The 72,089-nt window shown below is 44.3% G+C and overlaps 4 long non-coding RNA genes across 10 annotated transcripts in view; 2 read left to right on the top strand and 2 right to left on the bottom strand.

The window, feature by feature from the left end:
* LOC134479558 (uncharacterized) overlaps positions 1 to 12,463 on the bottom strand; it is a 170,587-nt gene extending 158,124 nt beyond the window's left edge. For both annotated transcript variants that reach the window (XR_010053052.1, XR_010053051.1), the window contains exons 1-2: positions 12,380 to 12,463; positions 1,624 to 1,709 (exon numbers count right to left, since the gene is read on the bottom strand). This is a non-coding gene — a long non-coding RNA (uncharacterized LOC134479558). The remainder of the gene's footprint in view (positions 1 to 1,623; positions 1,710 to 12,379) is intronic.
* A 14,805-nt stretch (positions 12,464 to 27,268) lies between these two features.
* On the bottom strand, positions 27,269 to 32,897 carry LOC102549406 (uncharacterized). 3 transcript variants are annotated; one of them, XR_593702.4, is made up of 4 exons: positions 32,171 to 32,897; positions 30,019 to 30,091; positions 29,344 to 29,573; positions 27,269 to 28,123 (listed from the first exon to the last, which is right to left on the bottom strand). It is a non-coding gene; the product is annotated as an uncharacterized LOC102549406 (long non-coding RNA). The 3 variants fall into 3 exon arrangements; XR_355967.4 differs by lacking the exon at positions 27,269 to 28,123 and adding an exon at positions 28,250 to 28,965; XR_010053053.1 differs by lacking the exon at positions 27,269 to 28,123 and having other exon boundaries at positions 28,250 to 29,573.
* On the top strand, positions 29,089 to 36,259 carry LOC102549313 (uncharacterized). Of its 3 annotated transcripts, none has more exons than XR_355965.3 (2): positions 29,089 to 29,463; positions 33,901 to 36,259. It is a non-coding gene; the product is annotated as an uncharacterized LOC102549313 (long non-coding RNA). The 3 variants fall into 3 exon arrangements; XR_005487356.2 differs by having other exon boundaries at positions 29,350 to 29,463; positions 34,066 to 36,259; XR_005487357.2 differs by having other exon boundaries at positions 29,377 to 29,463; positions 34,649 to 36,259.
* Positions 36,260 to 49,008: 12,749 nt separating this feature from the next.
* Positions 49,009 to 57,536, top strand: LOC134479559 (uncharacterized). 2 transcript variants are annotated; one of them, XR_010053054.1, is made up of 4 exons: positions 49,032 to 49,098; positions 51,006 to 51,211; positions 56,030 to 56,317; positions 57,353 to 57,536. It is a non-coding gene; the product is annotated as an uncharacterized LOC134479559 (long non-coding RNA). The 2 variants fall into 2 exon arrangements; XR_010053055.1 differs by lacking the exons at positions 51,006 to 51,211; positions 56,030 to 56,317; positions 57,353 to 57,536 and adding an exon at positions 49,602 to 50,035 and having other exon boundaries at positions 49,009 to 49,098.
* The last annotated feature ends 14,553 nt before the right edge of the window (positions 57,537 to 72,089 follow it).

The following is a 72,089-nucleotide window of genomic DNA, read 5'->3' on the forward strand; positions in this document are numbered from 1 at the left end:
AGAAGCCAACATTCCCATCTTAGTGGATTTCTGTATCTATGTCCTGGCTTGATTCTGAACTTGGGTGGAAATGGGGCACTCTATATCTTATATTCTCCAAAGCCTCAATTCTGTGTGCCACTTACCAAGAGAGGGAAGTGATCCTGTGAACCCCAGACTCTAGCAAGAACGGAGAAAGAGCTCTGGGCCTTGCTGAGGCCCACTGACCTGGAACAATGTAGCTATTAATAGACACTAAGTTATGTGTATTTATAAAACACCATTTGTTGCAGTTAATAACAGTGTAAGGAACTAGGGCTTATGAGTTATGCAGAGCAGAGTTTGAGGGTTGACATGCCCTTTTTGTGAAAATTCTTTTGACAAATTAATTTCTTTGAAGTTTAGTTATCTGACCTCTAGAATGGGAATAATATTATGGGTTTTAGATACTCGCTGCCAGGAATAAATATGGAACTGTATTACACATACTCAGTGGTATAATCATTTCTGATAAACCACCTCTTAATTTTTATTATTGTCACAGTTTAAGTACTTTCCCTTAGATAAGACAGAAAAGGAAAAGGACAAGAGGGCCCAAGCTTGATCTCTTGTCTTGCCCAAAGTACAAGTAGGGAGAACTGCTCTGCTTGATGTAGTGTAGCAGTTTCCTCCTCCTTAAGCAGTAAGGTAGACAACACAGAATAGCTTCAGGAAATCCCTGAAACTGACTACATTCACTAGGCTCCTCCCTCCCATAGTAAACAATAAAAGCTGAGAGTCCTTCTCAGACAAGCCAAGCTGCAAAGATGACTCTGAGTCCAGCTTGGCTTCACCTATATTAAACAACCCCAGAGCTCTTGCTGCAATCTATAATTTGCCAGAGTCATCTAATACAAAACCCATTTTGGCATAATGTTTTGTGTTATTATTGAATGCTTGTAGCCAAAAATAACTGGCGATATAGTACACCATGGGATATCATGATCAGGAATCTGTCTGGGAGCTGTGGTAGGCGGCCATAGCCTGGTATCTTGAGAGAGTATTGTATAGTATGCCACTGACTGCAAGAAAGGTCAAAATTCAAAGTTAAAAGTGCAGTTTAAGCCGAATGCACATTGTTTTTGCACCATATTAAAGTAGGAAATTAACAAGTTCAACTATGTTAACTCGGAGACACCTGCAGTTCTATGGAATTGTGAGAAATGGCCTTAGCCTGTTCTCCACCTGGTATCGAATGTTGGGTAACACTTGTCCTACCTCAGAAGGAATAATTAATTATCAGCAGCTGGGCTTGGGGGCGGGGCACTGCACAGGCAGGCAGTGGGGACCTCAAGACAGTTGTCCTAAGACAGAAGCATGGTTTGTGTTTGCCAGAGCCGGGTATGGAAAGATGTTGAGACACAGAGCTGCATTCGAAGCTCTTGAAATGCTCTGAGACTCGGAGGACAAGGAGCGCTGCTTTCGTGGAATACCATCTGATGGAAATTAGAGACATGAGGGAAATGGGATCCTACCTCGTAAAAAATTCTTTGCACTCCTGAGAATATGACTCAGGCAGAAATTTGAACCAAGAGGGGGTTGGTGATCTACTTGGAGAAAAGGGAACTTTCTATAAATGGACTGAATAGAAGGCCAGACATTTACCTACTGAGCCGTAGAAAGTGCTTCCTTCTGCTTGCAGGATGCGCCGAGACTGCAGGGTGCTGATTTTTGCTTCAATAAATGCACCTCTGTAGAAGGGAAATGGGGGTATTATTTTTTGGAAGAAAATTGTGATGAGGTAATATTCTTGGGTTTTTACTGTGAGTTCCCTACTTCAGATCCACGTCGTCATTTTCTAGAAAACCCTTCTGGCTATTTCTACCACATTTGGTGAGCAGCATGTGTGCCCTTGGGATTGAGCAATTCAATCAAAAGGCTTTTGGATTTCAAATGCTTTGTGGTTTTGTGTGATATAGGCCAGGGTGTGAGAGAGGTGATTTACAGACAGGCGGGGAGGGGGCTTGAGGAAGTGCTGTAGAGGCCACAGGGAACTCAAGATAGTCCTAAGAAGCATGGCAGCATCCGGAAACACTTGTGTCGTTTCATTGTCAGAGCCCAGGTACACCGGGAAGAAACTGAGGCATGGTACTGCGCTGTGAGCCTAGGCTGTAAGAAGTCTGTGAGCTGGGTCCTGTGTACCGTTTCCCAGGAACTTCTTCCCGTGTAAGGAGTAGAGGAAGCGAAGTGGGCGGGTCCATGTGGAAGACTCCGAGGTCTCTGACCTATGGGAAATTGGCAGAAACTGTTTGTAACAATATGGGCCAGGCTGAAGAAAGGTAGCAAAGCTCTCCTTGAGAGTCCAGTATGAGTGTTTGTGAACTTCCCTGATCACTGGGAGCCGAGACTAGCAACTGTATCTTTCTCCTCCTGGATGTTTACAGCCTGAGACTGTCAGCCTACAGAGGCCTCCTCCTGGGACTAATTAACCCCTTCCCCTGTGCTGTAATAAACACGCTGAGATTCTGGGCCGACAGGAGTAGCAGCAGAACCCCACCTGATCCCAGTCTCACTGTGCATTGTATGTGTGCCTCTGTATCTGTCTTTTCTACATTCCCTCCCCTGCCACCCCTAACCGGGGTATGGGGACCCAAGCCCAGCAGGTCACAGCACAGAAGAAACACTCAAGATGTCTAAGAGCAGCCTGGACAGACTGGGAACCTCTCTGGGAGCCCAGGAACAGTGCAGACACTGCAAAAGGATCACACTAACCCACGGTGAGGTTCAGCAGGAGGAACGACATCTGCCTAGAAGCCTGCAAGGACGTCTGATGAACCCAACATGGAGTAAGCCTCGGGGGCCACCACAGACACACACCAAAGGGCCCCTAGGGAAATTTGCAGAGTTGCTCGAGATTAAACTTTAGTTCAGCCCTACATAACTGGTGAACAGTTTCTTTTCCATACTCCTGAGGAGTTACTCTGAATATCTTACCTCAGCAGAGTAACACATGTCAAAGAAGAACCGGTCATCCGAGGTAGAGAAATTCTGATCAAAAGATAGAGCCCACCTTCACCCGCACATACACAGCCCCCACCACTACCACATACACAGCAGCAATGCTGTTTTCTTTGCGTAATATTAACTTCATCCCCTCACTTAACAAACCCACACAATGGGGACTCTCCAGCATCTCTTTCTGGGCGGGAAGCCTTCTCCAGGGTTCTGTACTTCCTAGCCCTTTAAATGAGGAAAAGTTTATTACAGCGTCCCTTAGTGCTTCCGCAGGTAGCCTTTCTTGGCAAATAGTTTTCATGGTAATAGGAAAACAACTCTAGGTGTGTTTAACACAGGAGCCAAGGCTTACCCAAGGGGTGCAATTAGCACTTAGTTGATGGGCAAGGCAAACTAGAGTCATACTGCTTTATAAGAGAAAACCTAAAGATGCCAGGAGAGGCAGCTTCAAAACGGCCTTTGTTTCGGATGTTCTCAAATGTGACGTTAACTGCAGGTCTCTTCCTCTTGGGATAAAATGGGACGACTTAGCCTTCGCTGGTCACTGTTTCCTCAACCAAGGAGAAGGCTGCCAGCGACCTGCTAGCAGGGAGGAGCACCACTGAGACTCTCAAGGTTGCTAGGCAAGTGTGGGGCGGTCATGGCGATCATGGCGTCAGATACTATTAGCCGCACCAAACTTTTTTTTAAAGAAACAAGCACCGTGGGTGTCTGGAGCGGTTTGTAGATTCCTAGGTTGTGTTTCCATTTCGCCCACGCCTTGGAGCCGAGTGACCGGCTCTTTGCCTTCGTAGGTAAGAATTCTGAACTCTCCCCAATGCGGAGTGTTGTCAGCTCTGTTTTCAATGCCCCCTGACTCATATTCAGTGATTCTAATGTTATTATTTCCACTCTGATCTTGGGCTTAGGTAGTACGTCCAGGCAATACTTTGCTGTTTTGAAATATAACCATCTATTAGATAGAAGATTTTTATTAGCCAGGTGTTGGTATTCCGTCTAAGCTCCACCCCCACAGCTACCTGGCAGCAGCCAGGTATGCTCCGCCCCACAGTCGCCTAGCAACAGCCAGCTGTGCCTGACCATATAAGGGGCTGCTTGCCCCCTCTTTTTCTCTTACCCCTCTCTTCCTCCCCTCTTACCCTCTCTTGCTCTTTGTTCTTTGCTACTCTTGCCCCCCACTTCCCAATCTCCCCCTCCATGTGCCCATGGCCGGTCTTTCCTCTCCCCTACTCTTCTCTCCTTAAACCTCTCCACATGGAACCATGGTGGCTTGGCGTGTTCTGTCTGGGCACAGGCCGAGATTCTAAACCCTAACACCAGGAGTTTTCAAATGCCACCAGAATATGTGTGCCATGGGTTATCTGAATTCAAAAGCTCAAGTATTGTTTTTTTTTTAGGTCTCATACACATTTTACTGAAGTCCAAGCATTGGAACATGTGGAGCGGATTTCGAGATCAAAATGATTTTATGGATCTGAATCACTTATTAATTTGATGCAGCTGAATAGAGGATGGGACACTTTTCTTAGCATCTAAAGGGACACAGAGAAGGCCCCACACAGATGGATAAGGGCTTAATGCCTTAAATATTAAAAGGCATACCATACAGGCTTATGTCACCCCAAAGCTGGAGCTACTCTACTGATAACAGGCAGGTTTCTGTCCCGTTTTCTTTAGGTATCTTTGAAGCTGGAGGAAGCACAGGCTCAGTGCAGGCTGGAGCGATGTTAGATGCTCATAACCATCCGTGCAAACAGCCCGCAGCTCGAAGACGGAGGTCACAGATGCTACCAAGTGCCTTCCAGTCTCCACTCCCCAACTCTTGTCACCCAAATACAGAATACAGTATCAAGTTGGACAGGGTGGTACAAGTTTGTAATTCAGCCTTTAAGGGGGATGAGGTAGGGAGATCGCAAGTTCAAGACCGGTCAGGGCAACTTAGCAAGATCATATCAAGAGAGAGGGAGAGTGCGTGTGAATGTGTGGGTGTTGTTGGTATCAGGAATTGCCTTGAGCAGTGACACCATTTGGTCACTGCTGCCATGGCAACGGCCATACATTCCCAGAAGACCTTTAGGCTCAATTTGCAACCCCACCTGGGAGCAGTTCCGTCATATTCCAAATAAAAGGCAGATTTCTGCTCTCTTCCTCTTTTCTTTCTCTCCCCCCTTGTCTTCTTCTCCCATTAAATCTCTCCACATGGAACCATGTTGGTGTTGGTTTGGTGTGCTTTATCCACACAGGAGCGGGCCAGTGTGTGTGTGTGTGTGTGTGTGTGTGTGTGTGTGTGTGTGTGTTTAGCTCAGTGATAGAGCTTGCCCAGCACGTACAAAGCCCTTAGTGCAATCCCTGGTACCACAAAAAGAAAAATTATGCCTAATCAGTTAGTTCTGAAGTCAGTTGATTCTGCCCAAGCCTCACACACGCCTTAGCACACGCATCTTAGCGCAATGCACACGAGGAAAGAAATCTTGCAAAGATAAATGAAAAAAAAACTTGCAAAAAATAAATTAAAAATAAACACTTCACTTGTAATATTATTATAATGTGTCAAATCTTAATCATCCGGGAGACAACTTATTAAAGAGGTGGGTTCTGGTGATTCTTACTGCAGATAAATTGACCTTAAAAATTAAGCTGAACTGGAAATGACAATGCCCAGTGTTAACTCTCTAACTGTGACCTAAATCGCACGCTTCACAAACGACAAAAAAAAAAAAAAAAAAAAAGTGTGTTTAAGATCATTCTGAAAATCATAAAAATAACTAAGGTCCTATTTTCACTGCACCAAGATTAATTTTACCCAAGATTTTAAAATATCTGGAACTGGGATATTTTCGATCATCTAGGTTGCCTTATGATTATAACTGATGGTATCTTTTCTTAGCAGTATATAAAATAATAATGCATCTGAAGTTTTCTTCATAATCTGTAAACTATGGTATTTGGGGGACCATGGGGTTTCCCAAGGCATAGTGTATACTTGAATCAAGGGTTTTGGACATGCTACTACTAATGGGTAGGGGTTTCTTATTTTAATTTTTATGTCATTTATTTTATTGATGTGTATGAATGTCTGCCTGCATGTGTAAATGCACACCCTATATGTGCCTATAGGTGCTCACAGAAGCCATAGAGGGTGCCAGATGCCCTGGAAATGGAGTTATAGATAGTTGTGAGGGACCATGTGGGTACTGAGAAACGAACCCAGGTCCTCTATAAGAGCGCCCAGTACTTTTAACCACTGAACCATCTCCCCAGCTCCTTGTGGATATTCTTAAACTAATGGAGTTTAAAAGGCCCACCCATGCACATGTGCGTGCGTACACACACACACACACACACACACACACACACACACACACACAAAGAATCTCCATGATTTTTTTCAAATACTTTCTCCTAATCAGTAGAGTAAAAACTCCTTCCTGGATCTACAGCGCCCGCAATGGAAGCCATTAGGCCAACATGACATTCAGATGTAACTTGTCAAAAAATAAAATATCGGTTCTTCGGTGGCACCAGCCAAATTCCAGAAGCTCAGCGGTCATGTTTGGCTATTGGTTACCAGACTGAATAATGTAATTTCCTTGTTACAGAAAATTCTCTAGAGCAACCGCGCGTGCAGTGCTGATTTTAACTCATAGATTCCTCACGCGTGAGCAAAAACACATAAACATTAGCGCCTATTTCAGAGGCAGCTGTGGGAGTACTTAATTTAAGCAGGGACTTGAAAATCAGGCAAAGCTAGGTTTGAGTCTTGGATGCAAATTACTTGTTAGTAGAATCTATTACCAGGTTTCTTGGCTTGCAAGACACATTCATTCACAGTTAGGATGACCTCGTGGCACTATCTTAAAAGAGGCAAAGGGTTACCCACAGTGCCACAGTAATCGTTCCCTGAATATCAGCTTGATGAGCTACCTCAGACCTTAGGACTCTTAGACCCTAGTCATGTTGAGTTCAAATTATAGCATGATGGGATGACAACTGCTAAAATAGCAAATGATTTGACCAAGGAACAAAGAAAACGAAGGATTTCCCACAGGAGAGGACCCTGAATTACAACTTAGCAATGACCAGACCTGAAAAGGCTCAGATTGGAGTTTTGTCTGTTTGTTTGTTTCTGAAGAATCATAAGAAAGATAAACGATGCTACGGGTGCTTATGAGAACTCTAGGCCCATTGATTTGTGAGTGGGGTGAAGGATAAGTTGATTGTTAGGCTCTAAGGCTGTGCATTTGTCAAATCCAAGTTGTAAAGGCCCTGAGTTCTATGCTAAAAAATTTTATCAAGACTTGAGACTGGGCCCAGCCAGAGACCTGCACGCCTTCCGGGTTCCAACTGTGCTGGATGCAGAGTCTCAGCTCTGGATCTGAACCCACACAGCCCACACCCCAGTTACAGCTAGACTCCCAAGGTATTCTGACACACCCAGGAACACAGGCTCACAGGAAGGACAAGCTCCAGTCAGAAACAGGGAGGCCAGATAACACCAGAGATAACCAGATGGTGAGAGGCAAGCGTAAGATCATAAGCAACAGAAATCGATTTGACTTGGTAACAGCAAATCACAGCTCTCCTACCACAGCAAGTCCTGGATACCCCAACACACCCTTAAAGCAAGATTCAGATCTAAACTCTCATTTCATGAAGAAGATAGAGGACTTTAAGAAGGACATAAATGTCCTTCTGAAAGAAATACAGGACAACACAAGTAAACAAGTAGAAGCCCTTAAAGAGGAAACACATACCTTAAAGAAATACAGGAGAACACAATCAAAAAGGTGAAGAAATTGAACAAATTTGTCTAGGATCTAAAAATGGAAATAGAATCATTAAAGAAAACTCAAAGAGAGACAGCCCTGGAGATGGAAAACCTAGGAAAGAGAACAGGTGTCATAGATGCAAGCATCACCTACAGAACACAAGAGACAGAAGAGAGGATCTCAGTGACAGAAGACACCATAGAACACATCTACGCCACAGTCAAGGAACATGTAAAACGCAAAAGGCACCTATCACAAAACATTCAAGAACTCCAGGACACAATGAAAAGACCAAGTCTGAGAATCATAGGTATAGAAGAGAGTGAAGATTCCCAACTTAAAGGGCCAGCAAATATCTTCAAGAAAATTAGAGAACAAAACTTCCCTAACCTAAAGAAAGAGATGCTCAGAAACATACAAGAAGCCTACAGAAAAGACAGGACCAGAAAAGAAATTCCTCTCGTCACATAATAATTAAAACACCAAATGCACAGGACAAAGAAAGAATATTGAAAGCAATAAGGGGGAAAGGTCAAGTAGCATATAAAGGCAGACCTATGAGAATTACACCAGACTTCTCAACAGAGATTCTTAAAGCCAGGAGATCCTGGGCAGATGTCATACAGACCCTTAGGGAACAAAAATGCCAGCCCAGGCTTCTATACCCAGCAAAACTCACCGTTAACATAGATAGAGAAACCAAGATATTCCATAACTTAACCAAATTTACACAATATCTTTCCACTAATCAAGCCCTACAAAGGATAATAGAAGGAAAAGTCCAACCCCGGAGGGTGGGGGGGAACTACTCCCAAGAAAAAGCAAGAAATTAATGTTTTCACAACAAACCCAAAAGAAGAAACACACAAACATAATTCCACCTCTAACAACAAAAATAACAGGTACCAACAATCATTGGTCCCTAATATCACTCAATTATCAGTGGACTCAATTCAACAATAAAAAGACATAGGCTAACAGACTGGATATGGAAACAGGAGCTATGTGATCATCTCACTAGATGCTGAAAAAGACTTTGACAAAATTTAACACCCATTCATGTTCACAGTATTGGAGAGATCAGGAATTCAAGGTTCATGCCGAAACATAATAAAAGCAAAATACAGCAAACCAGTAACCAACATCAAACTAAACGGAGAGAAACTTGAAGCAATCCCACAAAAATCAGGGACTAGGCAAGGCCGCCCACTCTCTCCCTACCTACTGAATATAGTACTAGAAGTTCTTACCCGAGCAATTAGACAACAAAAAGAGATCAAAGGGATACAAATTGGGAGGGAGAAAGTGAAGACATCACTATTTGCAGATGATATGATAGCATACATAAGCGACCACAAAAATTCTACCAGGGAGCTCCTACAGTTGATAAATAACTTCAGCAAAGTGGCTGTATATAAAATTAACTGAAACAAATCAATAATTTTCCTCTACTCAAAGGATAAAAGGTCTGAGAAAGAAATTAGGGAACCAACACCCTTCACAATAGTCACAAATAAGATAAAATACCTTGGGGTGACTCTAACCATGCAAGTGAAAGATCTGTATTACAAGACCTTCAAGTCTCTAAAGAAAGAAATTGAAGAAGATCTCAGAAGATGGAAAGGTCTCCCATGCTCATGGATTGGCAAGATAAGTATAGCAAAAATGGCCATCTTGCTGAAAGCAATCTACAGATTCAATGCAATCCCCATCAAAATTCCAACTCAAATCATCATAGAGTTAAAAAGTGCAATTCTGAAATTCATTTGGAATAACAAAAAATGCAGGATAGCCAAAACTATTCTCAACAATAAAAGAATTTCTGGAGCAATCACCATCCCTGACATCAAGCTGTATTATAGAGCAATAGTGATAAGGACTGTATGGTATTGGTACAGAGACAGGCAGGTAGATCAATGGAATAGAATTGAAGACCCAGAAATGAACCCACACACCTATGGTCACTTGATCTTTGACAAAGGAGCAAAAATCATCCAGTGGGAAAAAGCATTTTCAATAAATGGTGCTGGTTCACTTGGCAGTCAGCATGTAGAAGAAAATTCAAATTGATCCACTCTTATCTCCTTGTACAAAGCTCAAGTCCAAGTGGATCAAGGACCTCCACATAAAACCAGATATGCTGAATCTAACAGAAGAGAAAGTGGGGAAGAGCCTCAAATACTTGGGCACAGGGGAAAACTTCCTGAACAGAAGACCAATGGCTTATGCTTTAAGATCAACAATTAACAAATGGGACTTCATAAAATTGAAAAGATTCTTTAAGGCAAAAGACACTGTCAATAGAGCAAAATAACAACCAACAGATTGGGAAAATATCTTGACTAGCCGTACATCCAATAGAGGGCTAAAATCTAATATATACAAAGAACTCAAGAAATTAGATTCCAGGGAATCAAATAACCCTATTTAAAAATGAGGTACAGAGCTAAACAGAGAATTCTCAACTGAGGAATCTTGCATGGCTGAAAGACACTTAAGGAAAGGTTCAGCATCCTTAGTCATCAGGGAAATGCAAATCAAAACAACCCTGAGATTCCACCTCACACCAGTCAGAATGGCTAAGATAAAAAACTCAGGTGACAGCAGATGCTGGTGAGGATGTGGAGAAAGAGGAACACTCCTCCATTGTTGGTGGGATTGCAAGCTGGTACAACCACTGTGGAAATCAGTCTGGAGATTCCTCAGAAAAATGTACATAGTACTACCTGAGGACCCAGCTATACCACTCTTGGGCATATACCCAAGAGATGCTCCAACCATATAACAAAGACACGTGCTCCACTATGTTCATAGCAGCCTTATTTATAATAGCCAGAAGCTGGAAAGAACCCAGATGCCCTTCAACATAGGAACGGATACAGAAAATGTGGTACATCTACACAATGGAGTACTACTTAGCCATTAAAAACAATGACTTCATGAAATTCACAAGTAAATGGATGAAACTAGAAAATATCATCCTGAGTGAGGTAACACAGTCACAAAAGAACACACATGGTATGCACTCACTGATAAGTGGATATTAGGAAAAAAGTTCGAATTACCCAAGATGCAATCCACAGACCACAGGAAACTCAAGAAGGATGACCAAAGTGTGGGTGCTATAGTCCTATTTAGAAGGGGGAACAAAATAATCACAGAAGGTTGGGGGTAGGAGGGACTTAGGAGGAAGAGAAGTGGGGGGAGAGGGAAAAGGGGGGCAGAATTAGGTGAGAGAGGAGAGATATATTGAACAGAGGTGTGTAGCAATGGGAGATGGGGAAGTGGGGGTAGCCACCAGAAAGTCCCAGATGCCAGAAAAGCAAGAGGCTCCCAGGATCCAACTGGAATGACATTAGCTGAAACGCCCAACAAAGGGGAGAGAGAACCTGTAGAGACCATATCCAGAGGTTAGGCACGGCCCCCAGTTAAGGGATGGGGCAACCCACCCTTCACCCAGAATTGTTCCTGTCTAAAGCAAATACAGGGACAAAGAGTGGAGTAGAGACTGAAGGAAAGGCCATCCAGAGCCTGCCCTACCTGGGGATCCAACCCATATACAGCCACCAAATCCACACACTATTGCTGATACCAAGAAGTGCGTGCTGACAGGAGCCTGATTCAGCTGTCTCCTGAGAGGATTATTGAGAAGACACTGCAACCTGTTCAGCTGCCTAAAAGTTGTGCAGAGAGCTCCAGGATTACAGCGTTTCTGAATTGTCACCCGTGCTGGTGTGGGCTTTTCAGGGATACAAGTGTCTCTGACTCATCCATGCTTCTGTAAGGGATCCCTCATCTACATTACTGTAACTAACCCCAATAAACTCCTGGGCTCACCAATTAGACTTTATACAATCATTTCTTTGACCTGTCACAGGTTACCTGCCTTGAGTGGGTAGATGTTTGTTCACTACTCCCGGGGGCGGAAGGGGGCAGGGGAATCACACCACACTGTGCTATGTAAGCAGTGGCAGTCTTGTCTACCTTCACTGGTGGCATCTGGTATAGCTGACCTCTCCTTGTCATACCTTCATCCCCCGGCTTGCATGTGGTCAGTGTCTCCTGTTTTACCAGATATTTCTTATCAGTGGTCTTTGCTTAGTCTTCCTCATATCCACAGTACTGAGATGTGAGGATGTTAGGCTCAGCCTTTTTGACCTCCGGACAACCATGCTATGCTATGGTTTCATGGCTTTGTATTGATCACGTTGAATTCTAAAGTCCAACGCTCAGACTGAACTGTGCATCGCTCTGCCAAGAATCCACTTGTCACCTTGATTGGATGTCTAGTGAGCACAGTCCCCTTGATTAGAACGTGGCCGTAAGACCCTATCGCTGAAGACATCGCTTACTTTAGTGACAGAACATGAGGCGTCAAGCTGGGATAGCCGCGGAAGCCTGATCTCTATGGGATAGTTTTAGCCGCGAGGTGCTGTATACGCGGCTGAAGGAGGAAAGTCATCACTGACCTTATTCTGCTGTTCCGACAGGATTTCTTGGACCTGCCACCGGATGAATAAAGACGCGGAGACTTACTGTTATTTATAAAAGCTTAGACACTATGGCTGGGTAGGCTCTCAGCTGGCTCATACAAATTAACTTCGACTATTCCTACGTCTCAACACGTGGCCCATTACCTCTCTGTCACTCAGTCGGGACAGCTGTTCCTTCCAGCGTCCCTCTGGCGAACCTTCCGGCCTCTGCTTCTCTTTGAGTTCCTCTCTCAGGCCGGAAGTCCCACCTTCCCTTTCCTGCCTAGCTATTGGCCGTCAGATTTTTATCAAGCCAATCAGCGAGTGAGGGAGGTATTTGTTTACAATACCGAGGCAGGCGTTGAGCCGTAAGAGTAACAATCACAAAACCCAGCCAGTGCTCAGCTCTCTGCTGGTACAGCATGATCAATGATCGAAGAACACGAGGACAGCCTTCACACGATGTGCAAAAGTTCACCCCCAACAAGCTATGAATGATGCAAACAACAACTCGACTACCAAAATATCCCCTTCGGTGCAACAGTGGCATGAATATCACGGGGGTAACCAATGACTCTGAATTTATTTAAAGCCTATTCCACAAAGTAGAACACGTCATACCTGGGACGGTTATAGGGTCCAAGACCTTGTGTCTCCTGTCTTACTACTATTACTCTACCACTGGGACATACCATTAAGCTGACTCCTCGTGACATTTCACTATACCCACAGGTTCGTATATCTCCTCGCCCTCATGAGAGAAGCTTCCTTGGGCTCTATATAATGATTAACACAGAGACAACTGCTCAGGGTGCAGGGAATAAATATGTGACTACGGAATTTTGTCTTGAAGTGGGCCATCTTTCTCTCTCTCACTCCCTCCTCCCAAGGTTCAGGGATTGTTGTAAGCAGAGGGGACAAAAAGAGCTTAAGAGCCAGGGGTGATTGGCGACTACGAAGACCGTTTTCAAAGTAAAATTGGTAAGCTTCCATAGTAATCATCTCGTCCACAGTCTTTTATTTGACTTGGTGGCCACCTGTCCTTCTAGCTGCTCAGACTGGAAGCCTGGGCATTCTCTTTGACTCCTATCCCTTTCTTACCAAGGTCCATGTTCAACCTGGCAATGTGTTCCATGGACTTTGTCTTCAAAGGACATCTAGAGCAGGCCCACTCTTTCCCATATCACTTGCTACCACCTGGCGGCACAACGGGGACATCACTTTCAAGTGCCCCAAAATGGCCTCTGCTTCTATGTAAATTCCCACCCTGCCTTTCCAACCTACCCGTTTGTACCCTCAAAACAGCAAGCCAGCCATCAAGAAGCCATGTTCAGTAAATGCTGACAAGACAGTGGGGAGAATCGAACCCTCATTCACTGTTGGCAGGAATGTAAACTGACTCAGTCACGTTGGAAATCAGGGGGGAAAGCTTCCCCAAAAAGCCTAGAACTAGAGCTACCATTTGACTCAGCTACAGCCCTTCTGAGGCTGTACCCTACTTCAGAGATATTTTCTCATCTATGTTCATGGATGTTCTACCAACACAATCGCTAGGAAATGGGATCAGCTCCTGTTCATCAACACTGCAGCACCGAAAACATTGTACGTATGTACAGTGGAATCTTATTCAGCCAGAAAGAAAAACTGTGTAATTTATAGATAAATGGATAGAATTAGGAAAAAAATCATACTGAAAGATGTAACCTGAGCTCAGACAGGTAAACGCCACATGGCCTCTTTGCTATGTAGATCTTAGTCTGGATCTACGTGTTTAACTGGAAGCACTTATAGAATAAAAGGTAAAGGCTCACTGGGACTGGGGGGTGGCTTAAGGAAGGGGAAATTGTGTAACACAGGCAATATGAAAACAGAAATGTGGAATTTGGGGGGCTAGAAAGTTTAAGAATGGATGGATGGGGGTTGGGGATTTAGCTCAGTGGTAGAGCGCTTGCCTATCAAACGCAAGGCCCTGGGTTTGGTCCCCAGCTCCGAAAAAAAAGAAAAAAAAAAAAAGAATGGATGGATGGGAGAGGAGAAGTGGAGAGAAAGATAACCCAAACCAAGGGCATATGAAACACCATATGGAAACTTACTAGTTTGTAATCCAATTAGATATGTGGGTTGGTGGGGGAGGCACTGGGATACTTTGAATGTCTGGATAGGTGATACTGATCTGGAAAGCTGAGTCTACTAAACCCCAGTATCAGACATGGTATATTTCCTTATGAGTTGGTCAGGAGGCTCCGGAGGCCCTTTCGCTCTTCTTGTTTGCCCACCAGTACTAGTTGATAAGATCGGATTGCTGAAGATTCCATACACCTTGGTTGCAAAATATAGAGAAATGAGGCTAAAACTGAGCCTCGAGTTTCCTCCTTGCTGGCTGGCTTCTACATCACAGGAAAGGGTCCATACAGGGTGCTAGGGGGGAAGTCACACTAACGGTGCTGCTCAGCCCTAAAACCTAAATCAGGCATGATGCACAGTGACAAACTGTTGTGGGAGGAACCTGCTGCTCTCTGACTGGACGTGAGGCTCACTCCACAAGAGGAAGTCCATGCCTCTTCTCATAAGCACAGCCCCAAATTCATGGCCGAGAGAGGTCTAAGACCCTTGAGGTGAACTTAACACTGTTGTTCTTTTGTTCGCTTTGCTTTTTTAAGCTAGATTCTCATGACACCAAGCTGTGATGTAAATGCTTGTGTTTATACCTATAGTCGAATCCTGCTTTAATCAGGAAAGCCTCTCTTTACAGTCAGTAGCAGACAAGACATCATCTATGCCACCCCCTCTAAGACTCTACACTCTGGAAGCTAATGGTACTGACTCAGGAGGCGGCTGATAGCACACATCACCAGGGCCATAGCAGGGGAATGTGGGTTAAATGTCTCCATGATCCGCTCTGAGAGCCAACCTGGTCCCTCCCTGCATTCCAAACGAGATCGGAAATATCCTCAGAATGGAAACTGAGCCTGCTTAATGAAAAGAATTTGATATAAATATGTACGGGGGGTATGGGGTAGGGATCAGTTCAAGTAGATTAGTCAATAAAAGGAAGTCCTTTGTCAGAAAAAGTGGAGGGGGGGAAGAAGAGGAGAACGAGGGAGAGAAGAAGGGGGAGGAGGGAGAGGAGGGGAAGGAGAAGGGGGAGGGGGAGGAAAGGGGGAAGAGGAGGGGGAAGAGAAGGGGGAGGGAGAGGAAAGGGGGAAGAGGAGGGAAAGAAGGAGGAGGACAGAGAAGAGGGGGAGGAGGGGGAAGGGAGGAGGGAGAGAAGGGGGAAGGGAGGAGGGGGAGGAGAAGAGGGAGGGGAATACAGAGATGAGGGGGAGGGGGAGGAAAAGGGGGAGGAGAGGAGACTCTAGTTCAGACTCTAAACAAAGTGGTGTGGAAGGTCAAGAAGGCTTGCCTTTTCCCATTCTTTGGGACGTTGTGAAGGAGATGAACAGCTTGCACAGAGGACTGAGGAGAGCTTGTCAAATAGTTCACCCGTTCTAAGAGAGAGTGGCCTGCTCCAGGGCAGACATGAATGCAGCTGCTGGGTTGGAGCCTCCACCCTGACAAAGGACGAGAGTATATTCTTAGACCCGGAGGCTCTTGTCAGCAGGAAAACCTCAGAGGAAGGAGGGAAGTTAGAAGATGGCAGTGTTGGGCAGGAGAAGGTGCCGACATTCTGGAGCCTTTTTTTAATGCTTGTTTTCCTTGCCTGAACCCTTCAGTTCCTGTGTCTGTGACAGTATTCATAACTCAGCCCCCATGTGCCAACAAACCCCATATGTTTTGGTTCTTCTGTTATCTTTTAAGCCAAGATAAGGTTGAAATGAGTGTGCCGCAAGAGCTTCACTATAAGACACACACAGACACACACTGGCAGACGGAGGGAACAGGCCCTTGCTTGGATTTGTATTCTTACCTCAGATGACACCGGTCCACACACGAGGCCACTAAAAAGGCTTCCCTATGGAATGTGTATACGTCTGTGTTACAAGAACTTTCTCCTTGGGCATGGGGCATGGGGTATGGGGCATGGGCAATGTGTACTCACGCCTTCTAAGATTCCAACGACAAACTAAAGGTTGCAGTCCACCAATGTTCTTCACGAGTTTGTAGGGATTCCGTACAGAGCATGGTGAGTAGTAAGAGACAGCAGTGCGAGGACCTCCAAAGCAACTACGCTGAAGTTGTCACTCTAGGAGGAGGATGGCCTTCCACAGCCACCCAACTGAGACCAGACTCCCTTCATTTTCCCTAGCCTATGTACTCTAGCCCTCCTTCCAGACCCCAGAACTGTAAGCAGTCAGGGCAGGATTGCACACAACTGGTTGGCAGGAGTGGCTGGATACTCAGGTGAGGGGGAGGCATTTTGCTCCCACCCCCTTCCTCCTAGGGGTGCTTATCTACAGACAATCAACACAGCCAGCCGTGGTCGTTTGCAACCAGACAGAGCTGAACTCCTGAAGACGGCAGCTGTCTGGCTTTGAGGCTATTGCTGTACATGATCGAAAGACCTCTATTTGAAAATGGAGGAAAGAGGGAAGCATCTTCTGTCTGTCTGTCTGTCTGTCTGTCTGTCTTTATGTCTCTTTCCTTCTCATCCACTTATTCCTCTAACAGACTTTCAGTTACCACATAAATCTAAGTGGCTGCCATCTCCCAGGCTCCCTTTGGATTCTGGGGACATAGAGATGCACAAGACAAGGTTCCGACCTGGAACTGCTATTGAGTGAAGTGCGAGAGAAAGTCATTGATTACATTAACTTTTGACTGCGTGTGATAAGCTCTGTTACCAGCATTATGTCATTCTTCCTACATTTTAACATACCTTTAAGTCATCAGGGGTGTGTGTATGTGTGTGTGTGTGTGTGTGTGTGTGTGTGTGTGTGTGAGAGAGAGAGAGAGAGAGAGAGAGAGAGAGAGAGAGAGAGAGATTGATTGACTATGTATCCCTGATCCCTGGTTGGCCCAAAACTTGCTTCATATATCAGGCTGGTCCAGAACTCTTGGAGATCTGCCTACCTCTGCCTCCTAAGAGCTAGGATTGAAGGCATGTGCAGCCACACTCAGTTCATCTGGGACACTTTAAAATGTAGGTAATGACTCAGTGATGGGGTGTAGTGAGGGATTTTGCATTTCTGAGAAGATCCCAAGTGATGCTATGTGGTTGGTTCTAGAACTTCACTCTATTGAGAATTAACTATTCCAGCAATCCTGTGTTGGAAGCAAGGGGAGAGGAGGTAGGCAGATTCCCTGATAGGCAGACTGAGAACAAAAGGGGCCATGATAATAATCGTGGCGAAATTCTAAGATGGCTGGCTTCTTCCTCGCCCTCCTGACCTGAGATAGAAGTCCAGCTACAGAGGCCCGACAGGCTTTCTCTCTCATCAGTCGGCTTCCCTTGCCTATGGACCAGTCCGAAAAACTCAAGGCCAGACCAGGACATTTTTATCCCAAATCTGTAGACCTATCAGCCTCTCTAGCTTTGTGCAAACTGACCAATCCTAAGCTGAGAAAAGAAGACCCCTCTCTCTCAAAGGCCCTTAAAACTTCCAGTCCTCCAGGAGAGACCCTATTTCCCCTTCTGCTTTACAGAGAGAGGGCCCCTCTCCATATGTACCTGGCAATGTGTGTCTATTTCCTCACCCTAACCGGCAGATTCTGTTCACTGCGTTTGAGAATTCCCCAATTGCTACCTGTTGTGTACATGTTTTTCCCCCGCCTTTTAATTGTTTAAGTGGCAGAGAAAAGGAATCCAATGAAGACACCCTCGACGGTAAGGTAACAGAAGGAGCTAGCTTTATCTGCACTGAAGGAGAAGATTCTAGGGCTGGAGGCGATTACAGGGCTCTACTCTTACATAGGAGCCGGGTGGTAGCAGAACCACAAGGCATTAGAGCTGAGCGTGTTTACAACGCTTCACCCCCTCAAACACAATGACAAGCACGGGATGACGCCTGAACAGGTCCTGAGGCACAGGTGGGGACTATGGTGGGGCCCAACTGTCCGTAGGCTCCACTCCTGCTACTCCAAGCCTGCACCTGTAACTCCATCCCCGGTGAGCAGTTGACAGGGAGAAGTCTCAGGCTGGGCTTTTAGATGGTTCTGCTAGATGTGCAGACAACTGACCAAACGTGCCGTTCTGTACTGATTCATGAGCTATGCCCGCCCAATGGTTCGGCTGGGGTAATGGATACAAAAGGAGAATGTTGGAAGTTGTTGACAAAGAATTTGGGGGGAAAGATAGGGGAACTGGCCTTTCTGAATGAAGGAAAAAAATAGGACAATGATAGTGTCTCACATATATACTGAAAGGTGACTTTAGCAGAGACTTTAACAGTTAGGAATTAAATTAATTGAGGGTAGGATGCTCTGGTCTGCAGACATCGTGTATCCTCTCCCCCAAACCAACCCAAGCTCACCCCATGAGCTCATGAACGAAGTAGCTACAGTGTCAGGAAAGGAGTTCATGCATGGATGGACTCAACAGCATGGACTTCAACTTACCAGGTCAACCACACTATGGGCAGTGTGAGGTCCCAGTCAGCCAGTATCGGAGACTGACTCTGAGTCATTCTCTGGGGTAACACAACAGTTCCTAGCTACAGGTTGAGTCTAGCATGTGAATTCTGGTTCCAGTGTGGGAAAGGCAGCATCGTGTCACTGCTAGAACTGATATTTACCGTGGATCTGGATTTGCCTTCTCTGAATGCAATGCTTCTGATGAGAGTACCTACCATCTGTAGACTTAGAGAAACTTTACTATCTACTGCAACAGTATTCCACACAGTGGCACATGCAAAGAACAGCAATCTGTCCATGATCATGGAATTCACTAGCCTTGTGTTCCCCACAGTCCCAAAGCATCTGGGATAGACAAGCCACCTTTTTTATAAAATTTTTTAAGATTTATTTTATGTATATGAGTACACTGTCGCTGTCTTCAGACACACCAGAAGAGGGCACCAGATCTCATGACAGATGGTTGTGAGCCACCATGTGGTTGCTGGGAATTGAACTCAGGACCTCGGGAAGAGCAGTCGGTGCTCTTAACCACTGAGCCATCTCTCCAGTCCAGACTTAATGACCTTAAGAGATAGAAAAAGAACTGGCACCACTCTCCATCACCCTTGGTGACCTTCCGGCAAGGCCTTTGCTTCCTATTCCCAACAATTTATGCTCTGGTGGCCTAGCAGCCATAGCTCCAAAAAGAGAAAGAGACATGTTTCTCCCAAGAGATGCTGTAAGGAAGGGGAGGTGCTGATACTAAGGTCTAGTTCCCTAATTGGTTCTTGATTTGTTAATAAAGAAGGCCGGGAACCAATTGTTGGGTGGAAGGTATAGGCGGGACTTCCGGGTCCCAAGAGAAAGAAGAGACCCCGGGGAAAAAGAGAGGGGCTTCTTCTGCCAGGCTATGCAACTTGAAGTATATCTGGGGGGCGCTAGGGCCTGCAGTCTCTGCTGTGGGCAGAGGCCGAGGAGTTTAGGGTGGGAGAGTGTGCTAGCTGATACAAGCCACTAAGTTTAGGGCAAGAGGAGAAACGGAGATAATTGATGAGGGCACGCCTTTCCAGGCAGGAGACTCTGTGGCCAGCAATTGTGCCCAGCTGGCAAGTTGTAAAATAAGAAAGCTGTCTGTGTTCTTTATCCGCGGATTCTAGTACCTCTGGTTGGGGCTGATTGCGATCGATCTGGAGGTGAAACAAAAGGGAGCCAGAAGTGGGCAGGTTAGCGCAGCAGCTCCTGGGCAGTAGCCGGCTTTTTAAACTACACGCAACAAGATACACCGATGACTCCACTCAGCTGGAGGCCAAAGTTGGTACCCAGCCACCGGAGCTCCTCCTACCTCAGAGCTTACCGGCTGGAGGAGGGGGTTGATCCTGTCCACTAGGGATGTAAGAAAAGGTATGCCCCATGAGAGTTCCTCAGAGATTCTCTCAGTGTTGTCATACTCTGTGACCCAGATCAGAGGAAAACTACAATCACCCAATCTAGGAAGGGCAACGAATGACCCAAACCTTTCCAGTACCAAGGTCTGGGTCACTACCAGGTAAAGAGTCATAACCAGTCAAAGGCAAAGGGCAAACACTGAAGGGATAGTTGAAGAAGACACTACAAATGTCAGCTATACCACATGACCAGTTATATGAGTCAGGACTGTAGCGGTCGTGAATATTTCCTCCCTATTTTGTGATAAACACTAGGTGTGTGTGTGGACATAAGTGTATACACACTTACACTATATCAAAATAAAAGCAAATGTTTTCTTCTCCTCTGATTCCTTTGTCATGCAACATAGATATATTTATATGGTACTAAAGCAGTATTATTTTTATATCATAGTATTGAATTATGGGGTATTAAGGAGAAAGAGCAATGGTAGCCAAAAATTTATTTCATCTTCTAGGGTAAGAAATGTGTTATTGAACATCCCCAGGTCAATTTTACCATTTTGGGTCAAGTTATGACCCGCTGCCATATTTGAAGATTAAGTACGATTTTTAAAATGCTTATTTATGACAGGTTGATGGAGGTGGACTTAGGACTATATTTCAGCTTGACAGGGCTCAGGGTAGTTATGAAACATGAACGGTATCTGTGTGGGTGTGTCTAGAATAGACCAGCGTTTTCAGTAAAGATCGCCTCCACCAACACAGATGGCTGTCACCCTGCTTACCAAATCGAAAGGCAGAGGAAGAACTCTCTTCAGTCTGTCTTCTAGAGCCAGATCACCTGTCTTTTCTGCCTAACACAGCAGAGCTCCAGGTTCTTATGTCCAGCGAGCCCCGACCCAGTTCTTAGGCCTCTGGCCTCAGAATAAACTTTATTCCCAGTTTTGCAGTTTGCAAACAGCATATTCTGCAATTTCTCAGGCTGCAGTATTGTATGAGCCGTAAATCCTACACGGTCTTTGTCTCTGGAGATTTTTTTAAAAAAAGATTTATTTATGATATATGAGCACACTGTAGCTGTCCTCAGACACACCAGAAGAGGGCATCAGATCTCATTACAGATGGTTGTGAGCCACCATGTGGTTGCTGGGAATTGAACTCAGAGCCTCTGGAAGAGCAGTCGGTGCTCTTAACCACTGAGCCTGTCTCTGGGGATCTTTAACTTACTGGCTACACAGTGTTGGAAATGCTAGGAATGGCTACAGATACAAACTTACCACCACCCTCCATCCTTGCCAGGCTTGACACCATTGCAGAGCAAGTCACAGGAATAGAAGAGCACTCATAGCTCACTGGTACGAAAGGGAAAGAGGGCCAGAGAAGACTTGTCAACAGAGAAGGTTTTGAGCAATATGAGGACCTTGTGTCTTTATGTAGAATTTAGCAAAGTGTTCTTTAACTGGGCCTCCAGGACCTTTCTTTCCTTAGCCTGTTCAGATGCCTTTCACTATTCCTACCCACAGAGAACTCTTAGTAACACACTACAGATTTGCTTATGAGCTCTGGCCCTATGGAGATACACAAATCATATTCACAGGAGCACACCTCACCGTCAATTCTGACCTCACTGGAAACAATGCTACCCTGTGTGTGAGCACCTCTCAGTCAACTTTCACCTCATTGGAAACAATGTTACCCTACTTGAGAATACATGGTCTAGGATACTCCATTTACCTGTGAGATGTAGCCTTGATTTAACAGAATCTAAAACCTTCAAGGTAAATAATTTAAAGGGTGTTTACTTTTCTGTGGTTACATGGATGAGTGACTAGCTCTCCCTACTAGACACTTGCAGAGCCTAGCATCTCAGTGGAATCCCGCATTCATCATGGGGAAACTTTTCTTATACTGGGAGCCCAAATCTGGCACACCAACTTTTCATTTGGTAGTCTGACTTCTACTCTTTGTTGGCAAACAGAAGGCATAAGGTCAGGAGCCACAGAGGCCAGGCACACACTGAACTTTTGGCGTCTGTTCCTAGAATTCAGACGGTAATCATGTCCATTGTACAGCATGAATCTTAGGACATGCCTGTGTCAAACCTGATATGAACCTCTAGGCTTTATCTTTCTTTTTTTTTTTTTTTCTTTTTTTGGAGCTGGGGACCGAACCCAGGGCCTTGTGCTTCCTAGGCAAGCGCTCTACCACTGAGCTAAATCCCCAACCCCTAGACTTTATCTTTCTTATAGCCCAGGGTAAAGTTCTCCTCGTTTTTTTGTGAAAAGCACACCATACTAATTCAACCCTACTGTTAATTACACTTCTTCAGCAGCGGGGCTGTTTACAGAGCTGGTAGAAGTAACAGAAAAAGAAGTCAATTAATTCAACTAAAAATACTAATTCAACCCTACTGTTAACTATACTTTTTCAGTAGTGGAGTTGTTTTCGGAGCTGATCAAAGTAATAGAAAAAGCATCAAAGTAATAGAAAAAGCCGTGGAATAGGAAAGAGAAGGAGTTGAAGATTTCTCATCTATGTCTTTATTTAAAAGAACAACTAACCAGTCGCAGAGCTGAAAAAGCCAAACCAGCTGTCCCACCTGGATGGAGGGAGAAAGAGGCACACAATGGCTCAGTAGCTGAGAGTGAAATGCGTGAGGTAGCCCTTGCTCCTCACGGTGGCGAGCTGATGGGGTTTTCACCAGCAGTGGACTGGGAAGAGGGGTAAGCACAAACCTAGTTGCAAAATCATCCAAGAAAGTCCAAAGCCAGGTGGGATAAGGAAGAAGGCCATCGATTTACCTCACAAGTTCTTTTAAGCAATCTAAGTTTTTGACCAAATGCCTGTTCGTAGTAATTAAAATTAAAATAAATGATGACATAAAAACCAATCTCAGAAGTCCGCAGTCACTAACAGCTCAATTTTTTAAAAAGATGTATCTACTTATTTGATGTATGTGAGTACACTGTCGCTGTCTTCAGACACCAGAAGAGGGCATCAGATCCCATTACAGATGGTTGTGAGCCACCATGTGGTTGCTGGGAATTGAACTCAGGACCTCTGGAAGAGCAGTCGGTGCTCTTAACCCCTGAGCCATCTCTCCAGACCCCAAACAGCCCAATTTGATCAAATCACCTAATTTGGGATTGAAATTTGTCACATAAAAAAGGTTGGAGGTGCAAAATTTTCCATGTTTCCACGCATTAAGGCCTTCACACGGGACCTGCTAGGATCGGGGCCCCTCCCTGGTTCCCTGCTTAGCGCAGTACCATTTGCTCACCTTCACCACCCCCACCCTCTCCACCCTCACTCCCCTCCTACACACACACACACACACACACACACACACACACACACAAACACACACACACACACACACACACACACACACACACACACACACACGCACGCACGCACGCACGCATGCACGCATGCGCAGAGGGGTTGGAGCAGTCTTCAGACTCCTCCTCTGGGAATGCCAAGAATTTAAAGGGGAAATTTAGCCTTCACTATTGTTTCTCCAATTACGGCCCCCAAAGAACAGAAAAGTCAGAATTCAATATAAGATGGCTTCGCGCATTCTGACCTTCCCACTGTGCATGCTTTAAATGAGCATGGGAAATAAGGATTGTTGGTTTTTCTGCTTTGTTTTGTTTTCTACCAGTTGGAATTAAAATGTTTACATTGTCTTTTTCGCTCCAACTCTGACATTCTCGGATTCCTGTGACTTCACCAAATCAGCTACCCCGTCTTGGTTTTTCATGAACAGAGGGCCCAGATTGTTAGGAAGTTTTCTGCCAGGCACCCCAGACACCAATGACTTTGGGAACATTGTTGTAGGTAGAGAACAAGAGATGAGAGAGACATAATTTTAAAAAAAATTTCCTCCGGATGATTCTGATATACATACCTCTCCCCTCCCACCAGGTTACTCTCTAGGCCAAGAGTAGAAGCATGCTGGATGTGCGAATGGTAAAAACAAGGCGGGGAGGGGTGGGGGGGACAGACACTTGCAAAGTGTTACCGTTTTTTTTTTGCCTAAGCTCCGCCCACAGTTACCTGGCAACAGCCCGGTGTGCCTGACTCGCTATAAAAGGAGCTGCTTGACCCCTCCTCTCTCTCTTGCTCCAGGCTATGTCCTCTCACCATTTCCTCTCTCTCTTCCCATTCCCTTCCCCCCTCCCTTTCCACGTGTTTATGGCTCATGCTCGTGTTCTCTCTCTCTCTCTCTCTCTCTCTCTCTCTCTCCCTCCCTCCCTCCCTCCCCCCCCTCTCTCCTCCCCTCCCCATGCCCTGAATAAACTATTCTATACTATACCATCTTGTGGCTGGTCCCTCAGGGGAAGGGATGACTCAGCATGGGCCCTCGGAGGCACCCCCTTCCCCCACACCTCACTACACATCCGCAAAACATATTCCTTCTCTCTTTATCTTTTTTATAAAACTTACAGAATGAGCCTAAATTGCTGTGTGAGTATTTAATGGCGTTCCTTTAAATTAGGGAATTTTTAGGCAAGAAACCCTTAACTTAGCAGATTTTATTTTGATGAGCACAAAATAAGTACGGCATTCTATAAGATGTATAAAACTCATCCAGGCACTGTGTCCTGGTAAGTGACTGGAAAACAAGCAGGTACCATAGGGAACCCTGAGGGCAGCCTCTGAATGAAGAGGAAGAGAGAGAGAGAGAAAGAGAAAGGAACAGAGAGAGAGGAATGACTCTTTCTAGAAATGGTGGAGGAGAAGGCTTCTTGCCATAAAAGTGGAGCTGTGCCTTGTGGGGATGGAGAGGGGGAGGGAGAGGGAAGATGGAGAAACCAGGTGCAGCAGCCAGGAGGCCCACAGGACAAAGAGAGCAGGTGTCCAAAACAGATGGCTTATATAGGGATCAGGAGCCCAGTCCCCTGGGCTGGAGAGTTCAGGCTAGGAGGCAGGGTGTACCAGCCTGGAGGGTAGGGACTGAGAGATTCTGGGAGAACCTGGTGGCCAGGTCCACTTTGATATGTTAACTAGTGACCTCAACCATTTGTCCCAGATTTGAAACCTAACAGCCTCCTGAATCTCCCAAAGCCGCAAGGCTTTGTTTAGACACTGAAAAAATGAGAAATTCAAGAAAGGTTTTCAGCCAGAAGGGACAGGCTCAGTAGAAACCTTTATTCCCAACTTTCTCCCTCACCTAAGTCAATGGAAGGCTTTGTCGTCCCAAGGGAAGGCAAAAGGGTAGGGAGTGGGAGGGTGACAGATGGACAGACAGACAGACAGCTGCCTTCTCTGGTTCAGAGTAGACATCCTTCAATGATAAGACCAGCCTCCCTAGGCCTCTAAACACCCATCTGTTACAAAGAGGCACTGAGGCCTTCCTACCCTAGAAGAACACCAGCCCCAGATCAGCGGCCAGGACAGCCTAACTGAGGCAGCAGCTGGCAGAGAGGAAGTCACCCTGACAATTCAGGACTCCCAGCTGCATCCCACGGTAAGGCTGCACAAGTTTACCAAGACTCCCCTTCCCCTGTTAAGAATGAGTAGATGACACATTTCTGTCATCTCTTAAGCCTTATCAGGGTAGGTAGGCAAGCTTGGCATAAAACTAACCCACTGGGGTACTCTATGCTTTGTCTCGTGTTACTGTGAAAACCTCCCGAGGTGTCTGGAACATGTGTGTGTGTGTGTGTGTGTGTGTGTGTGTGTGTGTGTGTGTGTTTCATCAGGGAAGATGTTCAATATGCCAACTTCTATGGTCACACAAGGAACCTGGGTCTGAAGACAGAGGACTCACAGGCAGGCTTTCGACACCATCAACAGCCCTGAGCGCTTGCGGGCGGAGACCGTGCTCTTCCGTTTGTTCTTGCTCTTTTAAGCATCCGAGTCAGAATACTTCGCTACGCAGGGCAGAGCTCGGCTTGAACTCTGGCTCTTGTGCATTCCAGCTTGTGGATCTTCCCAGGTCTTGCATTCTTCGACTGTAGAAATACAGTGAGCGTGGCTGTGTTGTACAGACACTGTCTGCTCGGACAGTGCATGCTGCTTTCACACAACCCAGTCACTCTTCACAGAAGCCTTTAAAATCCCTTTCCAGGAGTGACAAACTCTTGGCCCTCCACAAAAGTACCAAATAGGACACATAATGCTATTGGGGTCCAATTCCTTTGAAGGATACATTTTTTTTCTGATATACTACAGTGTTTGTGGTGTCTATGTACAGCAATTCTAAGCTTAGCTCTAAGCTTGCAGAAACACAGGCCAGCAGAGGAAGGCTAAGGGCATGGCTCCAACACTGTACTAGAGGCAGGACAGCCCTGAGGACCACAGCTTTGATCTGACAGGAATAACTTAAGGAGGGATGTCTTACTTCAGGGAAAGGCTGGCACGAGGCCCAGAAATTGTGACGACCCCCTGAGCACAAAGAGCAGGGGCCGGCATTGATAAGTCTTTTCGAGGGCAGAAGAGGACCCATGTGATAAAGGGGGGCCAAGTGTAGATGTTGGGATGGCTCAAGTCCTCCCTGGGACTCTGGATGTTAGCTAGAATCCCAGCGTTATTAACCTTTCCAGGCACAATAGTCCCTCATGCCACTTCTAGGGGATATAATGCTCTCTTCTGACCTCCGTGACACACAGTTACACACACACACACACACACACACACACACACACACACACACACCCTACATGCAGACAAAAAGAAAAAAAAAGCAAGAGTATAAAATGGAAAAGTAAATATTTAAAAAAAAAAGAATGTAGTGGTTAAAAAAATGCCCCTGGGGAGATGAACCACTGGGTAAAGCAGTTGTTGCTGAGGGGTGAGAATCTGAGTTTGGATTGGCAGAACTCATATAAGGGTAGATAAGGTGGGATCCCAGCCTCCTATGGCAAAATGGGAAGCTCGAGGGCCAGCTAGCCTGGTTTACACAGTGGTGACAAATGACCCTGTGTAAAATGAGGCATTCTGTGAGGATGACACCCAAGGTTCTCCTATGACCTCCATGTGTACTGTGGCATGTGTGTAAACCCTTATATGTGTTCATGTGTGTGCGCGCGCACGCACACACACACACACACACACACACACACACACACACCACATGAAGGGAGTTAAAACCCACAAACCTTATGTAGTGCTAAGGGTCAAAAGTCCAAAATGGTCCTCGATAGGTCAAAAGGAAGGTATCGGTCTCCTGTCAGTTTTAGCATCCACGGGCACCCACGGTCCTTGGCTACTGGCTATATACTCCGTCTTCAAAACCAACAATACTGGACCACACCTTTTTTTCACCTCACTGTGTTTCTCTTTAGTTTTCATTCTCTACTTGGGCCCCATGCTGATTATTCTGAGGGAGGAGGGGCTTGTTTGGGTATGGTTTAGTGTATGCAATCCTTTACGGTGAAGAAGGTCCAGCCACTAAAGTAAGCCAACCTGCGGTGGTTCTGTCTTCATTCGTGGTTTCTCACTCACGGGGCACCAAAAGCAAGCAGAGACCCCGACTGGAACCAGATATCCATCCAGGCTGACCCTTGGTGACCTACATAAGCCAGCGAGTCACCATGTGTCAGTGGATCCACACTTTCCAAAACAGCGTGACCAGCTGCAGGCCAAGTGCTAGTCATCACTAATCTATCAAAAGAGGGGCACGTCACATTCTAATATAGCAGGATCTTCGGGATTGGACTGGCACCAGCATAAAAACCCAGCTAGGAACACCAATTCCATCTGAAACATCGTCCCTTTGCTGTGAGACTTAGCATAGTCACAAGCTCTGGGGACTGAGGCACGAGCTTCTCGGACAGGCCAACATTCTTCTTAGCACGCTTTATTTACTAATTTCTAACAAATTCGAATTTTAAAATATTGTATCTACAAAGCTCATTGTATCAGGGCCCTGGGGAGATGATTCAGCAGATGAAGGCCTCACCACCAAGCCAGAGGGCTGGAATTCTGTCCCTGGTAGTCATGTGGTAGAAGGAGGGCATTGACTCCCCAAGTGTTCCTCTGACTTCCACGAACATTCTATGCCGAGTGTACCCCACATACTCTAAATAAATAAACAAATGAATGAATGAATAAAGTAAAAAGTCAATTACATCTGATTTCTCTGGTGACTCTGAAGTTGATGAATAAAGACAGTAATTTTTTAAAAAAAAAACTTCAAGAACACTCATTTATATATTTTTAAATTTATTTGGATAACTTAAAAAGAACACTAAGAAAAAGATTTTTTTTGAAAAAAAAAAAAGCAAAAATGCCTATAACCCAAGACTGTACAACTCTGTTACATATTGATACAGTAGCTTCAAGCTTTTTTTTTTTTTTTGCATTTTTTTCCATGTAATTGATACAAATGTTTATGCTGCTAAACATGGCTACATCAGTGTTTCCGGTTTATAAACTCTGTAGATTGAAGTTGTAGCGGCTGCAGGTGACTAAACTGCAGGAAGGAGCAATTCCTTTGGTCATTACTGTCAGACATTGACCTTATCCGGCATTACGAAGGACAGCACTGTAAACACCATGTTAGCATTCACGGCTCTCTACATCACTAGCTATTTCTTTGGGTGAGGTGCTTGGAACGCGTGGGCCAAAGGGAATGAGCAAATGCAAAGTTGCTGACACACACTGTCTGCTCAAGGCTTCACATAACCGGCTGTTTCTGTGCCTTCCAGCCCCACACAGGGCTTCTTTCAACACACCCCGAGCCAGTGCAAGGCTCCTCTTTTTCTCTCAGTTAATTTCAGTTGAAACAAGCATCCCATTGTTCACATGAGCATCTCCTTTGGAGTATGTGTGCGTCTGAACATTTTTTCACGTGTCTGTCTGGCAGCTGCCTTTCTCCATGTGTGCGCTGTCCCCACAGGAAGGCCATAGCTTTTCTCAAACCTGGTTATGGGTATACAGCTGAATTCGAGAGCTCACAGATCTCACCGGGCCCTTGGAAATGCTTTCTCTGTTCTTCGGCAGCTCAAAGGTTCCTAGTCCTTATCAGATTCTCCCAGGGTTACTCTTGCCCAGTGTTTTCTCAGAACAGGCTTTCTTTACCTGTCCCTACCTGCTCTGAGGGTTTCAAACTGTTTCCTCAGGTCAGCTCAGTTGCTGGGGCTGGACCAACCACCCTTCCTCCAGACCTCTCCATCCTGCTGCCTCCCCACTACTTCTCCCTCCTCCTACTCCTCCCCCTCCTCCAACCTCTCTCCTTCCCCCGCCCTCACCCCTCCCCCACCCCTCCCTTCCCCTTCTCCACCGGTCTCCCTCCCCTACCCTGATAATTTCCTTGCAATGCTTCCCTGCTATCTTCAGTAGGTCGGTTTCTTGAGGGAGAAGACTGAATCAGCCAGCTGCACCAGTTGGATAAAGGAACCCTGGGTGGTTACTTCTGAGGTAAGCATTCCATCAGACCTAGTTCAGGCCTGTGCTTCACCTCCTTTCTGGTGTCTCTGGCTTGCCCTGGCTCTGTGGTGGAAACTGGCCATGTCTTTTGATGATCTCCTCTAGAAGAAGAAAGCAGACTTTAGTCATCCCTTTTATGCTAACGTTACTGCAGTTGTCTACTTTCTTTTCATCCTGTGACATTTTATGTGATATCTCTCAATGGCTCGTTTTGTACTTAATGGTATGTGGAGGCAACACATTCAAAATGGTGTTTCTTCCTTACTCTTCAACCTGGAGACCCACTCTCTTTCTGGTCTTTCCATCTCCCTTCCTTCCTTTCTTCCTTCCTTCCTGCCTGCCTGCCTGCCTTTCTCTTTCTTTCTGTCTTGTCTTTTCTTTCTCTCTCTCTCTCTCTCTCTCTCTTTCTTTCTTTCTTTCTTTTCTTCCCTCCAAGGCATCCCTTCTCTCTTATCAGTAGCCAAGACCAGCACGATTTCTAAAACGAGATAGAAGAGAAGCAACCTGTCTTCCAGTAGCTTCCAGCCAGGCCCTTCCCACACCTACCTGCCTGGCAATAATCCCTGGTAGGAAAATGCAGGAGGCCGGGCTGTTCAGTGCAAACAGGAATAAGAAAACACTGAAAGATAAATAATTGAAAGTCAGTATTAAAATGTGCAGGCAGAGCATACAGGTTAAAAAAAAAAATCCCCTTATCTAAGATGTTCGAGAGAGAAGTGTTTTGGGTTTAGATTTTTTTAAATTTAGATTTGGAGTTATTAGCATAGTGTCTAATGATATATTTTGGATGAGACCCAAATGCATACTCAAAAGTTGTTTCTTTTATGTATATCATGATCCATAGTACCTGGAGATAATCCTACGCAAACATTGGTTGTATTTGTCCTATGAAATAGTGAGTACTATGGGATTTTCAGAGAAAGAGGGGGAAGAAGGGAGAAAGGAGAAAGAGGGACAGAAGGAGAGGGAGGGAGAGGGAAGAAGGGGAGGGGGAGGGGAAGGGGGACCTGGAATGCTAGGTATCTAATGCTTCCGTGAGGTCTCCCTGAATTTCTCACATCCCAAAGAATGTTCACTTTCCTGTCTCCAGGACAGGACCTGGTATTTTAATATAAAAACAAAACCAAAAAATAAAAGACCAACCCTTTTAGTTACAATCAAAGACAATCTGTTCAGATCACAGTCAAGAAACATTAGACATCAAATTCTGTTTCGCCCTGAGAAGCACCCTGTCTCTCCCACTGTCCTGGTTTCTAGTGTAAACAATTATTACTTTTTTCCAGACCCTCTGCCCCCAGCCCTGCCTCCTTTTTTGTTTGTTGTTTGCTTGTTTGTTTGTTTATAACTTGATGCTTTCTTGTTCTATTTAATTCTTTCCTATCTGGTGAACTTTCTGAACTTGAGAGTGAGTTTAAGGAAGAAAAGAAATGGTGCTTTTACTACTCCTGGACAACATGGGCAACTTTTTTTTTATTGTTATAAATTCTAAACAAAACATTTCCTTAACTGCTTTAAAATGTTTAATTTCTTAAATAATTGAATTCTTAGATATTCTTAAAATAATCTTTAAAATTTAAATTCTTAAACATTTCTTAAGTATTTTTTATATGTATGGTTGTTTTGCCTGGAGGTGTATGTCTGTGTACCACATATGTGAAATGTCCATAGAAGCCAGAAGAGAGGGCGTCAGATTCTCTGGAACTGGGGTTACAGGTTGTGGGTGCTGGGAACAGAACCTGGAGTGCTCTTAACCACTGAGCCGTCTCTCCATCATCCAAGCATAACTTTTAAGTCTAGATGTTAACCCTATTCAGAACTGCTTACTTCTAAGGCGTGTGACTACATTTTTAGATACCTTTCACAACTCTGCTTACAAGTGGGAAAAACACATTTCACTGGTAGCTGAGTGTCTCACATAGCTCTGTTTTCTGACATCAGACACCCCATAAAACCTCCAGGTTTATGAGTCTCGAAAGCTCTTTGAGAATAGGATTTATGTTTAAAAACAATTACTGTTTCCAGGTCGTGTTTCTTATAAGACCGGTAAGCGGTTTTAAAGAAAATAAACAGGCTTCCTTATTAGGCTTGATGCTTCCTCTCCGTGTGACTCAGAACAAAAGAAACATAGCAGCCACTCCAAAGACAGGAAGAAAAGGGCTCTTCAGAAATTCACAACCGTGGCGAAGCCCAAAAAAAGGAGACAAAAAGATGCACCAAGATGTTCTCTCTCTAAGGCAAGCCAGACGGGGCTCTGGCACAAACAGATTAGCAGCCCTACCCACCCAACAAGCCAGAGCCTGCATAAGGCTCAACTCCAGATACAGGTTATGGTGAGACAGTGATATTTTTCTAGAGGACAGGTCAGCGATGGGAAACAGATCAACTCAGAGAACTCAAGAAGACTCAGAAGGCAGCACCGTGTTGAGAGGGAACCTGTTTTGTTTTGTTAAATTTACCGGCATCCAGAGAACAGAGAGTAACACAAGTAAACAAGCCAGAACCCAACAGACCACAGCTACAGAGTGGGAGCTGTCCCAGGAGGAAACTGTGGAAAGCGGGAGGACCACAGGCTGACCATTCAAAGGGCGGAGGAAGCCGGAACCTTAGGCAGGGAAAGATAGTCTCATGTTCGGTGGCTGGGTTATCCATCGGAAACAATCTGGATAGCCCTGGGTCTGAGGTCAGTGTGTGGACCAACCTGCGGCTCACTGCTGTTAGAAGAAGTGTTGGCTGAGTCCTTGACATCCACTGCCTCATCCCTCCAGCGCGGAGGTTAGCACATCTCCTCAGTACAAATATAGCTCCTCTGCCTGCAACAGAGCGTTGTGTTGTGATTTCTACTCGATATTCCCCAAGGCGTGTGCACGGGAACGGGCCCAGCTATGCCACCCACTCTGTGCGGAACAACCCTGGGAGGAAGACAGAAGCTGCCCTGCCCACAGACGGCAAAGATGAGGAACTTGTTACCCAAATACAGGAAGATATCTGCGAGAGGACAACTCAGGGTGTCACCAGATACTTGTCCAATACGCTGGACACCAGGCTAAACCATAGAAGAGGCGGGAGTCAGGCAGGTCACGTGATACCCCTCTTCCCCAGTACATTGGCTGTCAGCCTCCAGTATTAGGAGATGCAGAAAACTCTGTCCCAGCATTTAATCTTTATTTCTCCCGTTAGACCCTGTGTGCTTCTTCATCTCCTCTCTCTCTCTCTCTCTCTCTCTCTCTCTCTCTCTCTCTCTCTCTCTCTCTCTCTCTCTCCTGTATTTTACAAACATGCTTAGTTTAGCATATTTTTAAAATTATGTTTTTATCTCTTAGTTCATTGATCTGATTACTTTGTTTACATGATAGGGCAATCTTTACTTCCTTTTATTTCTTCTTCTACCTATTTTATTCCTTTTTTTTTTTACTACCGTTCCTTCCCCCCCCCCCCTTTTTTTTTTTTTTGGTTCTTTTTTTTCGGAGCTGGGGACCGAACCCAGGGCCTTGTGCTTCTAGGTAAGCGCTCTACCACTGAGCTAAATCCCCAGCCCCAAATTAATTAATTAATTACAACATTTTTTTTTCTTTTTTTTTTTCCGGAGCTGGGGACCGAACCCAGGGCCTTGCGCTCTCTAGGCAAGCGCTCTACCGCTGAGCTAAATCCCCAACCCCCCTTTCCCCCTTTTTATTCCACGATACTTTTAGTAGTATTTTGGTGGCCTTATTTTTTTATTAATTTTTTTACTGTTTCCCGTCCCCCACCTCCTTAAAGCGGCTCCCCAGGTCCCTTCCCACCTAACTTTATGCTCTTTCTCTTCCAACAAATAAAAATCAAGAGACACACAAAAAGAATCCACAAAGACACAAAAACGGAAAATCAAAACAAGCAAGCAAAGAACTAAAAGATGGAAAAAAACTGCGAAGCAAAGCACAGCAAAATGAAACTAAGCGTCCACAAAAATATCCTTGAGTTCATGTTGTGTGGGCCAACTACTCTGAGGCTTGGGGTCTGTCCTGGAGTGTGACCGATATGCCCAGATAGATTCCATTGGAGAAAGCTGACATATGAAGCAAAGTTCTCCAGAGGAAGAGAACTAGTAATATAGTCATATATATATACATACACACACACATATATGTATATGCTATGTATATGTATATGTACATGATGTATATGTATGTGTATGTGTATGTGTATGTGTATGTGTATGTGTATGTGTATGTGTATGTGTATGTGTATATGTATATATGCATGTGGCCCAATAGGAAGCCCAAAATCCAGTGGTTGTTCAGTCCGAAAGGCTGGATGCCTCAGCCGGTCTTCGGTCTACTGACTTCAGAATGCTGGAGAACTGGAGCCTTAGCCAGTGAAGGAATGGGCTGGTTGGTCAGCCACAGCAAACAAGCAAACAATAGGAGCTTTCTTCTTCTGTTCTTTACATAGGCTGCCAGCTTCTGCCAGCTTAAGGTGTGGCCCAGATTTAAGGTGGATCTTCCTGCCTCAAAAGACCAGAATTTAAGGTGGATCTTCCCATTCAAATGATTTAATTAAGAAAAAAAAAAATCCCTCGACGGTGTACCCAGATGCTTGGGTTTTAATTAATTCCAGATGCAGTCAAGTTGACAGGCGGTAACAGCCACCACAGCTGATTTTCCCTTCGCCAGAGGTCACTGCTGGGCCTGTTTCGTGAACCCCAAAAGACCACCAAGGAGCTGATTCCGATGCAGTCACACCAGGGTCTTTTTTGCAAGCTCCCAGCTTAGGCCACTCTGCCATCTCTGACACAGCCAAACACGGGGATGAAGCCCCAAGCTCTCGGCGGGACGAGGTTTTATAGGATATGGCAAGTAAATGAGGGGGTCCCCAGCCTGGCACACATCTGACGGAGGAGCACAATTACAGAATTTTGTTGCCCTTTAGCATCATTGGCTGGGGATGGAAGACAGATCATAAACTTAACTTCTGCTTTCCTCCTGGTTGGTGGTTGCTAGGAAGTGACGTGCGGGGGGGCGGGCCTGTAACCTGGAAACTGGTGCTAGACTCACGTTTGTTGTGGAGTAGCCTGGAAACTGGTGCTAAGCGCAGGCTTGTCAGTTAACTGGAGTTCAACCTTAGGTCAAGTTCTTTAAGACGGAGTCTAAACCCAAGATCCAGTCTCTCAGTTATCAGTTGCAAATAACTTCTTGTTTAGGGGCGGGACTCCATGTCCACTCTCCCTACTCACTGCTGGAGCCACGCACATCTTGAAACTGAGAAGGTTTTGTGTTCGCTGCCATGGTCTCTGTGAGTTTGTATGTGCATCCATCCTGCTAGAAGCCACCATTTCCTCGGAGTCATCCATCACCTCTGGCTCTTGCGAGCTGTCTGTCTCCTCGTCTACGCAGACCCTGAGCATTGAGTCTTTTAGGACCCAGTGTTCCAAAGTCCCTCCCTCTGCGTACATTGTTCAACTGTGGTTCTTTCTTAGTCTACTGTTCTATTGCTATGAAGAGAAACCATGACCAAAGAAACTCCTATGAAGGAAATAAATACTTGGTTTGGGGTTTTCTCACAGTTTTAGAGGTTTAGGCTATTGTCAACATGGTAGACAACATGTAGACACGGTGCTGGAGAAGCATCAGAGATTTCTCAGCATCCAGATCCACAGGCAGCAGGAAGGGAGAGCCCCTGGACTTGGAATGGGTTTTTTGAAACCCCTCCCGCTCCCACAGTGACACACTTCCTCCAACAAGGGCACACTTTCTCATCCTTTCAATACTGGTAACCAAGCATTCACATCTGTTAGCCTACGGGGGCCATTTCCATTCACAACAGGGTCTCTGTGTTGATTTCTGTCTGCTGCAGACAGAAGCTTCTCTGATAGGAATAGCGAGGTATTCTGTTAGGAGTCATTTCATCACTTTAGCAGAAAAATAGTATTCCATTTTCTCCAAAGTCCAAGACTTATCTAGTCTCAGGTCCTTGGACACTTTAGCAGTGTCAAATAGGAGTCTCGTGTCATGGAGTGGGCCTTGAAGCCAACCAGAAAGTGGTTGGTTGCTTCCATGATGTTTGTGACGCTGCTGCACTGGTATTCCTCTCAGGCCGGTCACTGTGGTAGCTTCCAGGGTTTGTAGCTGGGCAATAGTGAGGGTCACCTTTCTTCTCTGGTAGCACGCAGAGTGTATTCTAGCACCACGGACATGTGTCAGCAGGGGTGAGCCTTCTAGCTACTGATTGCCTTATTTAAGAAAACAATCTTGTACGCATAATGTTTTTGTGATCGGTGGTTAAGATAGCCCTTGTGCTAATCAAATGCTGATTTCTCCAACCTCGTATCTTGTTTCCATCTGGACACAGCGTTGTAACGCCTACGTCCAGAATCTCCTGTCTTGAGTTCATATAAACAATGCTCACCATTTATTCTGTGTTGTCAGTAAAAGCCGATCAGCCGATGGCTGGGCAGAAGAGAGAATAGGGCAGAACTTCCACCAGCCGTGGGAGTTGGAGCGAGAAGAGGAAGAAAGGCAGAGCCACACCACGAGGACAGCCTCTGAGGAGACCTCATGAGAGTTCAGCAGGACCATGGAAGACCCTGAATAGGTCCTTTCTATGATGGGGATTTTGACTGGTGGGAGGTAGCAATATTAGATTAGAGATTTAAGATAGATCAATACTGCCCAGGTATCCTGCCAAAGCCTGACGTAATTTTCGGTCTCTCTGTGTCATTTTTGGAGAGCTAGCTAAGCTAGCTAGGATAAAGAAAAACAGCCACTGCATTAATTAAACACATACATTCATATTAAAATTAACATTGACAAAACCCTCATGTTTGTATTATGTATTTTCTTTAAATTTATCTGATTGTTTTGTTATAAAGCTTGTTTTCGAGATTTAATTATTTGGTTTCTTTTATTTTTTTTTTCCGAGACACTGGAAACCAGACACTAGTTCCTGACTGGCTTGGAACTTGTTTTGTTAGCCGAGGCTGGCCTGGATCTCACAGAGATCTACCTGCCTCTGCTTCTCGAGTACTAGGATCGAGCTGTGCACATCACCACCGCTGACTCTCTTGTTTTTTTATCTTACTCTATCACATTAGAGGAATGTGATAGAGACCCCCTTCTTTTCATTTATTTAACCTTGATCTCCTGTAACACATTCTGTTTATCTCTTCCACTTCCTTTCCCCACCTTTACCATAATTTTTGACCTTTTAAAAATACTTTACTTTGCCTTATGGGTATTGAGGGAGGGGCGTACTTTGGGGGTGTCTTAGTCAGGGTTTCTATTCCTGCAAAACTTCATGACCAAGAAACAAGTCGGGGAGGAAAGGGTTTATTCAGCTTACACTTCCACATTGCTGTTCATCACCAAAGGAAGTCAGGACTGGAACTCAAGCAGGTCAGGAAGCAGGAGCTGATGCAGAGGCCATGGAGGAATGATTCTTACTGGCTTGCTTCCCCTGGCTTGCTCAGCTTGCTCTCTTATAGAATCCAAGACCACCAGCCCAGGGATGACCCCACTCACAATGGGCTGGGCCCTCCCTGCTTGATCACTAAGTGAGAAAATGCCTTACAGCTGGATCTCATGGAGGCATTTCCTCAACTGAGGCTCCTTTCTCTGTGACAACTCCAGCTTGTGTCAAGTTGACACACAAAACCAGCCAGTACAGAGGATATTGGGGGAGGGGCATATGCACATGAGTGCAGGTGCCCACTGAAGCCAGAGGCATCAGATCTCCTTAGAGCTGGTGGTTTTGAGTCATCCAATACAGGACCTGGGGACTGACTGAACTCAGGTCCTCTGCAAAAGCAGTGCATGCTCTTAACTGCTGACCTATCGCCAGCCTCATAATTTTTAACTTTATAGGACATCCTACACTTCCTTTGTCATTTTTTATTTTATGCTGATTGCTTGTGTATTAGTGGGCCTTGATTGATTTAACTGTATTCCTATGTCTTTTACAGCTTGAGGTTTCCCTGGTAACAGTAGTTTGTTTCATCTCTCTGAGCAGTACCAGGTAACTGTGCCCTCAACAGATGGCTGCTCATAGGAAAATCCCCAAGTGAAGCCAGAAGGACATCCACGGCAGCAGTCACTCAAACCACAGGCATACAAACATAGGAAACAAGGAAAGCAAGCCAACAGGAACGCTCCGAGTCATCGTGATACCGACTCCAAATCATCGTGATACCAACTCGGAGTCATCGTGGTTCTGACTCCCAGTCATCGTGGTACCAAATCCAAGTCATCGTGGTACCGACTCCGAGTCATCGTGGTACCGACTCCAAGATGCCAAAAGAGGGAAACAGTTAAATAAGACTTCAATAAGTCGTAGTAAAAACTATCTGCGACCTCAGGGAAGGCACAAGCAAGCAGATGAATTCAACTCATTGAAGGACACAGAGGGAAAAACTTCAAGACCCATAGGCAAAGACCTGCCAATAGATATTGCTGTGTATAGCGATGCTAACTTCTAAATTAAGGGAAAAATGGGCAAACTCAAACCAAGGCGTTTCATGGCCACCATGCCTAGACGGCAGAGAATCTGAAACTAATACTCCAATGCTATACCCAGGGTGCAATGGAAGATACTCTTAGTCGCCAGAGAATAGAGAAGAGTAAAACTTCATGAAGGGAAAAGATGTATAAAGGAGAGAAAGAAGAAAATCTATCATGACCGATATTATAAACCAGAAAACTTCTAATATTAATAGAGGGGAAAGTAAAGGAGACAAATATTCCGACCAAGTAGAAATTCAACCAAGAAAATAACAGGAATTAGTAAATCTATCTCAAAAACACCCTAAAACGTAAATGACTTCAACTTGCAAAAAACAAACAAACAAACCAACAAAAATCTGACTGACCAGATTAAAAACCTAGATCCAGTCACCTGCTCTCTTCAAGAGACATTCCTCAGTGGCTAAGACACCAGTAAGCTGAGAGTCAGAGACTATAAAATAATTTATAAATGAACAGGAGCCCGAGATGAGCTCATCGAGCTTTTCTAACATCTGACAAAGTATATTATAAACAAAACTGTCAGAAGAAATAAAGACGGCAACCACAGATGAATTAAAAAAAAAAAAGAAAGGAACAATCAGTCAAAAGATACAATTATAAATAATAGCCATCAAATGTTGGGAGTCCCAATTTCATAGAACCATCATTTAACGAATATGAAAAGCCAGATTAAGTCCTGATTTAGTAATTGTAATTTTAATACTTCACTCTCACCTTAGGCAGATCACCCAACTAAAATATAACAACAACAACAACGATAACAACAAGAAGCTTCAAATTAAACTACACCGTAGCTCAAAACGGGCTTAACAAATATGTAACGCATAAGACAGGCAATAGCTACAACATGCACATTCTTCCAAGCGCTCCATAGAATCGTCCCTAAAATACACCTCGTTCTAGGCCAGAAAGGGAGTCCTAACCAAAAAAAAAAAAAAAAAAAAAAAAAAAAAAAGCTAAAAATAATTTATTCCGTCTTATCAGATTGTACTAAAGTGAAACTAAAAGTCCACCACAAGAGAAACCATACAATCATGACCACTGGCTGTGGAAGCAGTCGGGGAGGAAGTTTAAACCTCCTAAAAGAAATGAAAATGAAAGCATGATTTACTAGCATCTTGGGGAGAGAGCTCCGGCTCGTCTAAGAGGAGAATGCATTGCAACAGTTCTTAGAGTTAACAAACAGCCCCAGAAGGCCTCAGGCAAGGTTAGGTGGGCAAGGCATTCTCTGCATGCTCCAGAGCATGCGTCTGCCTGTGAGATTCGAATCACATGCTTGGCAATGATGGCACAGGCCTGGCAGCTTCATCTCCGAGGCTATGGCATACCTGCATTCCCGGAGGACTGCACCTGCTCACAGAGCAGACAACGGAGGCCGGGCTCATCTGCCGCCCTCCCTAGAATAAGCCTGGTTTGGTCCAGTGATTTTTCTGTTTCAAGAAGCTGGAAAGCTGGTAGCCCAATGCAAACACCACAAAAAGCAAAGAAAAAAAAAAAAAAAAGGATTCCTCTGTGCATGCATTGCTCACTGTTAAGACACAGGTTGAAGAAGTAACCCTCAGTGAATGTTTGAAACAAGGCGAAGAAAAAACCAAGGGGGGAAAAGGGGAAGGAAACTGAAAGCAAGCAGAAATTTTGAAGAAACAATACAACAGAGAGTGACTGGTTGCCTTGGTGACCCCTTGACAGGGTGACCTAGTCCTGAGTGACATGTCACATCCACATCCTGTTCCCGTTTCCCCAGCATCCTGTGGGGTCTCTAACAATATCTCAGTTCTCTAAGGAGACTCTGATATGTCTAAACCTTTTTTAAAATATATATTTATTTATCATATATAAGTACACTGTAGCTGTCTTCAGACACACCAGAAGAGGGCATCAGATCTCACTATAGATGGTTGTGAGCCACCATGTGGTTGCAGGGAATTGAGTTCAGAACCTCTGGAAGAGTGATCAGTGCTCTTAACCGCTGAGCCATCTCTCCAGCCCTAAACCTTATTTTTGATTCTGCTTATAAGTGGCCCCAGCCTGTGTGGCTGGTACTGTTGGTCATGTGACTGTTGGTCAGTGGGTGAGTAGGACAGTGTCCTGTGACAGGACCTGATGGGGAATATGCCCATGTGAGGCGTTTCTGGTATTTGTGTTCCAATGCCCAACAGTCGAGGGGCCGTGTGCTCTGTAGGTGTGGTTTATGTGCTGGTACTGGTGCTTCATCTGCATTTCTTACGTGAGTCTCTCTCACATAGGTAATGGAAGAGGATCACCAAAAAGAAAGCAGAAGAAAGACAAAAAGGGAGCAAAAGAAAGTCAGAGTGATGTTAAACAAATAACCTAATGATGTACTTCAAAATCTCAGACAAACGAGTACAAACCAGCCGCAAAACAGAGAAAAAAGAAAGTAAAACAGAAAATTAAAACAACCATAGCAGTTATTAATGAAATGGAGATTTAAGTATCAATCAATCAATCAATCAAGGAGTTGGTTCTTCGAAAAGAAGTAATCAAAACTGCAAGGCCCCTATCCTGATTAACCAAAAGAATAAACAGGAAGTTCTAATTAACAATGGACTGGACCCTCAAAACTCTACGTGAGGTCAAATTATACTGAAGAAGAAAATTAATGGAGTGCTGGCACAAAACCAGACATGTAGATCAATGGAATACAACAGAAGACCGAGAGCCAACCCACAGCGAAAGCTGCCTAATACAAAGGTATCAAAACGAGCCGGGAGGAAAGACAGCATCTTCAACCTAGGGTGTGGAGGAAAAACTTCCACATGTGACAGAATGAAGACAGATTTGTATTTCTCACCTTGGATAAAGAACATTTCTATTCGTAAACGCGTGTCCTTACACACCTGCCCAAAACGTGAAGGTCAGGAAGCCTTCGATGCCTTAAGGCCATCCAGAACATTCTGATGATTAGTTATAATAATGATCTGACAGTCCATTGCTGAGGCAGGAAGTAATGTCCAATACGTCGATAGACCTTCATGTGGAACCTGAAGCTTTGAGGCTTCTAGAGGAAAAGAGGCTCATAGCGAATGAGACTATTAGGAGGTGTGGCCTTGTTGGAATGGGTGTGTCCCTGTTAGAGAGGGTGTGGTCTAGGTAGAGAGGGCATGGCCTTGTTGGGGTGGGTGTGGCCTAGATGGAGGAAGTACGTGACTGGGAGCTGACTTTGACATCTCACACTCAATCCACGCCCAGTGTCTCATTTTCTTCCCGGTGTCTGCAGATCCAGATGTAGAACTCACAACTACCTCTCCAGTACCATGTCTTCCTGCACGTTGCCATGTTTCCTTCCATGATGATAATAGGATAAGCCTCTGAACTGTAAGCTAGCCCCAACTAAATGCTATCCTTTATAAGAGTCATGGCGTCTCTTCACCAGCAATGGAAACCTCAACGTAGACTATGGGGAAAGAATCTTCGCCAACTACATTCCCGACAGGGGATTGATATCTAGAATACTAATTGCAAAATGTCTAGAATTTAATATCTAGGATAAAGAACTGAAGAAATTAAATATCAAGAGCCACCAATCAATGTGTCTTTGAACAAACTTAATAGACAGGCTTCCAGAAGAAATACAGATAAGCAGCGAATATTTGAAAAACTGTTCCCCGTCCTTAGCTATCGGGGAAATGCAAATTAAAATTGTACTGAGATTCTATCTCACCCCAGTCGGAATGGCTGTCATCGCGAAAATAAACTGCTGGAGACTGAGGGAGTTGTGGGTAGAGAGGAAACTGTATTCGCTGCTGACAGACGTATAAACTGGTATAGCCACTAGGAAAAGCAATAAGAAGTTTTCTAAAAAAAAAAAAAACACACACATAGCATGTCACCTAAGTGTACAATTCCTGGGCTATGTCTGAAGGACTCTAACACGGGTACCTGTGTAACCATGTGTGTTGGTGCTTTATTCACAATAACTAGGATACCAGCCTAGGAACCAGGAAGTAGGAGCCAGCTTAGGTATCGACGGACAGATGAATAGATAAAAACTCCGGGGTACGTATATGATGGGATTTTATTCGGCTGCATAGAAAATGAAATTGTAGCATTTTCGGGGAGATAAATGAATCAGGGGATAATTATGTTGAAAGAGACGAGCCAGAGTCAGAAAGACAAACATTGCGTGTTTTCTCTTCTATTTAATTTCTCTCTGCATTTAAATTCACTCGCATACAAAAGTTAGACTGGGGACCGTGAGAAAGGAGAGTGAGCTGTTAGGGGACAGGGAGAAGGCGATACACGCGCCACGGAATCAGAGGAGGCGCTATTTAGCGGAAGGAAGAGACCCGACAGGGGCGGGGACAGGGGAAGAGCAAGAAGGCAGAGGAGATTTTAGAATAAAGTGTAATAATGTGTATGAATGAGATTCCACCATGAAGCATTGTGATGGAAAATCTAATATTAAAGTAAAGTAAATTTTGTTACAAAGGGAAAAAGAAAATCAAAACGAGTAGTGCCCGTTCCTATACACTGTAAAAATGGATAAAGACTATGGTCTGAGGCTGGCGATGAATCCCTTCAGCCGTGTACAAACTGCTTTTCTTTTAACGGAGCCACGGGAAACAATCATCTCTGAAGTTCCTTCACGTCGAGAGCTGTATCTGTGATCTCACGATCAGTGGCCTTAAGAAAAACTGGCACGGGCACACATAGGTATTTTCACTTTAAATGTTTGATATCCTAACTGATCTTGTCTCCGGAAAGCTGTGTGACTGGTTACAGGCAGGCCATAGAGCTGAGTTTACAAGCGGCCTCCATCATGACCTAACGTCCTGAGTAAACAATACTAGCCCCACTGTTAGTGGGCGGTGTTAAAGGGCCCTCTGAGGAAAGCAAGCTGCTGGCCAGGTCCACAGGAGGAGGAACACTTGCTCTCAAACTCGTCAATCACCAATAATGGTGCCTACTGCCCTGCAAAATGCACAAGGAGGAGGACAAAGAGGTTTCTGTTTAACTCTTACTACTTAGAGCATTGTCGGGTTTGCAGAAATCAGTGAAGGCAGATGCGTTCAGGGTGTGCCAAGGCACGCCTCGCTTCAGAACCGCACCTGTGCTCCCTTATCTCCTGGCAAGACTAATTCCCTGAGCAAGAAAATGGTAGATCGATTAATCACACCCCACCCCTTCACACATACACACACTCACATACAGTCACACATACACATACACGGACATACACACACATACACACACATACACACATATACACACATACACACATGCACACACATACACACATGCACACACATACACACACATGCACACACATGCATGAACACACATACACACATGCACACACATGCACACACACATGCACACATATACACACATACACACATGCACACACATACACACATGCACACACATACACACATGCACACACATACATGAACACACATACACACATGCACACATACTCACATACACTCACACATACACATACACATACGTATACACACATATACACATACATGCACACACATACACACATGCACATGCATACATGCACACGCATGCACATAATACATGCACACATGCACACACATACATACATGCACACACATACATACACACGCATGCACACACATACACTCACACATACACATACCCATATACACACATACACACATACATGCACACACATACACACACATGCACACACACACCTGGAGGCCTCTAAATAATGAGGGAAATTCTTCTCTGATGTCAGGAAGGGAACGACCATTCTGCCACCCCCAACTCCAGTGAATTTCAAGTCCTTGCAGAATGGCAACGACCACAATTATGTTCCTCTTAGGTGCTTAATTCACTAAACAAATATTCACCAAGAGTGGTGATGTTTGTGGATTCTGATAGTCTGCACAGTGTTTCTCCCCTATAACATAAAACTGTGTACCTTCTACAAACACATCCCCTATGAAGACAAGGAACACATTTTCTCAGTCTTGCCTAAGGACATGAGGTCTTTTTCTCTTCTTCCTAGGTTCTTTTGTTTGGTTGAGGGTATCTGGGGGACAAACCCTGTAGCTCGATCATGGCCTCGTTACTTTCCACTAAAATTTCTAGGCCTTCCTTTCTTTTTCCATATAAACTTACATTCAACTGACTCCCCACCATAATATATAGTTGAATTAGTTTAATTTAATGTGTATGCGTGTCTTGCTTGCATGTATGGCTGTACCATGTGTGTGCAGTGCCCACAGAGGTCATGAATGCCGTGTGTGTGTGTGTGTGTGTGTGTGTGTGTGTGTGTGTGTGTATGGTGTGTGTGTGTGTGTGTGTGTGTGTGTGTGTGTGTGTAAGAACTAGGAAATTTTACGAAGTGGTCTCTCTTTTCTACCTTATGTAGTTTCTGGAAACTGAACTCAGGTTGGCATGCTTGAGCCACAAGCCCTTCACCCACTAAAGCCGTCTCACGCACCTCAAGCTGTCACTGAAGCAGCAGCTAAATGTATCTAAGCGTTTTGCCTACTAATAACCACTAATCAGTAGACCCTGAGATACTGACCATTATCCCACTGTGAATCGACCTTCTAGACCTTCTTTTTTTTTTTTTCCCCCCGGAGCTGGGGACCGAAACCAGGGCCTTGTGCTTGCTAGGCAAGCGCTCTACCACTGAGCTAAATCCCCAACCCCCCTTCTAGACCTTCTTAAAGCCTTGTCTTCCATAATACCCAGAAGACCTGGCAGCCGCTTTGCTCCAGTCATAGTGCATTCCCCCAGCCTGCCCGTTCAGTAAGTTATAACCAAACAGGCTATGTATGGTAAGCTACCTATGGTAGCCTCTACCCACCTATGGGTGCTAGTGTTTGCCGCTTTCTCAGGCCAACAAGGAACTGACTTTTAAATTCACTATGGATTCTTGCAAAAGATCAGTATAAATTAGGTTTTCATTCTTAAAACCGATGTTCTTGGCTACACTTAGCTGTATACTCTTTATAAATATTGGGACAGCATTTTTTATTAAAACTTCTCTCTCAAAATTCCTGAAATTGGGGGTGGATGATTACTGTGGGCAGTCAGGCTGGAGCGGAGGGCAGCTTTCACCCTTGACTTCGCTCAAAGTGGGGCTAGTTTGGTTTACTTGTACACGTGTTTATTTTGAGATGGGTCTCATCATGTAGTCCAGGCTGGCCCCCAACCTTCCTCAGGAACTCCTACTAGGCCTTTTTCAGCATTTTCCCTCCAGCGTTGGAATCACTCCCTGATCTTTGAACAACTCTGCCAATTCCTACTAGAAAAAAGAAAAAGCTACTTTCTTTTGGTAAGAGCAAAGACGTTCACCTACAAAATTCAAAGACGATAATAAACCCCAAATTCAAAATCACGAAAGAAGTGGAGAGCTGTAAGTAGCAGCCACAGCTGGACCACTAAGAGGATTTTCACCTTTGCAATGTGTGGGAGGGATCCACGTTTGACAAATGTCTTATGTTTGACTCTCCTGCTCCACCTCCTCTATCCTTGGCTCCAGTTCTCCTCAGAATTGTTGCCTGGCTTACGTTAACGGTTTCGTACACTCACCAGCCATTTTGTCTTCAAATATTATTTTTGGCTCATACTCCTAGCTAGTGTTTTGTCAAGTTGGCACGTATAGAAGAGAGAGGACACACTGAGAAATGTCCCCATCGCTAGGCCTGTGGCCAAGCCTGTGGTACATTTTCTCAATTAGTTAGTAATGCAGGAGGGTCCAGACCATTGTGGGTGGGGCCGTCCCTGGGTTGGTAGGTGTCCTGGCTGGATTAAGAAAGCGGCTGAATAAGTTATGAGAACCAAGACATTAAGGAGCACCCTTCCACAGCCTCTGCATCAGCTCCTGCCTCCAGGCTCCTGCCTTGAGCTCCTGCCCTGATTTTCTTAGGTGATGGACCACAAGTTGTAAGATAAAATAAACCTATAAACCCTTTCTTCCCTAAGAGTTTTTGTTTGTTTGTTTTTGTTTTGTTTTTTGGGGATTTTTTTTTTGTCTTTTTGGTGATGGTGTTTCCTCACAACAACAGAAACCTTCAGTAAGACATGATCTCTATTTGCTCATTAATCATTTTATATATATATATGTATATATATATGCTTTTCTAACTATATTATGTGTATTTGCTCTTATTTTCCTCAAAGATAATTCCAGATATTGTCCTCAGTCCCATCTTTCAATCCTGTCTTTATCTATATCTATAACCCAACACATTTATTGAAAGCTTAGTTTTTTAATTTTTTTATTAGACCATTTATAATTCTTCACCTTGTTATCCTGACACAGAACAAGTATGGATAGTTTAAAGTCTGTGGCTGGTCACTCTGCCATCTGGACCCACTGTGGATCTTTTTCTGTCTTGTTTAATACAGGGGTTTGGTTTAAGGGCTTAATCATCTTTGTGTACTGGTTATCTTTTATTTTGTGCTACATGCTGTGTTCACTAATACTCGGAGAACTACTTTGTGTCAAGGACATTTCATTTCCAACTAATAGGATTAACTGGGGAGCCAGAGGCACTGGTGAATTGAGACTCTCTAATCTTAGCTTCAGGAACTGAGTTGATTTCACTAAAATGAATTCTCTTAACAGTTTCTGGGTAAATATGCACTTTCAAAAGGTAACCTAGATTCAGGCAGCTTTATCAGAAATGTGTTACAAATTTTTTTTGGGGGGAGGGGTCAGGAATAAGTGAGTATTTGCCCCAGAAAGAGCACCAACAACAGACCAAAGAAACAGTTCCTCCCAAGTCTAGCTTGGTGAACCACTGCGCCTGTCGGTCTTACTTCCAGGAGCATGGTTAACTAAAACACAACTGCATCATGGGAAGGCCACCCCATCAAAGAAGCTGCACCTCCAGTTAATCTGTACACACTAGCAACTTCCAAGACCACGCATAGCAGAGAGGTAGTAGGGAGTGGTACATAGATTTCTAGATGACTCCTCCGACGTGCTCCATCTCTCTCCTCCCAACCTTCCTTCCACTGGGACCTGGTACCCCCCACCGTCACTGCACTCTTCCTTTTACAGGAGGAAGCTTCTCTGATGATGGTTGAACTGATCTAGGAGTATAGCAGAACGTCAGTAGAAGTCATTTCATTGCTATTTTTTTTTAATAACTGTTTTATTTGGTTTTACCCTAGATGTCTGTCTTAGTTGAGGTTTTAGTACTGTGAACAGACACCATGACCAAGGCAACCCTTATAAGGACAGCATTTCGTTGGGGCTGACTTACAGGTTCAGAGGTTCAGTCCATTATCATCAAAGCAGGAACATGGCAGCATCCAGGCAGGCATGGTGCAGGAGGAGCTGAGGGGTCTACATCTTGATCAGAAGTCTGCTAGGAGAAGACTGGTTCCCACATGATTAGGAGGAAGGTCTTAAAGCCCATACCCATAGTGACACATTTCCTCCAGCAAGGCCACACCTCAACCAACAAGGCCACACCCACTCCAACAAGGCCACACCCATTCCAACAAAGCCATGCCTACTCCCATAAGGACACGCCTCCAAATAGTGTTACTCTCTAGACCAAGCCTATTCAAACCACCACAGTCTCTGAGCTATCTATACTCAGGTTCTTGGTCACTCAGTGTCAATATGGGTTCCATATAGTATAGTGAGACTTAAGTCAAATCAGAGGTTGGTTGGTCACTCCCACAAAGTTTGTGCCACCGTTGTCCTAGCTTATCTTGTAGGCAGAACACCTTTATGGATCAAAGGTGTGCATGGCTCGGTGTTAATGTTACTCCTTTGATAGCATGAGAACACCTTCCTGAACCAACTTGTGCTAGAATGCAGGGGTAGAGGCTCTACATAGGTGCCAGCTCAACTTCTCTATCTTCAATGAGTTGTGCAGGTGTTGTCTCCAGCAATGGGGCTGTCTCAGTTAGGGATTCTATTGCTGTGAAGAGACACCGTGACCATGGCAACTCCTATTCTATTCTATTGCTGTGAAGAGACACCGTGACCATGGCAACTCCTATTCTATTCTATTGCTGTGAAGAGACACCGTGACCATGGCAACTCCTATTCTATTCTATTGCTGTGAAGAGACACCGTGACCACAGCAACTCTTATAGAGGAAAACATTCCATCGGGGCTGGCTTACAGTTCAGAGGTTTAGTCCATTGTCATTAATGCCTGGAAGCATGGCAGCAGGCAGGTAGACGTGTGACTGGGAAGGTAGCTGAGAGTTCTGCATACAAACCAGCAGACAGAAGGAAGATTGAGCCACTACATCGGGGTTGAGCATCTGAGACCTCAAAGCCCAGTGACAAGCTTTCTCCAACAATACCACACCTACTCCGAAAAGGCCACACCTTCTAATAGTGCCACTCCCTATGGGCCTATGGGAGATATTTTTATTCGAACCATCACAGGGGATTCAAACCACCACAGGGGCCTTGCGAAGAGCAACCTAGAGTCTTGGCAACAGCCTGGTAACAATCAAGCATTGATCTGAGCTGGCTTAAACCTAAGTTTAGTGGGGAATGTTTTTGCCTCAAGAGTGCCCTAAGCCACAAGGTTTAGGAAACACTAGCGAAAGTCCTCACAATCAGCTTCTTAAGGCCGCAATCCAAGATATTAATTCACATGTCAATAAAATTAATTAATTATTAATTAAGAAATGGTGAAGGTTTTCATTTTGTGACTCTCTTGTATTTCAGTAGATTCCGTCATTCACTATGCTGACTGGAATTTTATCACTGTTTTAAGTAGCTCTCTGTATGAGATCACTCTGTCCCTCTGGAGTTATGTCTGGGTAATGACTGTGCTGTTTTCAGTTTCCAGTTGCTTGTAGGGAGTCATTCTCCAAATGTTTCTGAAGACCTTAGCGCTCTAACGGGAATGCAAACAGCCTGGCTTCATTTTGATAATGCACTACGGTGAGGACAAATGATAACAGACAACTGCGACCTGGTTATCACCACGCAGGAAAACAACGTTGTGTTAGAAATTCTAGATAATCTTCTCAGGGTGGCTATAGACTTCCAACATCACACAAACTCACCCTTCAGAAGGTTCTGATAATAATTAGCTTCCTAGCAACATGGGGCTTTTTGGAGCAAGCATCTGTTAGAGAAGCTGACACAAAGGAGAACCCGTCACGAAAGCCTCTCATTAAGATGTGTCATTCACTTGGTAAGACGCTTTAAGACGGCAATACCCTCTCGCATACAGTTATGAATATTTATTCTCATTTCATTTTGAGCTTGGTTCCAACCTACTGACTTCTTCCTGTGGAGTCTTGCAATCAATGTAATTAGTTTCCAGTAGATTTCAAACTTAAATGTGGCTTATCAGTCACTTGGAAGGTAGTAACAGCACAGGACCCTAAGTTGACCGCCATGGCCCAAACCACTGCTTGCCATTCCATGTTAATAAACTCCCTCTAGCCTCAATTTTATCATCTGTAAAATGGGGGGGTGGAGGGAATAGTATCCATCTTGTACGATAGTAAAAGGATTAAAGGAGATCTGGCATATAAACAAACTTGCCTAAGGCTGTCTGTCCCCAAATGTCTTCCTTAAATGGTAGCCACATACAGTATACCTGAACGTATAAATCAGATGCATAACTCATGGACACAGCAGTGGTATAGCAGCAGCTAATGACAGGCCTATATTCTGCGGTCACTCTTCCAGAACGATACAACCATATGAATCACCTAGCAAGTTCATTTCCTCATCCCTGCAACCTTAGTCCAGGAGGAAGAGGCTCAGAGAAAGACCCAACAGGAAACAAGACAGATATGAAAGAATCATCAAGTTCTACAGCAAATTTGATGTGTGAGGATAGACCAGCCTGGCAGATTCAACAACAAATAAAATAGTGCCTTTTCATATATTTCCCATTGGTACTACAATTAAATACCATTCAGAAATAGAAAAATACTTTCTAAATATGATCTTTAGAAATGTTCACACAGCCAACATCAACAGCTAATGGAGATACTCCTGTTTAAACACGGCACACGGGATGGTGCATGCCTCCAGGAGGGCCTGCACTGAGTTGAGGGAGGCAGGAAGATGACTAACTAGTTCAAGCCCTGTAATGGCTACAAGACCTCACTTCAAATGACAACAACAAAAAAGAAGAAAAGGGAAAAAAGAAAAAGAAGACAGACAGAAGGAAAGGAAGGAAGGAAGGAAGGAAGAAAGGAAGGAAGGAAGAAAGAGGGAGGGAGGGATGGAGGGATGGGACAGGTTGGGGGACGGGGACGGGACGGGATGGGAAAAGGAAAGGAAAGGAAAGGAAAGGAAAGGAAAGGAAAGGAAAGGAAAGGAAAGGAAAGGAAAGGAAAGGAAAGGAAAGGAAAGGAAAGAATTCTCACAAAGGTCACCATTGCTTTTGCACTGGAACTTCTGAGCAACAGAGGAAGGCATGAATGAAGCAAACAATAAATCAAAGAGTGAATCTGCTTATACACCATAGAGCACAATGTTAGATGGCATCAGAGCACGCGGGAAGAACTAGCAAGAACAAGTGTTGGTGAAGTCATGGATACACGAACAGCTAAACATCAGGCTTCCTTGTCCACCTCTCCTAAATAGTTATTATTTACTTACTAATCAGCTAACCTTTCCTATCTAGTGACTCACTTCTTTACTGCCCCAATCAATACAATTTATGATCACCAAATAAGGCCCTTTATGATTTATAATACCAAAATACCAGTAAGAAACCACTGGGGCAACAGCAGCAAGGGCACTAAGTTACTCAGTTCTTGAGAGTTCGAACCGACTTTGTTCTGAACACTTGAAGAAAATTTGAGCTGTAGTGTTTACTTATTAACCTGATTACTTCTGAGTGTCCATGGTGACACAATTGATGCTAGGATTAATCAAGATAATTTGATGGCTCCTGCCCACGTAGAGTTTGCTATGTGGTGAGAAAAAAGAGAACTATAATATGGAAAGTCATGTGAGTATTTGTGAAATGCGAGTCATAATAAAGTGTGCGAATGGGGAGGTGTAGGCATCGTGCTATTGTGTGCTGTGTAAATTTACCCTTGCATTATTCAAATGCTGACTTCTCTGCCTTCACAGCTTGTTTCAATCTGGACAGAGCATTGTAATGCTTATGTCAAGAATCTCCTATCTCAAGTTTGTGTAGACAGCGCTTACCATTTATGCTTTGCCTTGTCAATAAAAGTCAATCACCCAATGGCAGGGCAGAAGAGAGAACAGAGCTGAACTTCCACCAGCCAGGGGAGAAGGAGAGAGAGAAGAATAAGGCAGATTCCACCATGAGGGTGAGGCAACATCATGGGAAAACACCTCTGAAGCTCAGAGAGCCTGACCAATACTAAAATGCAAGTCCTTCCGAGATTTTGGCTAGGAGATAGACAGCTGATCTTAGGGGATTAGAATAGAAAGATAATGCCTAGTTATTGTGCCTTAAATTGAAAATAAATCTTGGTCTCTCTGTATCATTATTGAGGAACAATATAGGATAAAGAAAAACAGCTGCCATAGTAATTTACTATATACATTTATATTAAAATAACATTATAGGGTAACATAAAACCAGAAATCCGCTGGGGGTAAAGAGCTGAGGAAAAGAGAACATGGAATTTGGAGAATGAATGTTGCTTCAGACGTGAAGGGCTCAAACACACACAGGAGCAGGCAGCATTCCAGGGCACAGCAGCACGCTGGAAACCAAAGGCCCCTGAGTCAGGAGAAGATGGTGAGGGAAGAGGCACGACGGTCTGTGGGACAGGTCCTCAAATTCTGCTGCTGATAGTGAAGCACTAATTTAAAATCTCACACAAGAAAAAGCTTAAATCACTGACCCAGTGTCTTACTTAAGGTTTCTATTGCTCTGAAGAGACACCATGGCCATGGCAACAAAGGAAAACATTGAATTGGGGCTGGCTTACAGTTCAGAGGTTCAATCCATTATCATCATCCAGGAAACATGGTGGTATGCAGGCAGAGATGGTGCTGGACAGGGAGAGTTCTACATCTGGATCAGGCAAACAATGAGGGTTGGGGGGCATTTCTCATTCAGCCCATCATACCATTTGTCAAGACACTGATGGCTTCTCCACTAACACCTTTCAAAGTATAGCAATGTAAACATTATGTATCCTATCTACTCACAGACATAAACATTATGTATCATTGTAGGAGGTGGTTCCAATGCTAAGGTCCTGTTCCCCAATTGGTTCTTGATCCATCAATAGAGATGCCAGTGGCCAATGAATGAGGATGGGACAGGACACTTAGAGTTCCTCGGAAGGATGCAGGGAATCAGGAGAACTAGGGAAGAAAGAAGGAGGCCAGAGCTGCAGAAGATAACTTCAACCAGTCATGTGAGTTTTCAGATAGAGTGGCCAATTATGCCTCAGGTAGCAGGGGAGGTTTAGGAGTGCCCAGTCACTGAGTTAGCAAAAGCATTTTAAGATTAACGTGTGTGTGTGTGTGTGTGTGTGTGTGTGTGTGTGTGTGTGTGTGTGTGTTTCATCCGTGGATCTGAGGGAACCTGAGTTGGGGCTGGTGGTGGAGTCTTTCCAGAGCTTAAAGCAGGGTAGCAAAAACCACACACAACATATCATATCTATCTACAAACATAAACATTATGTACCATATCTATTCACAAACACAAACATTATATATTTTATCTGCTCACAAACTTGCAGGGTTTTTTTATGCATTGAGGTAGTCTATTCCAAAATCAGTAGGCTTGTCACCTTGATTCCATGCCCTTGCCCACACTTAACTTTCACACTTCCTCCTCCATATTGCTTCCCATCTCCGTCCTATAACCCCCACTCTCTAAGTCAGATTTTTAACATTGTGCAAAAATAAGAGTCAAAAATAGAAGCAGAGGGCACAGAGTAGCCTCCCTCCAGTTTTCTCTCTCTAAATTGCAAAAGTCAGGTACTGCTGGAGGACAGAGTCATTATAGCCTTGGGTGTAGGTTTAAAGCAAATTCCACCCTTTATTAGAAGTGAGGCTCAGGCGCGTTACAGAAGCTCATTAAGCCTTAATTCCCTCATTAGTAAAATGAAGATAATATTATCACAGATGTGGAAATGAATGAGAGGTGCTTACATAGCATCTTTTATACAGGGAGCGTCTAATGGTTTGTTATTACCAGCATCATGCGAGCAAATCGTCCATGACAAAGCACACAGTCAGTTTCGACTGTACGTCAAGGGGTGACCACTCCTAAAGAGCCACTCTACTGCTGGCAAGCTAGGGAAATGCATTTATTCATATATCCAACAGATACCTATTGAAGAAATACCAAGTTTTTATTATTTGTATTTAATAGGGGTGTGGTTAATAAACATCTGTATTAACGCACTGTAGAATACATTGTTAAACTAAAGACCACAAAATGTGTATTTATATAAAAACATTCCGGACTTGGGGAATTTGGTGGCAGGAAAAGTTCCTGAACACTTTATCCAGAGTGTGTCATTCCTATGAAACTAGAAATACACCCACAAGAGTACAATACCCTTAGTGTAGATTAGTGATTCTCAACCTTAATGCTGCAACCCTTTAATAGTGTTCCTCAACCAGAAAATTACTTTTGTTGCTACTTTGTAACTGTGATGTTGCTACTGTTATGAATCATAGTGTAAATACCTGACACATCTCAGACATGGGAACCACTTGTCTAGATTCAAATATGCTCTGCTACTTTGTAGAGGAAGCTCTTCTGGGGGGAACAGGAAAGGAGATAGGCAGGAAGGAGGCAGCTGTTTGAAGGAATATAATACTTACTTACTATTTATTTCAGATGTTTCCCTGGAGAAGGAGTCCTTATAGAGTTAAATACTTACAAATGTAAGCTACAGGAGCTGAAGTGAGAGCACAGTGACTGTGTGCGCAGTGCTCCTGTAGATGAGCTGGGTTTGGTTTCTACTTCCTGTATTAGCTACCTCAGTTTCCTGTAACTCCAGTTCCAGGGATCCAACACCCTCTGGCCTCTGAAGGTAGTTGCATGCAGGTGGTACACATAAATTCACACACACACACACACACACACACTAATTAATTAATTAATTAATTAATTAATGATCTTAAACAATTAATGCTCTGCTTCCCGGTAGGTTTTCTGGGTATCCAATTGCAAGGTATTTCTTTCTTTCAGGGAGAGACTCTATTGTCAACTTTTTGTTTGGTTGGTTTTTAGTTTTTTCCTTATTTATTCCTTTATTTATTTACATTTCAAATGTTATTTCCCTTCCCAGTTTCCCCTTTGCAAAACCCCTCTCCCATGCCCCCTTCTCCATGTTTCTGTGAGGGTTCTCCCTCACCCACTCCCACCTCAGCACCCTAACATTCCCCTACACTAGGGCATCGAGCCTTCACAGATCCAAGGGCCTCCCTTCCCATTGATGCCAGATAAGGCCATCCTCTTCTTCTTATGAAGCTAGAGCCACGGGTCCCTCCATGTGTCCTCTTTGATTGGCAGATTAGTCCCTGGGAGCTTGGTTAGTATTGTTGTTCTTCCTAAGGGGTTGCAACCCCCTTCAGCTCCTTCAGTCCTTCCCCTAGATTATCAACTTAAAAAAAAAAAAAGTCTAAACCCCACACAGATCGATCTAGACACCAGCCATGTCTTTCTCTTCTTCAGTGTTACAGAAAGGAAGACAGAGGGCCATTTGCGTACTTCTCACTGACCTCACTTATATCTGTGGGCACACAGAGTCTGCCTAGCCTGACACCCATGGCCAGGGTTCTGCAGCTCGCCTGTGTCTTTCTCCACTTCTCCTGGAGACATATTTCCCCTCCTTTATCTACCTTGAATCACAACCATATCAGACTGGAGTGAGTAAAAGAAGTGACCAGACTGACAGTTTTCCCTTCCATCAGGGGAATGTTGGAGATCTGAGGTCTGACTGATGTTCCTCCTCGAACTGCCTTGAGCTGCTGGCTGATAGGCTAACTCTGAGGCACAGATGAAACCGATAAGAGAGTGAGATGCACAACCATTCTCCCCACAAGGGAAACTTTCAAACTGCCAAGTCCTGGTGCAGAACATGTACCCTCGTGAGCAGTACACTTGCAATGTGTGTCCAACATGTAATTGTTAGGCTGTTTTATACTAAAGAATGTCACACGACATAGTGTGATAGATACACGCACACATTGTTTATGTATGTGCACAGTTTTAAGATGGTTTTACACAAAATATACATTTCAAACATCTCTTGATGCCTGTATTTATGACCACAGTGTGGTGGTTTGAATGATAATGGCCCCCATAGGCCATATTTGAATGCTTGGGTTCTCAGTTCATGGAAATGTTTGGGAAGGATTAGGAGGTATGAACTTGTTTGAGAAGGTGTGTCATTGTGGGTGGACTTTGAGGTTTCAAAAGCCCATACCAAGCCCAGTCTGTCTCTGTCTCTCTGTCTGTCTCTGTCTGTCTCTGTCTCTGTCTCTCTCTCTCTCTCCTCCACGCCATCCCTGCCTGCTGCCCTGCTCTCTGTCATGACAGTTCAGACAATCCTCTGAAACTGCCAGCAAGCCCCAGTCAAATGTTTTCTTTTATAAGTTGTCTTAGTCACACTACCTCTTCCCAGCAACAGAACAGTAACTAAGACAAGTATATTTTTAAAATGTATCTCTTGCTCGCATGTCAAATACATATTGTAATAAGAATCTATTTCCAATTAGTCCCCAATGACTGTCAGCGGAGCCTACAGGTATAAATCATATGATTTGTAATTGTACAGCAGTGAGATTTTCATGTCGGCTTACTAATATTGGTACCATTAAAATCAAGGCCAGGTGTGCGGAGGTGCAAATGAGGGATTCTAGTTGTAAATCCAAGAAGGCCTCTTCCTCAGGCCCCACAATGTACCACTTGTCTCTCCCAACCTGCAGCCTGATTAAAATGTGATTTTCTCCTCATCCTCATTACCACTGCCTGGACTTACTCAGTACGGGATGCCAGGGGTGTTATATGTGCTTTCCGCTTATTAGCCCATCTAACAAAGGGTCATAACTCCAAAAATACCCAACCGTTAGTCCTGTGAGAAGTACAAGACACTGTTCATAAGCAGGAAAAAGGGTCTAAGGGTCATAACTGAAATGTTTTCCAGAGTCTACACTAAAAGCCCCCACATGGCACGGCCCCTGCGGAACGCTCTGTCGTAAGGTGATTGTCCCATGCCTGACAGTTCGACCACCACTGCTCTGCACACTTTGTTTCCTCCTGTGGGGACCACTGGCAGGCAGCGCCTTCACGTCCATGGCTGAAGTCCAGTATGGCTGACGGATTTCGAAAGGAGAGGACGGACGTGTGCTTTTCTCTCCCACCTGACTGTCCTTATTTTGGAATTTGAAGTGGATAATGGAGGAGATGGTAATCCACACTGTACTTCAACAAGGTAATACGCTTCCATTTAGACTCATACAGAAGCCAGGGAGGGGATTTACACAGGCATTAGTATTTGACTACAGGTGATTTACGACCGGGCACTGAAATCTGGGGGAAGCAGAAGATGGATAGTAATATTATATCGTGGTGTATATCCTGTTCACATCAGGCCTTCATAATCAAAGCCAAGCAGCAATCTACAGAACCTCTCTTAAATCTGCCACCCCAGATCCTGATTGTAAAATAAAACGACCCAAGTGTGCGCCGTCTCTATTTGGCCTTCCCGTGAGGGAGTGCCGGCGCAAGGAACTTCCTACTTTTTATTTATTCACATTCAGTCAACAGAAACATAAATTAAATTTAAAAACCTCAGTGTTATGTGGACAGAATAAAGCACGCCTAATCTACTGCTTAGTAGATTTTTTTTTAATTTAAATATTATGGGCTACAGGCTGTGCGGTGGCCACCCCATGCACCTCCGCTTGCCTCTAACAAAATAGGCTGACTGAAAACAATACGCTACGATAAATTCTGCAAACCAGCAATCTTACATGCCTCCATCCTGCTGTGGATAAATAGTTTTTAGTGGGTCTTTTTATTTGACACATCCCTGCCAACTGCTTGCATCTGAAATAATTTCTTCGGAACGTCATCGAAAACAGTCGGCACAGGCACGTTGATGCCGCGTACAGAAGTCACCCATCAATTCTAGGCAAACCTTTTCTCGTTACTGTCAGGCAATTAAGAGCATTAAAGGCCAAGCTTCCCCATCAAAAGAGATGCCTTTGTGTATTTGAGAATGCAGAGGGCCAGGGAAGAGTGAGGTTCAGGCTGCATCTTCCTTTCCTCTAAAAGTCTATGTATATGCAGACGCTGGCGCAGTGAAGGTCAGGGGGTCCTTGGAGAGGAAAAGAGAGCTCTCCATTTTGTTCCTATGGTGCTTCTGTCCTGGGTTTTGATGCTCTCTATTTAGTGCTTTGTTAGCTCCTGATACAACTATGTCCTACAGGACTCACCTCAATGACCTTGTCTATTTGTTTCACAGACTTAGATACAGTTATGGTTACCATGTATATAGTCTGTTGGCTCGTCTTTCTAGCACGGCTGCAAACTCCCTTAGAAGACAACTGATCTCATTCTTCCTGCTTCCCAGAGGTGAGCCCAGCCCTTAGGACCAAGGAATGGCTCTGTAAATGCCGGTGGATTAAAGGTGACATTGTAAACAATGACATGTAACCTGTATGAATAAAAGGGGCATAGGGGTGTGGGAGGGACAATTCAGTCAGGTCTGATTGATGCTGGAGGAATGAGAATTGGTATAGGTAGATTCAACAGGGGGAGATTTATAGGATCCCCTAGGGAATGATCTCCTACTCTCATCAGAGCCTTTACTTCCCCTTGTAAATTCATTCATTGACTTATTTAACAAATGCCTATTGAGGGCCAATTGTATTCTAGGTAGTCATTACCTACTCCATAAGTAATGAATATGTATCACCTAGTGATGGCAGGAAACACGGGACCACTGTAATTTGTAGTGATTTCATTACCTATGCCAACATAGAGTCAGAGCTGAGCTGTAAGTTTAACCTCAAGCTAGACAACAGAACATTTAAAGTTTTCCTCTTTCACTAATCTTACCACTAACAAAGGGCACTGATTTTCCTTTAGGCTCAAGAATTTCCTTTAGGATCCACTTGATAACTCAACCAGATCCCCCTAAATCTTGGCTCACTGGTATGATTTTTGCCAGTAATACGCTAAGTTCTGAAGCAGCGTAATCTTCCCCCAAAGAATCGCACCCAACTGAAACCCCTGGGCAAGGCTCTTTCTTGGGACTTGATTCTGCCCTGACGGTCTTGTTTCCCTTCAGTAAAAAGTCTTTACTGCTAATGTGGTACTGTGTAATGGGAACAAAACAAGGCTACTTTACACACTCAGTCTTAAAAGATCGTGTGGAGGGGTTGGGGATTTAGCTCAGCGGTAGAGCGCTTGCCTAGCGAGTGCAAGGCCCTGGGTTCAGTCCCCAGCTCTGAAAAAAAAAAAAAGAAAAAAGAAAAAAGAAAAAAAAAGAAATGTAAATAAAAGATCGTGTGGAAATGCTCACTCACAAAGGCCATGGGGCCAACCCGGAGTCTGTTCAATCGGTGGGTATTTCTAAAAATGTAAAACTATCCTGATCACTAAATGAAAGAAAGGTAAGCAGGCAGACATCCCTTAAAACAACATAGGTTCCTTAAGTCCTTCCGCTAGCCCCTCCCACTCATATGAATCCTTCCGCTAGCCCCACCCACTCATATGAATCCTTCCGCTAGCCCCTCCCACTCACATGAATTCTCTCAGGAGATAACACAGTAGTTTGTTCTGTGCATACTCCCACTAGAACAGCATCATTCTTTCAGTGAAGTTTCTGAACCTAACGTCACAGCTGAGGGTACTTCAACGGGTACCTTAAAAGTTGACATGTAATATTGAGTAGTTGTCAACTGAAGTATTTAGTGATCTTAAGACTTATTCAGGAAGAACTGCTTTTAAAAAAAAATCAATGCTGTTTTCCTTTATGCAGATTAATTCTACCCTATTTAATCCTGGTTTGTTTTTCTTTTTTTACTTCCCTACCCTCCGATCTGAAATATAAGTATCGCCGTCATTTCCAGAATGTATCGTGATATTTTCTGCTGTCGCTTAACCCAGATGATACACTCCATAAATCTTCATAAATCAATCCCTCCTTCCATTAATCATTTCCATTACTTTCCCCTGGATGCCTTCCAAGACTGTCAGCATCGCCTGTTTATTTGGGTGTGGAAACTGGAATACAGTTGTCTCCGGGTGATTTCAAACACTCATATGAGGCACCCCAATCCCCTTCCCCTTAATGTTCAGGCTCCACCACAATCAATGCCAACCTCACTTTTTTTGCACATTTTCATTTGTCTAAACTCCCCACCATCTACACACACACACACACACACACACACACACACACACACACACAGAGAGAGAGAGAGAGAGAGAGAGAGAGAGAGAGAGAGAGAGAGAGAGAGAGAGAAAGAACTCTCTTCTCTAGAGATCACATCTGGTGTGATTTTTGCCAGATATTTGTTTGGGCTTTCAGAGAGCAATTTCGTGTTTTTCCATCCCCGATTTCTGATTTGTTTCCGGTCTCTGTGAACCACACTGCTGTTCATCTCCTGGCCATTTATCAAAGCTTGTAACACCTCCTGATTCAGTCTTCCCCGGGACTGTGATGAGCGTTTGCTCATTCTCTTTCGGATGATTAATAAATTCATAAAGCGTGAACCACAGAGCCTGCTATGAGGCAGGCTGTCAGAGCGGCACAGAGTGTCGCCTGCTATGAGGCAGGCTGTCAGAGTGGCACACTGTGTCCCTCCCTTACCTCTTGCAGGCACATTCAGCTTCCTTCAGTTGGGGGTGGGGTGGGGGGGTTACCGGGGCTACTTGGAAATGATGCATCCAGGAAAACTACGCCAAATGCCAAATCAAATGTTTTGCTCCAGACTGAATGGAATGCAAATCCCTACTATTCTTGTGGTAGGCTCCTCTCTCCTGCACAGCTGAGCCTCAGCAGAAGGTGGCCCTGCTTCATGGGGCATTGTGAGCTGAGAGTAAGTTTCAATTTGTATTTTATGTTATTGGAGACTTCGGCATCCTTTCCTCAGAAGACTTTATCCGTGATGTGGTACATTTGGCAATGCGAAATGAATCACAAGATAAGGTATATAGTGTATTATGCATAAACAGTCCAAACTCATTCTACAGTGGACACATCTAGTGAATATCCTGGTGACAGCTGTGATAGTTAATACTGTCACAGCAACACAATCTAGAAGTACCTTGGAGACAAGCCTCTGGGAATGTTTGTGAAGCGTCCAGATTAGGTTAATATGAGGTGGGAAGACCCACCTTAATTGTGGGTGGCACCATTTAGTGGGCCGGGGTCCTAGACTGAATAAAAAGGAGAATTTATGCTGTGTCCCAGCATTCACTGCTCTCTGCCTTCTGATTGCAAGTACAATGTGACCCGCTGCCCCAAGCTGGTGCTGCTTCAGCTCCTCCACCAGGATGAACTATGCTCTTGAACAGTAATGGGAATGAACTCTTCCTTAAGTTTCTTCTTGTTACAGCAAGGAGAGAAGTTAAGTAACAAAGTGTCAACCGTCTTTCAGTGAGAATCTCCTCCCGCTGGCGCGTCTTCAGAGCTGTCTGGGTGGGTAACTTTGTAGCTATCCTTTCTGCTGTCCTACTGACTCAACTCCCAGGGGTTATTTATGGCCTTTTACCCCCATGTGTTTGATGTAAGCAATTCAGTAAAGAAAGAAAGAGAGCTTTGAAACAGACCACCACCCGTCATCCCCCTTCCCCCATCAGACCAAGTCCCATCATCAGGAGACTCCACACGGCACCACCACACTGTGGTGCCTCATCCCAGGCGTCCTGGGAGTATGCACCTGGGTCAAGTGCTGTTAAGTTTATAACCAGTTAAATTATGAGGAACAGGTGGCATAATTGGTACAAGTGTAAACCATTAGTGTAAGGTTTTAAAAATAGAACGTGGCTTTCTCGCTTCCGTCTTAAAAAGAAATGTGTTATGTGAACAAAATTTTATCTTTCCTAAAACAAAACACTCTGTCTATTATATATATATACATATATATACACACATATATATATATATATATGAGTTCCATGCATGTGTGTGCACGCATGTCCATGTGTGCGTGTGTAGATGTTGGTGTATAATGTGTGTAGAGGTCGGAGAACAACTTTGAGTAGTGTGTTGTCACACACACACACACACACACACACACACACACACACACCCACCTTTGTTTCTGTTTCGACACTCTATACTCCAGGTTGGACAGTCCATGAGATTAGGAAGAATTCTCCAGTTTCCGCTTGCCTACTGTGGGGCACTGCAGTGCTGGCCACCACATTCAGCCATTTATGCAGGCTCTGGGGATCCTCAGGCTTCTGTGGCTAGCCTTTTGTCATATTCACCTCCCCATAGCCTCCTGTCTCTGTTCTCCTAAGCTTCCTCATGTTTGTGCTTTTCGCTTCGTGTCTGCCACCTAAGTGTTCTCACTTCTTGACAGGTTTGCACATTATTTTAGTTATTTCTGGGGTATGCTCCAACAGGGTAATGCAGGGCAATCATACCGGTTAGGGACACAGCAAGGACCAAGACCTAATGAAAAGGACAGAAGTGAGCTGGTGAAGCAGATATTGTTACAAAGTCTCTCCATTCACATGCACATGTGGGGCTGGGAGGTGAGCCCAAACTCAGAGCCCAGCAATGTTTTGCAAACCGTTCTCAATGTGCTTTGGATGATTTGAAAGCCTAACCTATTCAAATGCTTTACCCAGGTGAGAATTCTGACAGGTGTCAACAAGGACTCCAGAAAAAATAAAACTTCTAGAATCTGTAAGGTGATGTCACTGATCTCACACGCATGACCCTGTTACACAGCATTGTCCAGCTGGGGCCTGTGGTTCATAATGATGATCGCTCCATTGTGTCTCTGCCATTTCCCGGTCAACTGGGGAAGCAAATCGTTTATTTTAGATGGGTCTCCATCTGAAAGCACTCCTATACTAGCTAAATTAATTAATTTTTAAAGGCTATTCTGTAGAACGACTACTTTTGCAAAAGCCAAGCAAACGTATCTGTGAATGCCAACTTCTTCCCATGTTCTCTCTGGTGTAAATACTCAATGCCCCTTCTCTGCTGGGGATGAAACCAGCATGCTAGGCAAGCAACCCCATTGGTCTAGAGTTCTCTGTCTCTGTCTCTCCATCTCTCTGTCTCTTTACCTCCCTGTCTCTCTGACTCTTTATTTCTCTATCACTCTGTCTCTTTCTCTGTCTCTCTGTCTCTGTCTCTCTCCATCTCTCTGTCTCTTTATCTCTCTGTCTCTCTGTTTCTGTCTCTGTGTCTATCTGACTACCCCCCACCTCTGAGCATTCCCTTAAGTTACCCAGGCTAGCACTGAATTCCTTTGGAAGCCAGATAAGCTTTAAATTTACAGCATTCTTGCCCCAGGCCCCTGGGTAAGGCCCACCATCAGATCCAAGCAATGCTGACTTCTCTTGAGCAAATAAATTTCTCAGTGAAAGAGACCAACGTTGATCAACTTGCTTTGGTTATAGCTTGGTTACCTGAGTACATAACACAAGATTTATATTCCTGGACTGAGCAAATGGAAGCTCGGAAATCATATTCGTTTAAATCCATTCCTTCTTAAAAGTGTTGACTATGTGCTGTAACACTGTCTCAAAGGTCCTATGGCATTTTCCTCACAAACTGAGCAAAAGTATATGAGATGGAAGTGAAACTTCCAAAATAGGGTCCCGGTGCCCAGTTATTCTCTCATCAAATAGACGCTGTCACTGCCTCTTATCCTAAAAGCATTCTGCAAGCACACATTCATACGAGTTTTCTAAGATATTAGCCACAGGAAGGTCACTTGGTAAACCCCTTTTATACTTAGAAAAATATATTTCAAGGCAATAAACCCACAAGCAGTGAAGGTTTTTAATATATAGTTAACACTAGAATTCAGCTCTCTCCTAACAAAACTAAAGGCTATTGCCATGACTCATGTATAAATCAGCATACCTGAGGAGGTTCGCCTTAGGGTACACAGAGGCTTTTTTTCAATTTGAGGAATGCAGCAACCCCCAGAAAAGTGTGCTAAAATGCATTTCTCTATGACTATCCTGAATGCATGATCCTTCTATACTTTGACGGTGACATGTTAGATGCCTGGCATTGTCCCAGGACTTAGAATATGGAGGCAGAAGGACCATCGTCAGCTTGGGACATGAAAAAGAGGAAGTTGAGAGGAAGAGACTGTCACCTTTGTACCCTCAAATCCTAATTATTAAAAGTTATCACCTATTAAAGATTATTAAAGAATCAAGGAAGGGATATACGGAATGTGGTGTATTTTAAAAAAAAGCAAAACAACAACTGCAGGTCTCAAGTGAAAAATGGTTTCAAGACCAATGTAATCAATTACAGTACATATGGTGGGGTTTTTTTAAAATGAGATTAAAATATAAAATGTCAGAATGCATTCCATTTAGTAAAGGCAAAAATAAAGTTTCATAGATTTCAGTGCGTGCGTACATGTGTGCATACATGGGGCTGTGCAATACACCCCTTGCTACATGGATTGTGGACACGGAACTAAAAGTTACTCATCTAATCTAGCCTTTGTCTTCTAACGAGGTAGAAGCCTGTGTAAATGTTCTCAAAACGGGAGAGTCTATGCGTTCCTTGCTGTCTTAAGAACACATTCCTCCCAAAGTCTTCACCTCAGCTCATTACGGCAAGTGCGATGTCACATTCTCTTTCTGTCTTGATTACGGGAAGATAGGTTTAACTCCAACCTTACGAGTTTTGCAACATGGCTTTGCCTTGCCTCTGACTGAAACCCGGTAGAAATCCATCTTAGTCATTAGGCATCCTTATTATTTCAATTATAAGAGCGCAGCCACAGCAGGGAAGCTTGGCAGCCTCTGGAAATAGCTCCTGCTTCCAGCTCTTTCCTTTCCACCTCAGAAGGAGCGAAATGGGAGTCTACTGACCCAGCCCCCATCCCTGAGGCAAGTCCAGGGAATCGGTGCTGTTCCCCACCATTTAAAGAGGACTGAGTCTCTCTTAGCTGAGGCTCTCCCTCTATCCGTGAATCTGAGCATGGAAATAGAGTGCAGGGAGGGAAGGCACAGGAGAACACCCAGAGAATGCAGGGGAGTGGGGTGAGGGGCGAGCTTTGGAAGCTGGGGAGTTAAACCTAGTGAGTTCGCCAAGGGTTCCCACTCTCTGCTCTTTGGGACTTCATTTCTTAGTTGAGGGACTGTGTCCTGGCAATGTAGCATTAAGTGTGAACTGCTGCTGCACTTGATGGCATTTACTGTCCCACAGCCTGTGAGCTTGTGAAGTGAGCAGCTGGTTTCATCCTTACAACAATACTGATAAGACGACATGTTTCCTTATTTTACAGGCTGTGCAGATGTGGTCACAGAAAGGTTAAGTTACACCGGCTGTCACACAGAGAGGATGCTGTCCTTAATAGCATGCAATACTGTTTGGTTAGGGAAAAAAAATTTTTTTTTGGATCTTTTATCTGGTAAAGTCACCTTCTGCCAAGCCTTTACCAGTGAGTCAGAAGAAAGAGCCGACTACTGACATGGTCTTCTGAACTCCTAACACCATAGGCAAAAATGGAATTTTAAAAAGTCTAATCATTTATATTATCCCCAGTCCATCTTACTAAAGATGTTTGCTACTAACTGGATCACACACACTGAGTAACGGCATATTGGATGGCCAATCAGAGTCCATGATAAACAGTAACGGCATATTGGATGGCCAATCAGAGTCCATGATAAACAGTAACGGCATATTGGATGGCCAATCGGAGTCCGTGATAAACAGAAGTGAGCTACATTCACACTGATTCAACCTTCGTCCACAGTGGCACTTAATGCTGGCATAGCCTGAGGATGATATCAAGTGTCACTTCTGTTAGGCGTCTCACAGTTACTCCTAATAGACTCGGTGACTGGAGAAGCATCATCGGGCTTCTTGAACAGATCCAAAAGTGGTTAGAGATAAAGTAGCCATGTGCCGCCATTTTAGGGAGTGTCAAAGAGACACCATGGACACCTCTACAAGTCAGGCAAACCCCGGCTGGCCTTCAGGGGTCCCGGGGGTATTTTTGATCTTTCAGATGGTCTCTAGGAGACAGGAATCCTCGGAGGGCAGCTACAGAGTGGCAGAGCAAACCTTTGACCTGTGTCAGAGGCGCTTGACTCAAATTCGTTGGCTTTCTCAAAAAATATGTAAAGAAAAAAAAAGATGCAATACCACATCACAGTGACAAATAGTTATACTGTAAAAGGTTGACAATAATGTAGAAAGATTGTGTGATGCCCTACATTAACCTGTAAGCCCCACCTGCCCAGGGACCAGGTAATTTCCTGGAATGCTGGGAATTGTAGTTCTTGCAAAATAACAAAGCCTCGTGGGAAAACATGGTGACCCACAGTCTTGTCAGGCGTGCCTGGGGGGCCATTCCAGCTGGGAAATTCCAGGGAATGGTCCTGACCAAAGTCCATGTTTTGGTCAGTATTTAATATTTAATAAAGTTTGCTTTAAATTTGGCCAGAAAATGGTGTAATTGGTCTTTTTCTGGGGAATCTGAGGACTAACAACTGGATTCTGTATACATTTTTGAAGGAGAGAAAAAATAACGCAGACACTCTGGAAAACAGCTAGCAGTCACTCAAAGAGCTAAACCCATTCTACTTCTAGATGTATATAAAGAAAGCTAAGAAGCGTATCCCCACAAACATGCAAATAAATGTTTATTTATGGCACCGTCTGTCATGGCCCCAAACTAGAGATAACCCAATACCCATCCACTGTTAAGTAAAAAGCTATGACATCAGTACAGAGGTACACACCAGCTAAAAATTACTGGAACCATGATACGTACTGTGAATTGGCTCGAAGGTGGGAAAGAAACCCTGATGTAGATGTCAAGAAAGGGACAAATCCGTAGAGACTGAAGTGGTGGTGAAAGGAAGAAGAGAATGAAATCTGGTAACTTTCTGGAATCAGTGGAAATATTTGCATACCTCTGACCCTACTGAAAAACACTGACCTGTACATTTTAAATGTGTGAATTTTACCAGCCATGTGACATCAATCTGTCCCTTAGGGTTAGGGTTAGGGTTCTAGCACTTGGAGCCTGAGGTGGGAAGATCTGGAGTTGGAGACTCCTCTGGGCTAACAAAAGCTCAAACAAAACAAACAAACAAGCAAACAAACAACAACAGCAACAACAACAAAACCTGTGTGTGGGGCGGGGGGACTATACAATATGTGAATTAAATCCCTCTAAAGGCACTGTCTTCCTAGCTTCTCTGATGTCCTGCCCATTAACCTTTCTTTGATTCTTCGAATTAACAAAGTACTTAGTAAATATCTAATAATAATTATTATTATTATTAATTATTAATAATAATAATATTATTATTAGCCGGCTTTGGGGAGATGTATAGAAAAAAAACAACGAAAATCATTTAAACAATAAGAAGAACTTCTTTCTAGTTTAACAAGATGTCTGACTTACAGACATGAGACTTTAACTCTGTTTCCTATGCTCATTTGGTCCTGCCCTCATTCAGGTTACCGGCTGAGGCAGTTGGTGGGACAGAAACATTGGGGGTGACAGATGCGGGTGACATTGGGGGTGGCCGATTGTCTCTGGGACATCAAACAATTGAGAGCAAAGTCATACCTTGCAACTATGGAATAGAAATCTATCTTGGGCCGACAAGTTGGCTCAGAGGGGTAACAATGCCTGCCACCAGGCCTGACAACCTAAATTCAGTCCCCAGGACCCACATGATGGAAAGAGAGACTCCTGAAAGTTGTTCTCTGGCCCCAGTGTACGGTATAGTGTATGGTGTACGGTAGCACGTGCACACATCCTTAAGAGCAAATAAATGTGTTTTAAAATACAGTTAAATAAAAAAAAAAGAAATCTAAACTATCTGTTCCACTTCCAGGACCCCTTCTGACTGAGCATTCAGCGCTGGCACTGTTAAACCACACAATGGCAGGCTGTGGTCAAGTTCTAGGTCCAGCCCCTCTCAACAACTCTGGGTTTCAAAACCAGAGCTGGGGGTGGACAATTCCCCTGAGGGTACATGGGATGCCAAGAAAAGAAAGGGCTCGTTCTAACTGACTAAAGACTACAGTCTATAAACTATGGTCATATAGGCTGTTTAGTCTGGGTACTGATGCATTTTCTAGCGATTATTTCCTTGAGAAGGAACTGTTAGCTCAAACAGCCTGAAAGGAACTCCCCTAAAGAACCACTGTGCACTCTCTCCTACTGCTGGCATTTCAAGGTTGGTTATACCTGAATGAGTCGATATTTGAGAGTGAGTAACTGATGTCCCCATAACACATCCTCTAAGCAGCTCCTCATCTCACTATACTAACACCCAGCCCTGCGTGCTGCAAATGTCCCACAAGGCCCATGTGACCAAAGTGTCATCCATGAAATGTGCTACAAAAGCAAGTGCTGAGATTTTTGATAGAAGAAAATTCTATGCTATGGTACCAGAAAGGCCGAATCTGTCACTGGTCCAATGACCATCTATGTATGGAGGGTTCCATGGGGGTCACGTCAGAAATGTCTTAGGAACCAGAACTGCTTGGAACCATCTGCCTTCAGAGAGTTTAGACATTGGGATGTTTGGGAATATATAGATGTCACTATGGAATACACACACACACACACTTTTCAAGCCAAGTATGAAGCAACTGGCGTTTCTTCTTAATTCCTGTGTGAAGGGAAATTTAAGAGGTTTTTCGAAGCACAGAGCTAATCCACTGTGTGCGGCACACATGTAAGCAATAATTTCTCCATTTACCAAAAATGTGCTTGTGTGGAGTCAAGAATCCCAACGAGCTTTAACCCTGAACTGGCTGGGCACTTAGTGACAGTCACATTCTTGTCTGCACAATCTTACGAATGCAAGGTAGAGAGGCTCTGGGCCACGGTTGTCCCAATGTGTCTTACGAGCAATCTACAAGGTAGATGAAAGCGTTTGGGGCTGGGTTTGTACTTCTTTACCTTTCTCCTTTGGTAGCACGCAGAGTACCTTCCAGTACCAGAGACTCGAGCCCGTAAAGGGGAAGGCTCTAGGCAGGCACCAGCTCAATGTGTCCGTGCACAGTGAGTTATGTAGGTGTCTTCTCCAGCGACAGAGCCTCACCACTGGCCTCTAGAGAGTCACACACAGCATTGGCTATAGCCTAGGTTGCTTGGGGGTTTCCATGGGGTCCCTTTACTCAACAAGTCAATTAGATGTAGCCCATTCCCACCACTGGAAGCTTCATTTGATGGCGAGAGATGTCCAGTTGGGGCTCCAACTATTCGTCCGTTTCACTTAGCTTGCTTTCACATTTGTACATAGTACAGGAAGCTTCTGCTGTAATAGGTTTCCATACGACCCTCAAATGGCCCTTGGTAGCTGTCCCTCCCATTGCCCCTCTCTTGCCTTCCTCTTCCCTCCCTATTGGATCCTAACATCCCATACCCCCCACACACACCCCCATCTATGTATCACTATGATGACCCTTTTAGATAGACAAGAGGTGATTCCTATTTTCAGATTAAAACATTGGTAGAAGGTTTGAGGTTACCTCGCATGCCCCAAAGGCAGGTCCCAATGAAGCAACTCACCCCTGATAGGATGGTCTCTGGGCTGCATGTGGCTCTCCCATTTTTTGGGTACAACATTTATATTTTCATGAACAAAGCTCAAAACGTATTGCTAAATGACCCGGTTGGGAGAATGGCAGGAACAAAGAAACGAGTGAGTGGAATCTCACTGGTGACTGAAGTTTCTTACCCTAGCTTCAGGAATAGGGGAGCGTTAGTGAATGTAAACTGCTCTTAAGTGCATAGGAAAGCTTGAGGGGAGAGTGAAGGGGCTTGTGGACTGACCCGAGGCTTAGGTTCTCCAGCCGTGTATTATAAACCTCAGTTGGTGTTGCGACCTGGCGAGATCTCTGCCGCTGTTGTTTTCTTGACGTTTCATTGGCTGCGTGCACGGTGCATTGTAGATTGTGTGTGCCTTACGCTGCTCCTCCGATCCCCGTGAATGGCAGAAGATTGACAGCATTTCTCAGATAAAGCTCCAGTGGCTTCAGAGGGTAGAATACCTCTTCTAGGCTCCAAAGGCTCGGTGCACTCAGGGGGAAAAGTATCTAATTCAACGTCTTTGTGCTAGGCCACTTCATCTTTTGGGGACACATACTCCCAATAAATTTCCTTTCAAGGGCAGATACAAACACAGTTCTTGGTAGAAAGAACACGCTTAGAAACACTGAAATGTGTTTATTAAAACTCAAACCTCAGGGTTGGGATAACAGACGGGGCAGATTGGAGCAAGGGAGCTTGGTGACATCAAATTCACAGCACTCATATAAAAGCCAGAAATGGTCACCTGGGCAAAGGTCACACAGGCTGGTCCCAAGAGCTCACTGGCAGGCCAGCCCTAGCTGTTAACCAAGAGCTTCTGATTCAGTAAAAGACCCAATCTCAATCAAAGCTTAGGTAAAGATGGATAGAGGAAGGCATCATGTGTCTTCTTCAGCCTCTGTAAGGGCATGTATGTTCCAACTCCAAGTGCATACAACATATACACCACACAGAAAGAAAGAAAGAAAGAAAGAAAGAAAGAAAGAAAGAAAGAAAGAAAGAAAGAAAGAAAGAAAGAAAGAAAGGAAGGAAGGAAGAAAGAAAGGAAGAAAGAGTGAGAGAAAGGCTGGGGTGGGGCAGCAGGGAGGAAGGAGGGACCCAAACCTCAACTGTAATGAATGAGTGCAGGGTGAAAACAAAGATTATGTGTGGTCCTAGTCAATCTGGTCTTTTCCCCATTTATTTAATTGATCACATATGTATGGGTCTCTCTGCACTCTTGTGATTATTACAGAAAGGATTTGAGGTATGACACATTCAACGTGCTCTCAGAATACTCAGTGTTGCAACATTTCACCACAAAGATACATTTGACTTTATTTGTAACCACGCTTTGCCTGACCTAAAACTGAAAGACAGTTTAAGAGACACCTAATGTTAGTATTTTTTAAATAGCAGTAGACCTTAACAAAAGCTAGTGTTCCTGTCATCCGCAGACCCCTTAAAATGACGGGTGGGTGTTGGGACTATCGCTGTTCCGTAAAACTATTCCTGAACCATCCAAGACTGAGCACAGCCAAATTCCAGGTGCTACAAGGTAACACGTGGTGCTCAACTCCGCCTGCAGTCACTGAGATCGAATGCCAGTAGAAGAGGAAGGAGCCCAACCATATGTTCTGTAGATCATTAGCCAGGCCCCGGAGGACAGGGTAGCATCCAGAAGACAAATAAGACCCTGGCAGAACTCTGCAACCAGCGTTCCTTGTGAGGCGAATGCTGCCTGCCAGCTTGCCTGGTGAGTGAGTCCTTAACAGATGGCTGGTTTACCAGCCATCTTATTTCATCCTTGCACCTAGCCTGCATCAGAGATTTCTACCACCAAGCAAGGACTGAGAGCGGTGACAGTACCCTCGGCGTGGGGCTTTCTTCTCCTTCTGGAAGTGACCTGCCCCGGGGAACATGCGTGTGCTTTTCTTCGAAGGAAGAAGGCGAATAATAGACTTAATTAGCTCAGTGCTTTTCTCCAAACGCTTCTGAAAGCACGTGGCAGATCTCCATATTCAAACTACCACCCACACTCGGATTCTACGATGCTTTCTCAAAAGGGGAAACGTACTGACTTATAAACAGGGCTGCTTATAAATACATGCAGTTATTTTTATTTTGTTTTCTGTGCTAGATGTGGCTCTGGCCTATATATAAATGAGGGAGGAAACAGCCTTTACACAGGAAAATTTGTAATTCACTGCTGACAAATCCTGCTAATCATATGGCATAAATGAGTATACTGTCAACAGGGAAGAGGGTTTCCTTTGCCCAGTGCATGCATAATTGTCTTCTTTTAATGGATCTTAACCCAGACTCCTGGAATGGCTAATTCTTCATACTGTAGCCTCGTAAGACTGTCTTGTGGTTGGTTCGAGTCTAGCCTCTTACTACTTCAACCATAAATGCTGTAGACAGCCTTCCAGACACAAGGTCTCATTTGTGCTTTCCGGTGTCTGTTTGCCCTCTAAAACCCTAATTGTTTAAAACCTTAAAAATAGTATGTGTATGATAGAAATTGTTTCTACAGTCTTCACAGTACACACTCTTTTCTCTGTATTTGGCATATAAAAATGTCAACTTGAACCACAGGTGTAAAGGCTTCTTTTTTTTTTTTTTTCTTTTTTCTTTTTTTCGGAGCTGGGGACCGAACCCAGGGCCTTGCGCTCGCTAGGCAAGCGCGATACCGCTGAGCTAAATCCCCAACCCCTGTAAAGGCTTCTTCAAGAGAGGCAAGACTAGAAACAACCGCCGGGCTCATAGCTGAGAAGTTTTGGGTACTTTCTTTCTGCAGCATACAGCCCTCATCTGTAAGTCATAGTAATGACACCTCCAGGAATTGCTGCAGTATGAAATGATTTAACATACATCTATCACTTAGAATAATATATAATGCCCAATAAATACCACCTGTTATGATCACCATATTGTTGACAAGCCAGTGTTTGAAGTAAGTTCAGACTTTAAAATAGAAAAAAAAAATCACAAAACACAAATTTTCTTTCAGCCATTAATACTCTATGAGCAGCCATTGGAGTGCCATGAAAGATAAAAGGGGAGGGGAGGAGGAGGAGGAGGAAGAGGAGGAAATAGGGAGCCCTCACAGGAGCACCTGCCACTCCTCTCAGGCAAATGAGTTAAGCAAATGACTGTGATAAGTCTTTATGGTAATAAGCAAAGCAAAGTATTTCCTTCTTCTACCCATGTAGAAGAGCTGCTAAAATTCTTTCCTGGGGAACATTAGCCTAAGGCCTAATGACAAACTGAGGCTTGATTCTGCCAAAGATCTCTCTGAGGAACCAATGAGTTTATTGAGTTTCCTTAGAAAGCATAAGTGAGGGCTTACAGGGCAGAGGGTGTCCCTCCCCTAACCAGTCAACAAGTCCAGCTGGTATAGTAGTTTTTCTGGATGGGCACAGCTATACTCCAAGATGGCAGTTCTGTGGCTCAAAGAACAGTCCTGTTCAACAAGCAGCGTTT

Source organism: Rattus norvegicus, chromosome 7 (genome assembly GCF_036323735.1).
Source record: "Rattus norvegicus strain BN/NHsdMcwi chromosome 7, GRCr8, whole genome shotgun sequence".
In the NCBI taxonomy this organism is placed as follows: Eukaryota; Metazoa; Chordata; class Mammalia; order Rodentia; family Muridae; genus Rattus; species Rattus norvegicus.